We start from the raw sequence: 59,258 nt of genomic DNA on the forward strand, positions 1-59,258 counted from the left end.
GTCTTCCTTTAGGCACCTGAAAATTTTCTTGAGCCAAGAATTTTGTTCTCTAGTCAAGAAATTTTTCTTTCTGTATAAGCATTACAATTGATCTGGCACACGCGAGATAATTACAATTGAAAATTAAATTTTTTTAATAATAAAATAAATTCTTAAAAATTTCAAAAATTCCTACAATTTTTTAGAAATTATTCATTAACAAATACAGTGAATAATTTAAAATAATTTTTTAAGACTTAAAAATTTAATAATTGAGTTAAATTTCATCAATTAGTAAAAAAAAAAAAAAATAAACAATAATTTGTGATAAAAATAAATTTAATTCACAAAAGAAATTTTCTGATTTTAAATAAATTTTATTTTCTTCAATAATTTTTTGTCTCAATTCAAGAAATTTTTTCTTTTTTTTTTTTTTTTTAATATATGTATCATGCAAAAACAACTTTAAGCTTAAATATATCCTGCGAAAAAATGTCAGAGCGCAATGACATTCTGAATCGATCCCGTTGTATAGAGTAGAGCCTAGTTTATACGCTCGATCGGTCCATTAGCCTGCGGCTGGCAGTCAATCAGTGAAATAAAACTAAACAGATATTTCGCGTGTATTACTGTCTTAATTTTTGAAATGAATTATTCTTATATCAGGTTGGGATTAAATACGGCTTAAGATTGTAAGTTATGAGTTATTATGTTTAATAATAATAATCCAGCTGCTAGATATAAATATACATATTAATCGTCAAATTTTAATAAATTTACGAGTAGCGACCAATTACAATAGCTGGAGTTTTATAAATCATCCTAAAAATATTTCTGTGGTGATCCTGAGCAGAGCTGAAGTTTAAAAGAGCGAGTTTTAAAGTAGCGAGGAGACGACAGATAGAGACGCGTGGTGATGAATGTAGCGAGCGTGTAAATCCGTCGTCGATGCATGACGTTTATCGCGCCGACGGCAAGCAGGCATTCACGACTTAGACGGTGCAATGCTGGTGCTGGTGCTACTGGTTAAGCTACTGCTACTGCATCCTCTGGTTTGCCCCGCTATACTGGCTGAGACTCGACATCACCATCTCATAAGAGTCAGTTGTGTGTCGAGCGGAGTATTATATAGTTATGTAGGCTTTAAAATAGGAAAAAAATAAAAAAGTCCAGCTACAGAGGCAGTAGGCAGAAGGCAGTAGAGCTTACGGCTTATAAGATGAGCCGGAGTCGAGTAGTAGGTAAATATAACTCTCTCTCTCAAGAGTACGGCAAAGTACTACGTATAACAGCTAAGTCTGGCATGTATGATGTCTGTGATATGTGTGATGTGTAAGATGTGTGTGATGCTCGTCCTCTTAAACCAGATGTAACGTTTCACTTCCGTTTTTCCATACGCACCACCTATAAACCGCCGTCTGGTTCTTTACTCATGTCTCTTAATATTACCGCCTGTAAAAATTTTTTATCCTTTTTATTATTATTATTGTCATTATCATTATTACTATAATTATTATTGTCATTATTAAGGTCATATGGTACAAACGTGGTCACACAGGCATCATATATGATCATTGATCACATATGCTCTGTATAACCACATACACTCATTTGTTACGTATGTGACCACACATACTTTATATATGATAGCACATTGTCAAATTGACTATATGTTGACAAATATATTGTAGCATGTCTTGTATATGACCATATATGATCTATAAGTGATCATATATGCATGACATATGATTACGTATACTCTATAGCTGACCATATATGTATTACACATGGTCACATATGTTTTAAATTGACAATATAATGTAACATATTTTGCATATAACCATATATGATCTATACTTGATTATATATAGTTTACATATGGTCACACAAGCTCCATAATTAATGGTATGATTATCAAACATGATCACATATATGTCAAATTAACAATATACTGTAACATGTCTTGTATATGACCATATATGATCTACTATAAGTGATCATATATGGTCACGTATACTCTATAGCTGATCATATATTTATCACACATCTGTTAAATTGACTATACATTGTAACACGTCTTATATATGACCATATATGGTCTATACTTGATCATATATGAATCACATATGGTCACAAAAGCTCTATATTTGACCATATATGTATCACACATGGTCATAGATATTTTAAATTGACTATATATTGTAACATGTCTTGCATATAACCATATATTCTCTATACTTAATCATATATGTATTACACATGGTTACAAAAGTTCTATATTTGACCATATATGCATCACATATGTTTCAAATTACAGTATGTTTTGTAATATGTTTTTCATATGACCATATATACTCTATAATTGATCATATATATATATATATCCTATATGGTTTATACTTTACCATATATGGATCACAGATGATCAGGCATATTCAAACATGACTATATATTGTAATATGCCCTGCATATGGCCATATATGCTCTATACTTGATCATATATGGATCACACAAGATCAAAAAAGCTCTATATTTGACCACATATGTATCATACATGGTAACACATGTTTCTAATTGCAGTATGTTTTGTAACATGTTTTGCATATGACCACATATGATATATATTTGATCAAATACGGATCATATATGGTCACACATGGTTGATACTTTACCATATATGGATCACAGGTGATCAGACATGTTCAAACATGACGACATATTGTAACGTTTCCGCATATGGCCATATATGCTCTATACTTGATCATATATGGATCACATATGATCACATAAGCTTCATATTTGACCATATATGTATCACATATGTTTCAAATTACAGTATGTTTTGTAACATGTTTTGCATGTGACCATATATGATGTATACTTGATCAAATATGGATCACATATGGTTTATACTTTACCATATATGGATCACAGATGATCAGATATGTTCAAATATGACTATATATTGTAACATGTTTCACATATGGCCATATATGTGACTTATACTTGATTATACATGTATTGAAGATAGTTTCAAATGATACCTATGTGACCACATATGGTGTTATATTTTATAGATGGTCACATTTGATCATCTATGTATCATCACATATGCTTGACGGCTGGTTTATTATTTATTATTATTATTAGCTGGAATAAAAAAAAATTTGTTTTACTAATTATAAATATTATTTTAGTCATAATAATTATTATTGGAACTTATTTATGGGAATATAATTATGTGGATGTATTTTGAGCGGGTAACGTCAAACTATATCCTCACAAGCCGTGTAAGAACGTACCCGTGTATCAATCATACGATTAGTGGCTGTTTGTTTATGTAGTACACTAAGTAAGCATCAACTATTTTTAAGTTTATTCTTTCTTCATAATTCTTCGGTCTCCTATCCAAAAGTCTCGTAAAGTTTGCTTCCCCCGTGCCGGCTGAAATGTTGCCTCAGCGTCAGCCTCCGCCTCCGCTTTCCGCTTTCCGCGAGTTCACTTTTTTACTCAACTCTGACTCTGTTAATTTTATTTTTGTTTTCTTGTTCTACAGTGAAAAAAGCCGGGAAAATAAACGTGACGAAAAAAGAGTCGTGGCTTGTTTGGGATACGCTTTCCGAGATACCGCTACGAGTTGTGTGACACGTCTGACGGAGATAGACCCGGTAAAAAGTTAAACAAAACCCGTGTCTGAAAAGAGAACAAAAAATCCAGAAAAAAAATATGAAATAAAGAGCTGAGCTGAGAATGTGTACATGTGACGTGGCCACATCACCGCCCCCGTTCGCGCCGGCTTTAATAATGAGCGGATCTAGTCTACTGGAGTGTACTATAATATATAATATAATATAATATAATACTGTTATACTTATGAGGAGATGAAATTCAAAAGGGCACTTTCGGTTTTTATTCGCTTAATAAATTTTAAAAGTGGTATTAAATATTTTTTTGGGTCGACTTTGTTTTTCAATAATCACTTTGCTTTCATTTTAATTCCTTTTCAAAAGGTTTTTATGTAATTGGTGTCAATTTCAAAGAGTACTTTTTTATTGATATTAATGAAAGTGTTACTTTTTGATTTACGACGCTGATTATTTTATAGGTTATCAAGTGGCCGATAAAAAAAATTGATAATCACGCACTTGGATTAAGCTTTTATGTACAATTAAGTGAGCAACAAACATTTTGCTAATTTATTAATCAAAAACACTTTATTATATATTTAAAAAACTAATTTTCTATCAAAAATAAGAAAAATTTATTTTTTATCTATAAAGTCAAATTAAAAACCAAATTAATAATTTTTTATTACAAATCTTGGGATTGAAACTTAAAAAATTCATTTTTGGTCTAAATTATGAGATTAAAATTTGAAAAAAATTTTTTTTTATAAAATAGTTAGCGTTAGAATTTTTTACATAATTATAGGACTATATAAAAAGTCAAAAAATCCTTTATCAAAAAATTGATATGATGATTTTATTGTTGTCGCTTGTCCCGATGTAACATCAGGATGAGCTTATATTTTAAAAAATATCAATAATTAAGAAATGACATTGTATTTTGTCTACTGATGATATTTTTAACGATATAAGCTCATCCTGGAGTTACACTTATCGAGACCTTTCATTTGAATACCCACACGAATTTTTCATATATTTTATATATTTCATAAATATGAGAAATATTACATATATAAAATATATGAAAAAATTCGTGTGGGTATTCAAATGAAAGGTCTCGATGAGTGTATTTTCAAGATGAGCTTATATTTTCAAAAATGTCAATTATTAAGGAATAACTTTGTATTTTGTCTACTGATGATATTTTTAACGATATAAGCTCATCCTGGAGTTACACTTATCGAGACCTTTCATTTGAATACCCACACGAATTTTTCATATATTTTATATATTTCATAAATATGAGAAATATTAAATATATAAAATATATGAAAAAATCGTGTAGGTATTCAAATAAAAGGTCTCGATGAGCGTAACATCAAGATGAGCTTATATCTTCAAAAATGTCAATAATTAAAGAATGACTTTGTATTTTGTCTACTGATGATATTTTTAACGATATAAGCTCATCCTGGAGTTAGACTTATCGAGACCTTTCATTTGAATACCCACACGAATTTTTTATATATTTTATATATTTCATAAATATGAGAAATATTAAATATATAAAATATATGAAAAAATTCGTGTGGGTATTCAAATGAAAGGTCTCGATGAGTGTATTTTCAAGATGAGCTTATATTTTCGAAAATGTCAATTTCTAAGGAATAACTTTGTATTTTGTCTACTGATGATATTTTTAACGATATAAGCTCATCCTGGAGTTACACTTATCGAGACCTTTCATTTGAATACCCACACGAATTTTTCATATGTTTTATATATTTCATAAATATGAGAAATATCATATATATAAAATATATGGAAAAAATCGTGTGCGTACTCAAATGAAAGGTCTCGATGAGCGTAACATCAAGATGAGTTTATATCTTAAAAAATGTCAATAATTAAGGAACAATTGTGTATTTTGTCCATTGATGATACTTTTAACTATGTAAGCAAATATTGATGAATCTTTCATATTTATATATATTTCACAAATATGAGAAATTTCATATATATAAAATCTTTTATTACAAAGTTTATGCGACGTTTTTATTGTTGTCGCTTTTCGTTGCTATGGTAACCACTTTGGCAACGGTTTAATATTAATGAATAAAATTCTTAAGAATATTCACTGATAGAAGGATTTAGTACGGAGTACTAAACTGATTTAGTAACAAAATTTGTATTCATTTATTTGGGAGAAACATATATTTCGTACCCATCAATATTATTTGTTACAGTTTAATAAATGATTTCTTTATATGAACAAAGCCTTATTACATGGAAATGAATATTTAGTTTCACCTAATAATATTTAGTAACAGGTACTAAATATTTCTTTGGCAAGTATTGTCGGTAGATGGCTATGCTTTAATTCCAATGTTAATGTGATACATAACCTATTCACTAACTTAGATTATTTTATTCAGCTCGATTTTGGGAGATTTACTAGAATTTAATTTACGCGCGCAAGCGCACGCCTCATATTTATTGTCATGATATATTTATGTGTAGTTTATGTATATTATATTCACTTTCAACCAATCAGAATGAGAATAAATATTTTCAACCAATCACATCACGAATAAATTGGTTTCACATACATTTCATCTCAATTTTATTATGGGACTAGAACTAGAATTTGAATTTGCGCGCGCAAACGCGCGCCTGACTATAGCATTTGCATATATTTCCATGCTTATGATATATTCGACCAATCACGTTACGAATAGTTTGATGCCACATACATTTCATCTCAATTTTATATTAGGATAAAACCTTTAAAAACACACATACTCCCAATAAATGTCTTCTATTTATGTCTTTCCTCAGTGGAGTTTAGTTTACATTTTTTAATTTGTCTATTATTAATTTGTTAAAAACTTGTTTAATTTTAAATTTTATAAATGTCTCAAACAAAAAAATATAATTTAATGAGATTCTTCTCTTTATAATACCTTATATTTTTACTTAAAATTATTTATTTTAATTATTTTTATTTATTTTAAGTTAAAAAGTTAGGTTACACGCTGAAATTAGTTAAAAAATTAATTTTTTTGATACCAATAAACGATTTATTGAGTACCAATAAATCATTTGTTAAATACTACTAAATATTTATTTGGTGGAACTACCCAGTCAGCATCCAAGTCAGAAAGATTTCAGTATAAAGTCTTTTAAAAAACTTCTTATAGAAGTCCTAATGTGACGTCTTAAGGAGCTCTTTTTTACGAAGTCAGAACTAAGAGCTCTTAATGAAATCATAAGTTTGGAGTCAATTTTCTGACATCTAACTGAGTCCCTTTTTTGGACTTCTTTTTGAGTTGCGTATAATGAGCTTATAGACATTATAAACAAAAACACAAATTTCTTTTTAATATAAAGCTGTCAAAATCTTATTCATTTTTCATTTATTACTTTCCTGATTGAGAAATTAAATTGAAAATGATTAAAAATAATTTGAATTAAATGATTTAAAACAATTTGAATAGATTAATATATAGATATACACTTGGCATAGGTTAACTCATTTCTCTTAATCCAGGTTAATTAAATTTTTCAAAAATTTTAAATTATATTATGAAGTAATAGGCAATAATGTTAAAATCTGGTTCGTAATCAAACTAATTTAGATAAAATAATAAAATTGGATTCTAATCTGAAAAAATTATGTGAACTTTTTACATTTAAGGAGTACTTTGCATGTATCAATTTTAAACATTTTATTCGAATTTAACGATATCTTATAACTATATACTTATTAATTATTGTTAAATTTTTGATATTCATTAATTTATCTATTAGATTTTATATTGTGAAAAGTAAAAAAAATTTATATAGACTATTTAAAAAAATATTACAGGTAGACTTTTGAATATTTTTTAGTATATAAATATTCGTAAAAGTTACTTTTTCTCTATCGATACACAGTATCAAATAGAATAAATAATATAGACAATGATCGCAACATTTCATCACTATATAAACGTAGCTTATAAGAATAATGAGATGTGTAACGACATATCGTTTGAACAGCGTAGGGGGTTAGGTATCGATCTAGCACGCGCGAGACTCAGGTTCGAATCTTAGTTACGACAATTGCGATTTTCACTTTCTCTCTTTAAACCGACAATATTAGGTCTAACTAAAATAATAAACATTCGAAATCAGCATCGGTACTTCATGAAACTCTGAAATATTTTTCATAATTTACTTTTATTATTATTATTATTAATATTATTTTTGTTGTGTTCTTATTATTGTTATCATTATAATAGCGTATAGAGATAAAAAATCATTCATTTGTGCGAGTTCAGAAAAAAGAGCTCTTTAAGAGCTCGTTTTGATGAGTTCTTAAAGTCTACAATAAGCGGCGCATTCGACCTCTTCAGAAGGTCTTAAAGACGTCTTTTAGACGTAGACTCTGACGTCCAAATCAGAAATCTGAGCTCATTCGGAATAACTTAATACGTCATTTTGCTATCTGGGTAAATGGGCTTTAATAAATGATTTAGTACCTATTACTAAATATTTGGTAATGAAAGGTTTGTTACTAAATCATTTAGTATCTGTTACTAAATCTTATTAAATAGAACTAAATCCTTCTATCAGTGTTGATAAATTAAATTTTCGATAATAAACATGTTGCTAAAAGCGCGCTCGATTTCGTAGTTTTTAATTAAATTTTTTTGAATTATAAAGTAAAAAAAAAAAAATTTTCACTTGAATTTATTATTTCAATTATTAATTTTTTATTCTTTTACTTTAACAAAACATCCCTCAACAATAGTATAAAATGAATACTGAAAAATCTCAAATATTAAAGTAATAAAAGCGACTTTACCACAATGACGAAAAATTAAAGTGTGCTTACGCTTGTTCATCCCGATCTTTATCGTCTTTTAGTCGTTTAATATATATATATATAGGTATGCATAAGTGTACATATATAGCATAAGTATTCTTATATTATACAAATACAGGGCGTCGGGTTGTCAGATGCAGCTGATGGATGCTCCTGCGACAAATTCTCGGTCGCGCCGGTTCGTAATTACGATTTATGACCGTACACTTTCCTTTGCGCGACGTATGCACGCTTAATGGCGTGTTGAATAACGAATATATGTTGAGTCGTATATAGAGTATAAGTATATAGTTCGGTACATAGAGTACATAGAGTTTGTGTGCAAGCTCGTGGAAGTAAAGGATACGAGGCCAAGTGCATACCGAGAGTAGAGAGTAGAGGCGAAAAAGGACCACTTTATTTCCCGCTACACAGTATATACTTCGCCGGAATATTATTACCGCAATAATAATAACAACAAAAATAAAAAGAAGAAATAAAGAGGAGATAGTTGAACAGAAGAAAAGATAAAATAAAAGATGACGAGTGCTGTATCCGGCAAGTCGGAAATAAACTTAAGCAAGCATTGTTATTAATACACAATAGATGTGTTGGTTGGACAATTTAATGTGACTTAATGCTGTAATGGTCACCACGCTAGATATTCTGACTTATGACTTGTGATTATGACTAACTAGCTTAATTATACGCAGCACGAGTTAAATAATAAAATTTGTAATTTATAATTGTGATAGCGAATAGGGAATAACGAATACGAATACGAGAGCGGTTTTATTTTATTTTATTTTATTTTATTTCATTTCATTTAATTTAAGCGAGCTGAACTGGTGAGTCGAGTGTAAGTCGAGTGATATGAGTAAGCGAGAAATACCCTTCTGGCTTAACTTCTCCTCTGGTGAAATGCAATTTCCGGTATTTTTACATTGAAAGCTTGATGGGCTATCCTTGCTCCAGGCACGTTCCTCAAATATCATCATCTTCGTGATACTTTAACGCGCATAACCGCTACTGTGCTCCTGTCTCGCTATTATGTTCGCCTCTAATGTACATGATGGAAGGCTCAAAGCGACTAATGTATTGTCTAGTTTTTTTTTTTTAATTTACTATGAGTCTTCGGTTTCACGATAGAAAATAAACGGAATTTTTAAGGACAGAATTTATAGCAGGGATCGTTTTTAAAGTGGAAATTTTGAATATGCAGTGATTAGAGATGGAATTTTTGAAATAAGGACTTCATTTTATTTATTTTAATTAAGGAAAAAAAAGATTGGATCAAGTGAAATTTATTTAAAACAAAAAGAATTTATTTATTAAAATATTTTTCTTAACTTTATTAATTTTTAATATTTCTTTATATAAATTTAAAAAGCCAAATTTTGATCAGAATTTTTTAATAAATTTTTTAATTTTGATAAAATAAAAATTTAAATTTTTGACTAAAATAAAATTTCTTTCTAAAAATTTAATCTGAATTTATTAACTTCAATATTAATAAAATATTTTATTAATTATAAATAAATGAAAATATCTAACAAAGTTGTTAAATTCGAGCAAAGCTAAATAAAAATTATTAATCATTTTATTTTTAACTAGCAACTTAGCAGTCGCTATGTGACTGCCATAACTTGTGAACTATGAATAAATAAAATTTTGCTTTATTAAATAATGACTTTTGTTAAATTTCACGGTAGTTTCTTAAATATTGAAGTTTTTAAAAATATAAGCTCATCCTGATATTACTCTCATCAAGGGCTTTCATTTGAGTACCCACATGCATTTTTATATATTTTTCATATATACATATATATAAATTTATAAAATATATGAAAAATTCATGTGGGTACTCAAATAAAAGGTCTTGATGAGTGTAGTGTCGAGATGAGCTTATACCTTCAAAAGTATGATTAACTGAGAAGATAGCAAGGTCAATTCTTAATTATTGACATTTTTTAAGATATAAGCTCATCCCGATGTTACACTCATCAAAAGCTTTCATTTGAGTACCCACATGCATTTTTATATATTTTTCATATTTACATATATATATAAAAATATATAAAATATATGAAAAATTGATGTGGGTACTCAAATGAAAGGTCTTGATGAGTGTAATATCAAGATGAGCTTATATCTTCAAAAATATCATTAGCTGACAAGATAGTAAAGTCAGTTCTTAAATATTAACATTTTCTAAGATATAAGCTCATTTCGATGTTACACTCATCATGAGCTTTCATTTGAGTACCCACATGCATTTTGATATATTTTTCATATATACATATATATATATAATATATAAAATATATGAAAAATTGATGTGGGTACTCAAATGAAAGGTCTTGATGAGTGTAATATCAAGATGAGCTTATACCTTCAAAAATATCATTAGCTGAGAAGATAGCAAGGTCAGTTCTTAATTATTGACATTTTTTAAGATATAAACTCATCCCGATGTTACACTCATCAAAAGCTTTCATTTGAGTATCCACATGCATTTTTATATATTTTTCATATTTACATATATATATATATATATATATATATATATATATATATATATATATATATATATATATATATATACAGAGTGTCCCAGAAGTAACGGACGCCATTGTAGCATCTGATGAACAAAATAATTCTGAGACGAAAAGTCCTTAGCCATTTTTCAATCAGACGCATAGATAATTAATTATTAATTAAAATAACGTCTTTTTATGCGTTAGAGAGCGAGCGTCAGTGTCAAGTCAAGTATGTTCCAAACAAAGACACAACTAACTGTGAATGTGTAACTAGTTTGTGTGACTAACGTTAGCTATAGAAACTAGTTAGTCATTACACGTTAGTTGTGTCTTCGTTTGGAACATATTTTACTTGACACTGGCGTTCTCTCTCTAATAAATAAAGAGACGTTATTTTAATTAATAATTAATTATCTATGCGTCTGATTAAAAAATGGCTAAGGACTTTTCGTCTCAGAATTATTTTGTTTATCAGATGCTACAATGGCGTCCGTTACTTCTGGGACACTCTGTATATATATATATATATATAAATATATAAAAAATATGAAAAATTGATGTGGGTACTCAAATGAAAGGTCTCGATGAGTGTAACATCGGGATGGGCTTATATCTTTAAAAATGTCAATAGTTCTCAAGATACAAGGTAATTTCTAACTTATGTATCTAAAGATTGAGAATTTTCGAATGCAGTCTTGAAAAGGCACAAATTAAAGTCAAGACCTTTGCAATGACACTAAATTTCATTAAAAAAACCGATTTTATCATATGACTATCCTGGACACAATTTTTCTTATCCTTTTAATAATATAGATCATTAAAAAAATCAAAATATTATTAAAAAATTTTTTAATTCTAATTTAAATTTATTAAAGCGAAAACTAAAATTCTAACGACCAAATTTTCTTAATTGTCACTGCGTGAATGTGTAAAAAAAAATGAAAATAATAATAATAATAATAATAAAAAGAAGCATTGATCCGACTTTCTGTCACATTCTGTTAGAATATTTGACATTATTGTCGAGAGCTGACATTCAGCCCTATCCACACGGATGATACACACATGAAATGTAAGACGTACGTTATACGTTAGGTACATATGTTCATTTGATGTTGAAATAAAGGAAAAAAATAAAAGGCTGTCATAGTCATATAATATCTAGTGCAGAGTTCATATATATATATATAACTTCATGCTCATTGCTCTAATCAAGCGCCACCAGCTGATGACTGCGGGGCTGAGCATTGTCAAGACTTCATCTCTGTATTTTTTAACTTTTTCGCGGCGTTATTAAAAAAGTCCTACGTGCTGAGAAAAAGAACAAAGGATATTCGAAGGTACTCACGGTATTGTCCTGTCAACGTGCCTTTTGTTTGCCACACTAATATCTAAAACTTTTCCATTCCGTAATTTTTTCTTCCCGTTATCCCATTCTGGTCCTCGGTCCCTTTTTCACAGAATGTCCTTTGGCTTCGTTTTATCTCTAATTTCGAGCCAGAGTTTAATTTTTTCCACAAAACGGAAAATTATTTATTATTTAAACTATTTCAGATAAACTTTTAGCTAAACTCTCTTATTGAGTTGTATGTAAAGACGAGTAATGAAAGGGGTCTCAACAATTACTATTATGAGTGTAATTATGTGTTATATTGTAAAGTTCTCTTTCTAGGCCGCCAGGTTCAAGTATATTAAACAGGTACTTGATTTTGTTTTACAGAGTAAGAAAATTATAGTTTTAATAAGCAGCGCTTCTCTCTAAGTTCAAGAATGTAAAAGTTGTAAGTTTTACTCTGTAATTATTTAAATGTGTTTTGGTGTCAATTGTACAGGCTTTAGTTTAACATGATTCACAGATTTATTATTACACTTTTTAAAAAATCAACTTTATTGAAGGGAAAAGTTCTTGGAGTAAAAATATTATTTTTTAAACTAAATGAAAAAATTCAAGTAAATTTTTTTTATTTAATCAAATTTTATAAAATAGTATTTTTAATTGAAAAATTTTTCTCTTAAATTAAATCAATTTTTAAATGTTTTCTTATAAATTATTAAATATTATAATTTATAATCTATATTATTAAGAGAATAAAGAAAATTTTTGTTAAATTGCACTGTGCTTTCTTAAATATTGACATTTTTAAAGATATAAGCTCACCCCGACATTACACTTATCGAGACCTTTCATATGAGTACCCACATCAATTTTTCATATATTTATATATATTATATACATGTATATATGAAAAATATATCAAATTGCATGTGGGTACTCAAATGAAAGCTCTTGATGAATCTAACATCGGGATGAGCTTATATCTTAAAAAATGCCAATAATTAAGAATTGACTTTGCTAACTTGTCAAGTAATGATGTTTTTGAAGATATAAACTCATTCTGACATTACAATCATCGAGACCTTTCATTTGAGTACCTACATCAATTTTTCATATATTTTATATATTTATATATTTGTATATATGTATATATGAAAAATATATCAAAATGCATGTGGGTACTCAAATAAAAGCTCTTGATGAGTGTAACATCGGGATGAGCTTTCATCTTCAAAAATGTCATTAGTTGACAAAATAGCAAAATCAATTCTTAATTATTGACATTTTTTAAGATATAAGCTCATCGCGATGTTACACTTATCGAGAGCTTTCATTTGAATATCCACATGGATTTTGATATATTTTTCACATATACATATAAATAAATATATAAAATATATGAAAAATTGATGTGGGTACTCAAATGAAAGCTCTTGATGAGTGTGTATCATCGGAATGAGCTTATATCTTAAAAAGTTGTCAACAATTAAGAACTGACTTTGCTTTCTTGTCAAGTAATGATGTTTTTGAAGATATAAGCTCACTCCGACATTACATCAATTTTTCATATATTTATATATATTATATATATGTATATATGAAAAATATATCAAAATGCATGTGGGTACTCAAATGAAAGCTCTTGATGAGTGTATCATCGGAATGAGCTTATATCTTAAAAAGTTGTCAATAATTAAGAACTGACTTTGGTATCTTGTCAACTAATGATATTTTTGAAGACATAAGCTCATCTCAATATTACACTCATCGAAAACTTTCATTTGAGTACCCACATCAATTTTTCATATATTTATATATATTATATATATGTATATATGAAAAATATATCAAAATGCATGTGGGTACTCAAATGAAAGCTCTTCATGAGTATGACATCGGGACGAGCTTATGTCTTTAAAAACGTCAATAGTTAAAAAATTACAGTGCAATTTAACAAAAGTCATTATTTAATAAAGCAAAATATCATTTATTTATCTTTTACAAGTAACGGAAGTCACATAGTGACTGCAAGTGTGCTAGTAATTATTTATTTAATTTTTAGTAATTACCATTTAGAAGCTTAAAATAAATGATTCCAAGATTATTACTTAGTAGCAGTGGAAGCGGAAAATTAAAAAACTCCAAATTTTAAGAAAAATTTAATTTTATTATTAATTAAAAAAAGAAAAATTAATTCAATTCGCCTATCGTCGCACCTACCTCACACAGAGAGACGACTCTTTTTGTACCTTTCGAACAATTTGATATTTAAATGAATTTGCCATGCGTGGTAGGTGATGGGTGCAGGGAAATGTTTGGCCAGGGAGCTCGCGATGGCCAGCGGGGACCGCCGTCACTGTTCGCTGTCATAGAGTTAAACACACGGGCTATGTCAATTGGTCCAATTAGCCGCGGCCCAGCGGATAAATCGATGACGACGATGAGTGCGCACGTGCATTTTAGATTAAATACACATATATATAATATCTACAATATATAATTTAAAAAACATATGTATACGTGTTTGCTGGTTAAAATTGGCTGAATTAAAGTGTAACACGAAACCGCACGTGGCTGTGACAGTCTGAGCGACATATTCCGTCGAGTATATTGTTCGCCATTTTATTATTGTTATGTAGTACATGTAGTTAAACACACACTTTCACGAGCCACCGGGAAAAAAGATAAATGTGTAAGTGGGAGGATACGGGCGTCTTGTGTTGCCTTTTTTTTTATTTTTATTTCATTATATTATTTTTATTTTCATTTTATTTTATCCTTTTTTTCTAAATCGTCCCACATTGGTAGTCCATAAAAGAACAAGGTCTTTTTCAAGCCGTCATCGAGTTACGACACACTAAAAAGGAACAAAAAATTGTGGCTTAAAGGTATATTATATATATTGCTAGAGAGGATAGGAACTAAATTTCTGTGATGAAAAATGATGACTAGATTACACAGTCTTCTACTTCTAGAGAAGAGTCTTTATTGCCGTACTATGCTGTTGATATGAGAAGTCTCTACTAATACCAATACTAATACTGATAGAATGTACATGTACGTACATATATGTGAAGAGGAGAGGATAGGAATGTGGACGGAGAGGAGTATCGCCGGTCATATCACGCTCGGGAATGAGGACCAAGGGGACTGGGGTCGTCCTATCTATTCTAGGGGGTGGCTAGCATCGCGCAGTCTACCTAATAGGCTGTGATAGATCGGTTAAATTGCGTCGGTGCTAATGGGATTGCGTCCGACGCCGCTATAATTACCATTAACTAACTTCGTTGACTATTTTCCTTTGTCATAACTATTTAAACGCCTTTTTGTTAGCGCCCACGCACACAAACAACTACTATAGTTATGATTATGACAATGACACACACCGCACGCCTGGACATTATACATTATAAATTTCCGAGATGATAAAAGAGCAAGAGGAGAGATGGGATAAATAAAAGCCAAATATTAAAATATGAAATACTACACTGCTGTCGCTCGTCAATTCTCTTTCTCTGTTTTTAAAAAATATTTTTACGGCCTTGTTTTATTAGAGGGAAAATAAAATTTTTTTCGGAATTTACTGGAGTCAGTAATAATAAAATTGTATTTATTGTTCACGGGGTTTGATAATTTAGCGCTTGGTGGGAAGTAATAGGTTAAATTTAAAAAATTGTTGAGGTTGAATTAGAGTTTTCACTGATTGGATCAGTGATTTTTTTTACTTATTCTATAAATACAAATTTACTGATATATTTGGAAATGTAATTTTTTTGATAAATTTAATGTAATTTTTTTCACTGATGAAATCAGTGATTTTTAATTATATAAAGTAAATTCACTGATATCTATAGATATAAGCTCATTTTGATATTACGTTCATCGAGACCTTTTATTTGAGTACCCACACGATTTTTTTCATATATCTTATATATATGATATTTCTCATATTTGTGAAATATATAAAATATATAAAAAATTCATGTGGGTATTCAAATGAAAGGTCTCGATAAGTGTAACTATAAAATGAGCTTATATTGTTGAAAATATCATCAGTAGACAAAATACAATGTCATTTTTTAATTATTGACATTTTTTAAGATATAAGCTCATTCTGACGTTACGCTCATCGAGACCTTTCATTTGAGTATGCATACGATTTTTTTCATATATTTGATATATATATTTTTGATATTTGTGAAATATATAAAATATATAAAAAAATTCATGTGGGTATTCAAATGAAAGGTCTCGATAAGTGTAACTCTAGGATGAGCTTATATTATTAAAAATATCATCAGTAGACAAAATACAACGTCATTTCTTAATTATTGACATTTTTTAAGATATAAGCTCATCTTGAAAATACACTCATCGAGACCTTTCATTTGAGTATGCATACGATTTTTTTCATATATTTGATATATATATTTTTCATATTTGTGAAATATATGAAATATATAAAAAAATTCATGTGGGTATTCAAATGAAAGGTCTCGATGAGTTTAACTTCAGGATGAGTTTATATCGTTCAAAATATCATTAGTAGACAAAATACAACGTCATTTCTTAGTTATTGACATTTTCATGAACTTTTTAATCAAGGATTTAAAAATTCACTGAAAATCACCGTAAAAAAATACAAAACTACAATTTTCTTAATAAATTTTACCTGACTAAAATTACTTTATAATCAAATGAATAAAAAAATTCCACTTACTCAATCATCTAAAAAATATTCACCGAAACCTTACATGACCCAAAATAAAATAAAAACAATTTCCTATTTCTTATCATCTATCAAAAACAATAAAAAGCATATCGTTGAATTAAAAAACAATCCCGTAAAACGAACCCCTATTCCACCCCATTCTCTCCTGACATGTATTTATATTTATATAATACGCTGGGTGGATAAGTTCTATCGCCGATATACATATATACATAGAACACAAAAGGTATAGAACAGCGACTACATAGCCTATAAGTACATAGATCGGTGAATTAGACAGTTTCAACTGCCGTCAATCTCCCCGTCAAAAACACCAACTCGGCATATATTCATTTCTTATAAATAATGCGGGGTTTAAATTTTTATCCTTGCATTATACATATATTCTCTTTCTTCCTCAGAGTGTCGAGTGGAGTAGCTTTATATTACCCACACACACACACAGACACACCGATCCATACATATATAAGGCACGAGGACGAGGAAACTCTGACTCTGATTCTGATTCAGATGCTGGCGTGTTCTGGATAGGATCTGAAGTGCCGGTGACTGAATGGTAGGGAGCTCGTTAACCGCAGGCGTACTCGAGTGTACCCGCAAGTATAGTAACGCATTTATGTGAGCTATACATGCCTCGGAACAGGACCAGAACTCATATTATATCTATCGGCATATGATACACACACGTAGACTCCTTCCACATAGGATTTATGCATAAATTTATATATTGTCTGTCTATCTATATATCTTCCCGGTAATATTCTACTCAACTCTCTACTCTTTTCCGCTTATGGCTACTGTAAATCGTCGAATCGGTAGCAGTAGTTGCAGTTGAGTGGTCCTCGGTCCAGGGACTATCATCATCATCATCATCATCATCATCAAATCTATTATCATCCTCCCGTCATTATTATCATCATCATCGAGTAAGTGGTACTAGCAACCTTGCAGTCACTACGTGCCTTGTAAAATATAAAGAAATAAAATTTTACTTTATTAAATAATAACTTTTGTTAAAATGCACTGTACTTTCTTAAATATTGACGCTTTTAAAGAAATAAGCTCACCCCGAGAATACGCTCGTCAAGAGCTTTCATTTGAGTACCCACATGCATTTTGATATACTTTTCATATATACATATATATAAATATATAAAATATATGAAAAATTGATGTGGCTACTTAAATGAAAGGTCTCGATGAGTCTAATGTCAAGATGAGCTTATATCTTCAAAAACATCATTAGTTGACAAGATAGCAAAGTCAGTTCTTAATTATTGACATTTTTTAAGACATAAGCTCATCTCGATGTTACACTCATCAAGAGCTTTCATTTGAGTACCCACATCAATTTTTCATATATTTTATATATTTATATATATATGTATATGTGAAAAATATATAATAATGCATGTGGGTACTCAAATGAAAGGTCTTGATGAGTGTAACATCAGGATGAGCTTATATCTTTAAAAATGTTAATAGTTCAGAAAATGTAACTTTGAAAAGGCACAAATTCAAGTTAAGACCTTTGAAATGATACTAAATTTTAATTAAAAAAACTAGTTTTATTCCCTGACTATCCTGGAGACAAAATTTTTCTTATTCTCTTAATGATGTAAATGATTTTTGTTAAGTTGCACTGTATTTTCTTAACTATTGGCGTTCTTAAAGATATAAGCTCATCCCGATGTTACACTCATCAAGAGCTTTCATTTGAGTACCTACATGCATTTTTATATATTTTTCATATATTCATATATATAAATACATAAAATATATGAAAAATTGATGTGGGTACTCAAATGAAAGGTCTCGATGAGTGTAATGTCAGAGTGAGCTTATATCTTAAAAAATGTCAATATTTCAAAAGATAAAAGGTAATTTCTTACTTATGGATCTAGAAATAGAGAATTTCCAAATGCAGCCTAAATACATATCATAAATTGACTATCGGTGAGAATGATACGTAACTTTGAAAAGGCACAAATTCAAGTCAAGACCTTTGCAATGATACTAAATTTTAATAAAAAAAACTAGTTTTATTCCCTGACTATCCTGGAGACAAAATTTTTCTTATATTCTCTTAATGATGTAAATGATTTTTGTTAAGTTGCACTGTATTTTCTTAACTATTGGCGTTTTTAAAGATATAAGCTTATCCCGATGTTACATTCATCAAGAGTTTTCATTTGAGTACCTACATGCATTTTGATATAATTTTCATATATTCATATATATAAATACATAAAATATATGAAAAATTGATGTGGGTACTCAAATGAAAGGTCTCGATGAGTCTAATGTCAAGATGAGCTTATATCTTTAAAAATGTCAATATTTCAAAAGATAAAAGGTAATTTCTTAATTATGGATCTAGAAATAGAGAATTTTCAAATGCAGCCTGAATACATATCATAAATTGACTATCGGTGAGAATGATACGTAACTTTGAAAAGGCACAAATTCAAGTCAAGACCTTTGCAATGATACTAAATTTTAATAAAAAAAACTAGTTTTATTCTCTGACTATCCTGGAGACAAAATTTTTCTTATATTCTCTTAATGATGTAAATGATTTTTGTTAAGTTGCACTGTATTTTCTTAACTATTGGCGTTCTTAAAGATATAAGCTCATTCCGATGTTACACTCATCAAGAGCTTTCATTTAAGTACCCACATCAATTTTTCATATATTTTATATATTTATATATATATTAGAGTGGTCCAAAAAAAACATTTTTATTTTTTTTTTCAAGTGCTGCTGTTTCAAAAACTTCTCTAAGGTATAAAAAAAATTCTCTCCAAAGCGCAGCTTGATATCTCAATTGTTCATGAAGCTCAATGAATTTTTATTTTCCCATTTAAATAACACATCAAAAAATTTTATTTACGTTTTCATCCGGTAAAACTACGAAAAAATTTTTTGTATTCGTCAATTATTCTTGTAGGAAATTTAATTCTCTATAAAAAGTACTAAGGTAGTTTTTCGTAATCCTAACAAGTAAAAGTTATTAAGCTTTAAATACTCGCAATAAAAAGAAAATTTAATCAGATATGATTTTAGAATTCATGTTGTATCACATTTTCTGTTTCAAAGTATTTGATTAAGTAATTTATATTTTTCTTAAAAACATAGTATACAGTCTGATATCGGTCATTCAGTCTGGACCAGTGATAACAAATGACAATTCAATATATCGGTTTGTTTATTTGAACCACATGTTAAATGCACTGAAGGAGATTACCAGACTTTGTAAATACTCTAACCACTGCTTAAAAATTAAACTAGATAATTTACTTAGCACTCTCTTGCGGCCTACATGAAGATATATAGTAAATTAAATTTTTGTTGACAATTAGTTTTTACTTCAACCTAGCTGCATTTTTAATAATTATGTCTTATAAGTCATATAAACTAAAATAAGAAATAACCAAAAAAATTAAATCAGTCTCAAAGATTATATTGGTTGTATGTTTATTAGCAATTTTTTATAGTCAAGCTTATTTACTTAAATATGTGATGACTCCTGAGATAAGGCAGTTTTCCACACTAACTCTACTTGTTTATTTATCATTTTTTTTTCAATGATTAGAATTTAAAAATAAAAGAATCAATTCACGAAGGACTTCTATTTACGTACTCCTGCAAAGTTTCGTGATTTTTCATTCGGTCAAAAAGCGTCCCAGCATCATGTTCAAAATTTAAATATTCACCTGTTCTACCTGTCCTAAATCTTCTTAAATAAAAAAATTAAATTTGGTATACATCCGGAAGTACTAGCTTGCTCTTGATTCAGATTCCGTAATGAAATTCAAGTTCAATTTTAATAAATCACTGCTCATAAGAAAAAATATCCAAATTGTAATGAGAGAAATTATTCATCATTCACAGTTAATACTTCACCAAAAGACAGGTGGTAATTATATTAGAAACAGTCTAGTTTGATAAATTTTGAAATAAATACATGCAGTTACCGAAAAGTTTTCGAAAAGTTGCTTTGAAACTATCTTCGTTCAAATTTTTTGTGCAAGTATTTAAAACTCAATAACTTTTACTCGTTAAGATTACAGAAGAAACTACCTCAGTACTTTTGTAGAGAATTAAATTTCCTACAAGAATAATTGACGAAAATACAAAAAATTTTTTTTCGTATTATTGCTGGATAAAAACGTAAATAAAATTTTTTACGTGTTATTTAAATGGGAAAATAAAAATTCATTGAGCTTCATGAAGAATTGAGATATCAAGCTGCGCTTTGAAGGGAATTTTTTTTATACCTTAGAGAAGCTTTTAAGATGATAGGCAAAAAACTTTTTTTTTTTGGACCACTCTAATATATATGTATATATGAAAAATATATCAAAATGCATGTGGGTACTCAAATGAAAGGTCTTGATGAGTGTAACGTCAAGGTGAGCTTATATCTTTAAAAATGTCAATAATTCAGAAGATGCAAGGTCATTTCTTAATTATGGATCTAGAAATAGAGTATTTTCGAATGCAGCTTAAATACTTATCATAATAAATTGACTATTGGTGAAAATGATTAGAAACCTTGATCAGGCACAAATTAAAGTCAAAACCTTTGCAATCTCACTAAATTTCACTAAAAAAAAAAAACCATTTTTATCATATGCTTATCCTGGCTACAAAGTATCTCTTATTCTCTTAATAATATAGATAATAGCCCGTTCAATCACGCTCATTTTGTTCCCCCTCGAATCAGTTCCTTCTGGTCCACTCGAATGTATAATCTATTAATTTTTTGTGGATCTGCAATATATAATGTATTTGTAATGTATGGCCCAAACTGGCTCGATCTCCAGAACAGAGGAGCTCTAGAGTCGAGTAGCAGCCAGCCCTTGTCCCTACATTAGTCATTGGGCTCGCCTGCATGCTGTATGGTGCCGCTTATGTTACATACACGTACATAAATATATATATTATATAGACATTATACATGGCATACATGGGGCTTCACATTTCAAAGTTTCTCTCTCGTCTTACTTACAATATTCTTCTGGCATGCCACGGATAGGCGAAGGTAGATTGTATGTATAGAAAATTGTATATAGGTGGTTATATGTTAGATGTTGTATGCAATATGCAGAAAAGAATATACTGCTTCCATTCGCTTCGGTAGGTCTTCCTTCGTAGCTTCGTACCTTACGCTATGGTATAATATGTATATCATATGTATATTTTGTATGTGTATGGCTGTGAACTCGCGCCGTGCGGGTCTACTCGAATTTCGGTCTTTCATTTCATATTAGCAATGTGAAACCCCGAATGCGTTATGTTCAATTTTTTACCTTCTCGATAATATAACAGCCCGAGAATAATAAGAGCTCGTTGTTCGCTCGAGCTATGGGTAATAATCGGGTAAGGACCGGACAAGGCAGAAAGGGCTTAAGGAAAATGGACACGTAATCTTTAATACCAGTCTTTTTGTTGTTCGAAGGTATAATGTGAGCAAGGATCGGTGACAAAGGAGGTTCTTGATTTTTTTTTTGAGGTGTAGAAAATTTTAAAGGGAAATTTTTGTCAAAATTTCAAAAGAAATTTTTTTTAGAGCACTGATAAAAGGATTTGTTTATATTTAAAAATATTTGTTAATATTTAACAAATAATTTATTAGAGACCACTTTTTAGTCCTTAACAAATATTTGTTAATATTTATAAAAATTTATTTATATTTAATAAATGAATATCAGATTTATTAAATACAAACAAATCGTTTTAAATACTAGGAAATATTTGTTTCATATTAAAAAATGGTCTCTAATAAATGATTTGTTAAATATTAACAAGTATTTTTAACTATAAACAAATCCTTTAAAGAGCTTCATTGATAAAAATAAGATTTATTTAATTTCTAAAGAATTATTAAAATTATGCGTGAAATATAAAGTTGATAATAAAGAAAAATATAGGAGTGAAAAAATAGGACGTGCTGAGGTCCAATAGAAAGTGGATAGTAAAATTTATAGTAAAAAAGCAGTCTTGTAAGAACCTAGACCGGTATATAAGAAAAAGTGAATTATTATTATTATTATTATTATTAAGGATATTAATAACCTTAAATTTCGCAGAAGTTTGAACCAAATTGGCTTAACAGATTTTTATAAATTTGAAAATTGAATTTAAAACAAAAAATTTATTTTTTTTTTTTATATTAATTCTAGAATTTGATCACAAAGTTAAAAAAATACGATATTATTGTGACAATTTTATCAAAAAATTTTGAACAAAGTATTTTTTGTAATATAATTTATAAATTTTACCTCAAATCTTCATGCAGCTTAGATAAATAAATTTTTCGCGTTTTTGAGAGTATTTTGCGGAGAAAAGTGATAAAAATGATCAACTTCTCTCATAAAAATTACACAGTAAAAAATTTTGCGTCATTTTGTTAAAAAATTTTGTGTTAAACATTTTTATGTTAAATATTTAACACTTTTTTGTATTGATTTAACAGAATAAATATTAAATTTACACATAAAAGTATTAAATATTTAACACAAACATTTTTGATGCAAAATTTTTTTACTGTGTAAAACTGAACCTATTTAAGATTCCAATCTAGATCAGATTAAAAGTTTATCTAATTTACCTGCTTGTTTATCTCGTAAATAAAATTTGTAGTCAAAATTTTTCAATTTTTCAAATTTATCACGTTTCTTCAAGTATTTTATTTCTATAAATGCCAAAGTCAATCAAAATTCTCTAAAAAGTTTCTAAAATTTCTTTGCTCAAGGATTTTATTAATATATAATTTATCAATTCTTTGACAAAAAAATATCAATAATAAGTTAGAAGTACCATTTTTGGCCGCCTTAACACCGTATTTGGCCAGTTAACATTTGAATTAATTTATAAAAAATTATAGTATGATAACTATATTTTTGTTGAATTTTAAAAAATTTATATTAAAACAAATTGAGTTTGTAATGGTTTATTAATATAAATTCATTTCTATCGTTTATTTGAACAATAAATGGCCATAAACGGTACAGTGGCTACAAAATATACTTTTACCCGAGGGTAAGTGTGAGTATTACTGCGGGCGTAGGTATTACTGCGGATTTTTTTATTTCAATGATAAATAAATGGTACTTGAGCTTTTTAAATTAAAAAAAAATGTTGCTAATAACTGAAACCTTCAAGAAAATATTTGCACAGTAGTTTTACACGTACAACAATTATTCAATTTGTTATTAATAAATTAAAATTAACTGGCTATGCAGGTAGTAAACTATAGCTTTTTTGTAAGTTTCCGTACGAAAAAGGGTGATACTAAAAGATCTTTTTCTTTACATAAAATGCTTCAAATTTAATATTTTTTGCACATAAAAGTAAGATAACCCTTCTTCAATATCATTCATGTATTAAAAATTGAATTTTGATCAATTAATATTGTTTATTTAAGGGCGCAGTAATAGGTACAAATAAACTGACATGTTTGTATTACTGCGAATGTTTTCAATAATCCACAGTAATAGAAGCACCTCTATTTGTATGCATTTGTACCAATTACTGCGGATGTAAAATACATTTATTCTAACCTAAAAAGAAAATATTACCTGTCAGGTTGCCTGTAAATTGCTCTTAGTTAAAAATAAATAATCTTTAAAATAAATTATAAACAGAAAATTGATGAAACAATAAAACAAATAAATCGAAGTTGATGAAAAATACAAGTGGTAATTATAATAAAGAATTTTGCTATGTGAAATTAAGCAGTGAAACTTTCAAACTAAGAAATTTCCATTAAATTAAGTGAATGTAACTTAAAACATATTCAAAAATTTTTCTGATTGATTTAAAAAAATTCAAAATGATTTTTTTCAATCAAGATTTGTTTTTCTCCGAGCAAGTTAATTTTTTAATTACTATAAAGACTGCTTGTTATGTTATACGACACTGGAATAATAATTATTTTTAATTTAGACATGCTGTGTTAAATTATCATGTTTATTGATATGAATTCAAATTATTTCAGGAATACGTTTTTCTAATCAAGTCATTTTATTTAACAAATACCTAATTAGGTATCTTTCAAACGTATTTTATCCATTTCTTATATAATCCCGAAGTTGTTTGTCATTGAATTTCAGCCGCAGTAATAGACACGCAGTAATTGGGTCATTCGCAGTAATTGGCACGCAGTAATAGAGACAAGCTCCTTTTATACCCGCAGTAATACATGCATATGACTTTTTTTTAAATGCTTATTATTTCAACAAAATATTAGTTTATCGCACTCTTGATTTTTTTTTGAGTCAATAATGAGTCAAACTTTGGTTTAAAAAAAAAAAAATTATTGTTATTTTTGAAAAATTCAATGAAAATGTCTCTGAAATAAAACCTTCAGAAAAAACCGCAGTAATACCCACACTTACCCTATTCGTCAAAAAAAAAAAAAGAAAATGTGTTCTCAATAATAAACAATCAATTTATATTTTCTCATCAATAAAATTAAAAGAATAATTAATTTTCTTTGTTAATTTCTAAAATTTTTACCAAAAATCCAATTTACTAAAAACTTAAGAGCTAAATTATCTCCAAAAAAAAATCAATTATCCCTTTCATAGCTTTTAATTTTTTCCAATGAAACCTCTAAAAACTAAAAAAGAAGAACCGATTTTCCCGAGGACCCCCATGTGTATTAAACCCAACATATATGCAGCTACAAATATACATACATCACCGTGAAAGGATCTCTCCTTGAAGTGGTCCAAACATCCCGGCGGACAAAGCGAAGTTAATGCTCGTGCAATTCAACGGTTCTCCCTTCTTCCTTCTCCCTCCCTAAAACGATTATCCACTCGCAGAGCAAGAGGCCCTCCAGTCAGCTCGACACAACTGAGCGTCGTCACCGAGGAAAGCTCGCTATATCTAATCGTCGGGGATTCTATCGAGGAAGGAGACAAGTGCACACTCACATCCAACAAACACACATTCGCATCCAACATCAACATCGACATCTGCATCCACAAGTAGAGTATGAGGGATTGAAATCGCGTACGTAACGAGACGTATTGTGTGCGCCAAGTCCAGTCAGTCAACCATCGCACCGCCGGATGCCACTGCCGCGTTTACGTCGCACGGATCTGAATAACCCACAGGGGCATACTGGAGCCTCCAGCTCCAGCTTCAGCTTCCAGAGGGATGTTGAGGATAGAGGATCTTTCTATGTATCTAAAGCCAGAGGTTGAGGTTCAGGGAATTCACCATCTTGATCATGGTTACCATAAATTCACTTCTGTCCTCTATCTGCTGTCTGGAATGGAGTCGGTCTATGTCTATGCATAAATGTTCACATATATATGTATATGTACAAACATACAGGAACAAACTCCTAGACACTAGACAGAGGTTGTAGACTGTAGACTCCAGACTGTAGCGGTTTATAGTTAGAGGTTGCGTGATTGCGAATTCAAGTAAAAGTTGTCGGGAGTAGAACCACGCCCGTGACGCTTATTCCCAAATTGCCGAATCCTAGTAGGATATAATACAGTTTTAAGATCGCATGCGCCAAATGTATCGTCGTTCGATAGCTTACTCTCTTTCTCTTTAACTCGCTACTTCGGTTTAGCTGTACTACGCTATCACTACACTTGCCGATGATGAATAAGAAATGAGTTTAAGAATTGCTGATAATCGAGGAGACTTGTATTGCGGTGCGAAGGTTATTCTTTTATAACTTTCACCCTCTTAACACCCAGGACTGCTTACTAGATGATAGTTACTAATCTTGTGGAAGAAATTCGGAAATTTTATAAAGTTTGATTTTTTGGTTGGAATTTTTTATATTTTTGGGGGAAAATTCATTAATTTCAATAGTTTTTCTTTGATAAATTCTAGTTTAGACAATATTTTTCTGGATATAGAAATTAAAATTAAAAAAAAAAAAAAAAAAATTTGATAAGAAAGTCCAATTTCTTACTTAAAGAATTGGTCGAAATTTTTGATATTTTTTGGTAAAGAAATTGAAAAATTTCAATAGTTTTTTTTTGATAAATTTTTTTTGGGAAAATATTTTTCTGGCTATAGAAATTGAAATTTTAAAATTTTAAATTTCGAACCTACATAAAAAAAATGTTCTTGAATCAAGTATATAATTTTGAAGAACTTAATCTTCTTGATTTGGGTAGAAAAATTCTTGAACCAATAAATTTTTATTGATTTAAGAAGGGTTTACATTTTTTCTCTCTCTCTCTCGCTCTCTATTGGACAAACGAAAGTATCTCTGTCATACTTGTACAACTTATGGAATCTTAAAACGGATTTTATGCATAAATAAATGAAAATTTTCCGAAAAAGCTCTTCGCTCTTTGATAGATAATTAAATTATCTATCGAAGAGCGAAGCGTTTTTTTCAAAATTTTATCTTATTCATGAGGAAAACTCGTTTGAAAATCAACTATCAATCGCTCTTAAGGAAATTTTACTTAATTCAAGAATTTTTCGTCTTGATTAAAGACAATTTTACCCTCTTCAAAATTATTTTCTTGGTTCAAGAATTTTTTTCTCGAATCAAGTTAATTTTTTTTTCAGTGTAGTAAATCATTTTGAAGAGTTTAATTATCTTAAATAGGGAAGAAATATTTTTGAAACAAGAAAAATTTATTTAAACCAAGAAAATTTTTTTTTTCAAGAATTTTTTTTTTTTTTTATTTAAGACAAATTTGTTTTTAAATAATTTTCTGGGTTCAATATTATTTCTGATGAATGAATTCTTTTTTTTTAGTCCAAAATTTGATTCTTTTATGAAAATTTTCGTTTTTAATTACCAAAAAAATTTTTAAATCAAAAATATTAATCAATTTTGTTTTAATTACTCTAAATAAAACAATTAATACCCTAAATAAATTAATTTTCTAGAAAATTTCCACCTAAAAATTCCAAAACTGAAGATATTTTCCAAAACAATCATTAAATTATCATTTTTTTTTTGCAGTTATAAATTTATATAAAAAACTGTTCAATTTTTTTGAAAAAACTTCTCAATCCGATCTAAAACTCCAAAGAAACCAATTCCAATGAAAAAAATCAATTCTTTAACAAAAATTCCTCCCTCAATTTAAATTTCCCATTCGCACAAAGACAAAAGAAAGCCCGGATGCGGAACGAGTGAGAGTGAGCTAGGCGGCAAATAAACGACTAATGCCGTTGGAGCTTGCGAAGACAACAGCTGGTTGTCCGTTCAAATATTTAAGAGCCAATATACACACGACAACCTTTTCTCCGAATCAAATGTTAATGCAAACATCCTTCCGTGGAAGCAAGCTTTTTGCGTGTGAGTGAGTATGCAGGTATCCAGTGGTATTCTCTCCTCGGTCTCTCAGTGAACCTACTCTCGGTACAAAGGATAAAGGGATATGCAGTATAAATAGAGTACCTACGGTATTAAGTACACAGGAGTTTAAGTTATACTGCATACTGCGTACATCAGGTACTGCTGTAAATTGCTGTAAACTGCTGTAAACTGCTGTTGCTATTAGGTTTACTCACTTTAATACCGGCTCGGCGATGATGACTAACAAACTGCGCCCGGTAGCTGGTGTGGCAAATAGTATAATGTTGAACGCGAATGTTAAATGTTGAATGTTGAATGTTGAATGTTGAACGAGGGGTGGAAGGACGTAAACGTCAGCAATGAAACTGGCAGACGACATCCTACACCTAGTACATTCTACATACTAGACCACCCGACTCCTATCCACTCTGACGTAGTGGTGTACGATGAACGATTACAACAACCCCTTTGGGGTGTTAGCTGCTACTGCTTCTCTCCAGAGTCGGAGAGTGACGATCGATTTATGCTGCGTGCGCCAGCCAACACTGAACACCCTGTTCCATTCACTTTGAGTTTCACTTTTGTTTTAAATCTGGAGAAACTCAAGCCTCAACTCATCCTTGTCCTTGTCTCTGGGAAAGAGAGAGTTAATATAAGTGGATTGGTGGCTGTGAATGCGATACGAGGAAGAGGCGGTCGGGTTTAGTTGTTACTCTAATGTTATGCCTGATAATGTCTATTCGGCAAATCAAGGGGCTGAGCCGCCTAAAGGTTATGGGCCCCGGTCTAGTCTCACGCGGACGGCTATTGAATAATCACTCGGCTAATTCGCGATCGATTTGCGTGAGGAGACGCTAGGGAGGAAGGGCGGCTATTTATTTTCATGAGTGTTCTATTCTGTGAGAGATAGTCATTCTTTCGTTGGGCTAAGACAGATCACTCGTGGTTATAATTAAGATTTACCGAGTGAGAGATCGCCTGATAGTTTATCTTTTTTAATTGGGGGTTACGAGGGACTTCTAAGCTACATGTGATTTATCGCACAGTACTTGCTGAGTAACTGGGGTTCTTTTTGCTAAAAGATGCTTTTTTGGATGGATCATGGTAGAGTAGGATGGTATGGAAGCTTTCTGGTGGTAGTCGGTATGAATGGAATGGTTTAGATCGATGCTGATTATTAAGACAGTTGTGGCTGTTGGGGTAAAGAAGAAGAAGTTTGCTAGATTTGCGGAGGAAGGTAAGGATGGAGAACAGATGGTTAGGAAGAAATTTTAAGGACTACCCCTGATAGCCATCGTGATAGTAACTTGCCAGAAATCTACTGCCGAAATTGGTAGTTAAATTGTAGAGTACAAAGTGTGGGTAAATTGGCAGTAAATTTCCGGGGAACTTGAGTACAACTTGGATACAAAAGTTTACCTGGCCTTTATTGCCGTTAAGTTGTACGTAAGTTACCTTCTACATTACCTACAAGTTTTGCTGTCAAATTAACTACCACCCTGATAGCCATCTTAACTTAAACTTTTATTCAATCTACTGCCGAAATTTGTAGCCAACTTGATGAAAAAAGTTGCAAACCAAACGTTTTTACTTAAGTTGTCTACAAGTTACAGTGCAATTTGACGTCAAGACTTGCAGTACAAGTATTTTATTCAAGTTGTAGTAAAATTGTAGTACAATTTAACTAAAAGTTCGGTGTTAACTTGTATTCAAATTGGGGCTGTAAATTGCATTCAATTTGTTTACAACTATTGTACTATAAAAATTTACGGCAAACTTGATGTCAAGTTAACTGTAACTGCTGAAATGCAACTACTTTTAATCAAAGCGTGGCTATCAGGGCAATAGCGGCAGTAGATTTCCGTCAAATTGTATGTAAATGTCACTCAGCAAAAACTTGTCGTTAATCGACTGCAATGGCTGATTGGTAAATTTTTGTCGAGTAACTCTGGCTATCTGGGTACGGTGAGAAAACCCTGATAGCCATTTCATACTATAACTTTCAGATAACCTAATGCCGCGAATTATAGATAACTTGACGATAAGTAGCTGGCAATAAGTTTTATCTACAAGTTATCGTAAAGTTATGGTCAAGTTTACTTCAACGAATTGTACTGAAACACTTGTCGTTAAGTTACCGAAATTTTCTATTCAAGTTGATTATAAGCTTATAGATAACTTGTTTTTAAATATCGGCACTATCTTATTGTCAACTTAACGATAACTTGTCGCTAAATTTATCTACAAGAACTTAGCTACAAGTACTTATAGTATGAGGAAGCTATCAGGGCGATGAAAGAAGAAATTAAAATAATTTTTTTTGAAAAATATGGATATTTTTGTGATAAGAAATTAATTTTTAGGAAATTTTGAACAATTTTTATTTTTTAGCTGAAGAAAATTAAATTTTTTTAAAGTAACCTTTTTTGATGGAAGAAAATTTTCTAGATTTGGAAAACAAAAAAAAATTTTAATAGATTATTTAAAATCTAAAAAAATTTTTTTTCAACGAGAAAGTTACTGTAAGAACAATTTTGATTTTTTAAGCTAAGAAAAATTGTTGGAATTTTCCTAGAAATTGATTTATTGATGATATTAAAGTTAGCCGAGGTTTTTGATTTTTTTTTATTTATTAAATTAGGACTTAAAAAATTGCACTTATAATTTTTCAAGTTTTTTACAAAAGTTTTTCAAATTTTTTTAATAAAAAAAAAAATTCTAAAAATGTTTAGATGTCGGCTAACTTAATTTTCATAATTTCTTGTCACAAAAATGTTCATTTTAAAAAAAAAAATTTTTTTCTTTCAGTAGGTGTACATATTACGATAAATATCTAATACTTAACATATTTTACGAACCTATTCAAGTTTCAATCAGCGAAATATTTTTTTTATACGAGTCAAAATTACGGGTTTAAATTAAAAATCCGTCTGTAGATGCATATATATATTTCCAAATAAAATTTTATTGTGTGACATTAAGCGTAAATATTATTAAAATATTTGAAAAATTGTTTAGATCATCTCTAAAATTTTTCACTCCTTCAGTTTCACAATTTTGAAAGCAAGCGATAATAAAACTTTGAGAATTGACTAAAAAAAAATAAAAAAAAAAAATACTGCGGCCTGGATTCGAACCAGGAATCTTCAAGTTATCATTGTCTTGTAAACTTTAAGTGGAACTTCAACTCCCTCTAGCGTTTGTGGCTGTAAATAAATTATATTTTTTTTACATGGACTCTATTATACAATAGTGTCAAAATTTTCATAGTACTTTTTGCACACTCTTGTATAACAGTATCCATATATGAAATGAAATTAGTTCTTGTCGAAGTTATGAATTGTTAATCCGTAGAAATTTTGACGAAACCATGACGATATTCCGACGGTATCAGAATAATATGGTTGTGGACCAGTTGAGACGATTTCCAACAGTTTCAAACAACTTTGTGACAATATTCCGACGGTATCAGGAAGACATTGAGGCGATTTCGGGACAACGTCAATGAAAATCGATATAATATTGTGACAATATCAGAACAATATTGATAAAGATTTTCAATAGACATCGTGACGAAATGAAGATGTTATGCAGGACGTAGTATCTTACTACTAACTTCAGGTTATCAAAGCTTACAAGAACAATGTCTTGACACTTTACCCACTTAGCCACCGCAGCTGATAGCAATCTTTTCCAAATTAAATGTATTTATACTGTAGTATACAAACTAGCTTTCTAAGCTTAAGCTATAAGTCGCTAATTTTAAGGATTTTACTAATTTTTTTTTTCTATAGACCAATCCAGGATAAAATAATGCTTCGATAAATTTTTTTATAAAATTTTTATTAAAAAAAAAAAAAAAAAAAAAAATTAAAATACAGTCGCTGGGGATCGAACCTAGTCTGTTTAATTTGAGTTAACAGCATTCACTCTGAAGTTTGGCGAATAATAAATCGCGCGGGAAAATTTTTAAATTTAAATTAATAAATTTAGTTAATCAAATTTAAATTAATTAATTAGTTATTTAAATTTAAATTAATTTATTATTTATCAAAATTTATTGCAAAATAATTTTGTTAAAATTTAAAGTAATTTTTTTATTGTTGAATAAATAAATGAAATATTAAATTTTCTTCAAATTTATCCTCAAGACAGAACAAAAAAATTTTAAACTCAAAATTTTTGAGACAAAAAAATTAAAAAATTTTTAAGACAAAAAAATTAAAAAATTTTAAACTCAAAATTTTTGAGACAAAAAATTTTAAACTCAAAATTTTTGAGACAAAAAAATTTAAAAATTGTATAAAAAATTTTTAATAAAATAAAAATATTTAAATTTATATTGTCTGAGAAAAATAATCAAATTTGCGATGGCCGAGTCGATGCTACAGGGGTGGCTGGAATCACCAGACAGAGAGATTGAGATCGCGAGTGCGGAGTGTGGGTGGCCGCAGGATAGGACTGGCGCATGTAAAAGTCAAAGTGCACTGCGCGTCTTGTCGCATAAACCGCGGAGCGGAGATACGGTCAAGTGTCCAGAAGTGCCCGTGATTCGACACGACCCACATCGCACCACGTGCTCGTACCTCGACAAACCACCCCCGTATGGCCTGGACCTTTGAATCATCGCTAAGCAACAAAAAATTAAATATTACTCGCTAAGCAACAAAAAATTTATTCTTATTCCATCCAAAAATCTTTTACTGAAAATTTTATCAGCGCTGCGTTAATTTCCAGTGATGCGTTTGTAATTTTGCGGGGAGATTTGTGAAAGTGTTTTCAAAGTACTTTTGACAATTTAAAATTATCAATAATAAAAAATCTATCGCACATTTACGCATTTTTTATTTATAAATTATGATCAGCCGTCAAGTTGTATCAACTTTGCTGTCAATCGTCGTGTTCATTTCATTCATCTCCTACGGTAAGTTTTTTTATAAATAATTATTCATCATTTAGCTTTTGATTGAGTCAATTTTATTTATGAGTCTCTCTCTCTTTCTGTAATTATTGCCGAATTATCGGAGGGTGATAATTGATTAAAGTAAAGCAGATTATGTAACAATTGCCCAGGTGGCACCGTTCCAATGTCGTAACAGTTCTCAAGATCAATGGATAAAAAATCATTTCCAAAAACTCGACCCAAATTTTTTAATTTAATTTATTTAAAAATTATTTGTGCTTTTTATTCATTTAATTTTCCATTTTTTTGGGTTTAAAAATTATAAAAATTTTGAACAGTAATAAAAATAATTATTTGTAAATTTATTTAAATTTATTTGTGATTTTTATTAAATCTAATTTTCCATTTTTTTAGTAATTAAAAATAGAAAAAATTTTGCACCGTGATTAAATAATTATTTGTAAATTTATTTAAAAATTATTTGTGCTTTTTATCAATTTAATTTTCCATTTTTTTGGACTTAAAAATAACAAAAATTTTGCACCATAATAAAAATAATTTGTAAATTTAATTTAATTTATTTCAAAATTATTTTTACTTTTTATCAATTTAATTTTCAATTTTTTTAGAATTAAAAATAACAAAAATTTTGCACCGTAATAAAAATAATTATTTGTAAATTTAATTAAAAATTATTTGTACTTTTTATCAATTTAATTTTCCATTTTTTTGAATTAAAAATTACAAAAAATTTTGCACCGTAATAAAAATAATTATTTATAAATTTTAATAACAAACTTTAAATTATTCTTTAATAATTTTATTAATTATTTTAAATCAAAATAATTATTCATCCTTTAAAATTTAATCAAAAAAAATTTTTTAAATAAATTTTATTATTATTAAAAAATACAATTCAATCATTTAATCATTAATTACAATAAATTTTTTAGTTTTATATTTATTTTTAATTCATTATAATTAAAATAAAAATTAAATTATTAAGATTTAAAATATTATTAATAATTTTAAATCGAAGCAATTATTCATCCTTTAAAACTTATTAAAAAAATATTTTAAATAAATTTTCATTATTAAAAAATATATTTCAATAATTTGATCATTAATTACAATAAATTTTTTTTTCTATATTTATTTTTAATTCATTGCAATTAAAAAAAAAAAATAATTAATCCTGTCAATAAAATTTAAAAATAATAATTTTTCCATTACAAACAATCAAAGAAAAAAATAAATAGTTAAAGAATGAGGGCAGAAATGGAGGTGTCAGTATAATGCATCGGTAGTTTACTGAAGTCATACAAAACATTGTCAGCACTTGTATTACTTCCACGGCTTACCTAGCCATGTGTGTTTTAATTTTTCCAATACACAATATATGTGCAAATCCACATTACCGATCCATATATATAAATATATATCACAGAAGACGATATTGTCTTTGTAAAACCTATTTCATCTCATTTGTTCTCGGAAAGTAAATGGACTTACTCGACGACACGCCACGGAAATTTACTGCTTAGTAAATTTCACTCACAAATAAAAATAAAAGCATAATTTTATTTGCAAAAAACCTTAATTTTTTATTTCTCGGCTGATTAAAGTTCATTAACTCGACAGTAATAGGTCAGTGATTGTAAACTCTTGTAAATTGACAGAAGAGATCCAAATTCTGTATGACCTTAACCTTGAGTAGAATTTACGGAGCACGGAAGCGGCGAGACTCAGGGGTCGCGGATGTAGTGTTATGTTTATGTTTGTGATATGTATTTATCTGGAGATATGCATACAATACAATACATAGATGGATGCTCGACGGAAGTGAGGGAGAGATTCGGATGGGGTGCCCGGTCGATAGAAACTTAGTGACGTCATGATACATTTTTGCCCTAGTTCCAGATAATTCGAGCTGACTTGGTACCGGCGAATTCCGAAAACTCTTATTATAATAATAATAATAATAATAATAATAATAATAATAATAATAATAATAATAATAATTATAATTATAATTTCAGAAAAAAAAAATTACTCAGAATAAAAATAATTTTCATAAAAAATAATTTTCATTATTATTATTATTATTATTATTATTATTATTATTATTATTATTATTATTATTATTATTATTATTATTTTAATTATTATCATTATTTTCATGGACATCATTGATTAGTTTATTGCCAGGAAATGAATAGAATCTATTTTTTTTATTATCTACATTTATATGGCCTTTTCAATTTAGTACTGTTCATTGCTCATTGCTATTGATTATTGACTGGGTCTTAAATTATTTTACTCGCCAATAAATAATGTGTAATTTTTTTTTTACGAAAAAAAAAATTTTTCGATCGTAAAGCACTCTCTGATGCTTCGCATCATAAATCGCGCAATAATTTTCTTCTTATGAATATTTATACTTGAAAATTGATAATAAAAATAGCAAATATACGATATTTTTTTTATTTAATTTATAAATTGCTCATAAGGAAGCTTCTATAGCAATATATCAATAGATACACAGAAAAAAAAATGTTTTTGAATCAAGTATATGGGTGATTCTCTGTAAGGACGTCTTAAATCTGTACAAAATTGTCCGACCAAATTATTTTTGATTTTATTAGAAAAAAAATTAACTAGGGCTACAAAACTATCAGCTTAATTATAATAAATAAATAGCCGAATTAATTTTTGCTTTTTCGATATTTGTGTATCTTTTGCCATATAACATGACAGGGGACTGATTTTTTTTATCAAATTGAGAAAAATCAAGCAAACTATTTCAATGCATTCAACTTTTTAAGTTCTCAATTAATGTTTACATTAATTAGAATAATATTAAGACTTATGGATCCAATTTTATAAATAAATTATAAACAAAAATAGCTGCCAGGGGACTGAGTTTTGAAGTGGCCCAGACACATATTTCCAGAACAAACGGTGCTTTGACACTAAATAAAATGGCGATAAAGCGCTAACAGCCCATGGTTATTAACTTACGGCTAGTTAGGTTCTTATAAACCTTACAAAGGGTAAAATAACACGCTAGATTTTTTTTTTGGCTTTGTACTTCTGGCAGGGGTCTGATCTTAAAATGCCTGGGACAAACTTTGGTTTAATGAATTTAATGAAACAAATTAACTTTCGGTACTTTTTATTGAAGAAGATTGTTAGTTAACTAATTAAGTTTATAAACATTATGGATCAAATTATATATTATTGACGAATAACTTAAAATTTAATCTTAAAGTTTTAATTTTGGGACTGGGACAGCTCAGAGGACTGACATTTCGGTGGTTTACGAATTTATAGCAAAAAAACCAAAATTTATTCCATTTTAGTTTTCAATGCTCCAAATAAAAATGTTTTTTTACTTTCGTAATAAATTTTTTTTAGTAACAAAATAACAATTTTTCTAATAAAAAAATGCCTGGGACAGCAAAAAACATCCTTACAGAGAATCGCCCATATAATTTTGAACACTGATAGAAGGATTTGTTTATATTTAATAAGCTTTATTAACTGTTAATAAATAATTTTTTAACACCATAGGATTTAATAAATATTTATTAACAGTAAGTAAATTATTTGTTAAATGTTAATAAATATTTGTTAACAGTTAACAAATATTTATTAAAAGTTAATAAGTAATTTATTGAGTACAATTTATTAACTGTTAATAAGTATTTATTAATGGTCAATGAATATTTGTTAACTGTTAACAAATATTTATTTAAAATAAAAAGCAAAAATAGCAATTTTTTTTTTTGACACTTTTTATAACCCTACAGCTGGAATACATAATAATAATTCAATTCACTAAATAAATTAACGATTTTAATATTTAAAAATATAAAAGGTAACTATCAGCTGGGATAGAATTTGGTATTTTACAATAAACGTTATTATAATGTTATATAATTAATGCAAATAATTTATAAAGATGATTTTTGTTTATAAGTAATCTTCATATCATATGACATTGCAAGCGAAACAAATTCACTCAACAAAATATTTATTAACTGAGCGGCATGATGGCCGAGCGGACTAAGTCATTATCCCGTTAGTTCGTTCGTGCATCATGTCGTGAGGCGAGGGTTCGAGCCCCGACAGTTGTTCGAATAATTCCAACACCAACCGTCGGAGATCGCTCCGGTAGCCGACTGTACTGGCATGGGTTTTCTCTGTGGTTTCCCCATCGCCACTATTCCAACAACCGATAGAAAGGGGTGAGGAATAGGGTAAATACAGTACAGAAAGCACACGTCGTTCCACAGCCGCATTGAGAATAGAATTATGTGCGAAATGATATGTTGATTATAAAAAGCGGAGAACATGTTGATAATAAAAAGTGGAGAACATGTTGATTATAAAAAGAGCGGAGAACATGTTGATAATAAAAGAGTTTGAAAGATTGTGTTGATAATATAGAGCGGAGCATATGTTGATAATAAAAAGTTGCAAAAGACTATATGCGGAGAAGCTGAGACAATTAGCCTTGTAAAAACCAGAAAACGGTATACAAGTAAAACTTATAATAATAATAATAATTATTAACTGTTAATAAATATTTGTTAACGATTAATCATATTTATTAACTATTAATAAATGTACTTTCCTCCCAAATAAATATTTATTGAATGTTAAAAAATATTTATTAAAATTTAATAAATCAATTAATTGTCTTCAAATAAATTAAATTATTAATAGTTAATAAATCCTTCTATCAGTGAAAAACTTAATCTTCTTGAATTGAGTAGAAAAATTCTTGAACTAACAAATTTTTCTTGATTTAAAGAAATTTTACTTGATTCAAGAATTTTTCGTCTTGATTCAAGACAATAACCCTCTTCAAAATTATTTTCTTGGTTCAAGAATTTTTCTCTCAAATTAAGTTAATTTTTTTTTCAGTGTACAACAGTCATACAATAGATACATTTTTTCTTTAATAATAACTTTATACATATTATCTTTGGTAGCAATAATTAAAATAAAGAAAATAATTACTAGAGTAAAATTATATCCAGATCGTGTCAAAGTCTGAAAATTTAGAACATATATACATATACATATTATTATAAATTTAAATATACGATATACGATAGCGAATATACGAATAAATAATGTTTAATATTTTTTTTTGAAAAAGAAATTTTTAACGAAATTTTTCGATCGTAAAGCACTCTCTGATGCTTCGCATCATAAATCGCGCAATAATTTTCTTCTTATGAATATTCATACTTGAAAATTCATAATTAAAATAGCAAATATACGATCGTTAGTATTTATTACCGCATTGTGTATTTTTAGTGAAAAATATATAGAAATATGTACTTTCATATATATTTAATTAAAAGAAAAATTTTTAACTTCCCGCTAAGAAAATCTCAGATTTTCAAAAATCGGGAAGTTATTGGTTTTACCCCGTTTTACAAAAATCGAGTTTTCATCAGATCTCGACGTTTGAGGGTCACAGAAAGCTTCCCTGACTATCCCCGTGAGGGTGTCACTATGTCTGTATGTGTGTGTGTGGGAGTGTGTGTGTGTGTGTGTGTGTGTGTGTAAGTATGTAAACCTCTCATGACTTTTGAATGGCTTGACCGATTCGATCGCGGTTGGCGCCTTTCGAAAGGGCTTGTCCAAACTTAGATTTTGGATACAATTTGAGCGATTCAGACGGATAGATTTTTAAAAATCTATCCGTAAAATCTAAGCCATAATTTATAGCTAAATTTGTCATTTAAGACAAATTTGGGAACTGGGGAAATAAAGGATAAAGGGGGGAGGAGGGACCTTACTCAGTAGGAATTTTTCGGTAACCGAAAAAATAATTCAGACAGCCCAGACTGGGACTCGAACCCGGATCATTTGGTTACTCGCCAAAGGCTCTACTAGTTAAGCTATCCGAGACATTGTCCGTAACTACCATTCCGTCACCTAATAAGACCTACCGAGTAATAAACACCACCGTCCATCTTACGGTAACAAAAAAAACTGTAAAAAAAAATTTTTTCAAAAGTGGTTTTTTTGGAATAACTTTCGAACGGCTTCATCGATCAACTCCAAAAACTAATCAGCTCTTAACCTTGAAAAACCACTTCGATCGCCGCTAATCCGGTCAAAATCGGTTAATTCGTTTGAGAGATATCGTGCAGGAAAGAAAACCCAAAAAAGTGTTTTTTCGGAATTACTGCGAAGTTTGATCAATATAAACTTAGAAATTTTTCATAAGGCTTAAAAACTGCGTCAAATACCGCCAACCGCGTGAAAATCGGTTCATTCATTCAAAAGTTATTGCGGTTTGAAAACTCAAAAAATAGTGTTTTATCAACCTTCTATCAAACTTTTGAGCTTGAAGAGCTCAAAAGCATAGAAAAGTTATCTTTTTGAGCTCGGAGAGCTTAAAACAACATATAAATTATATTTTTGAGCTCGAAGAGCTCAAAAACGTCGTAAATGCAATTTTACACGCCCAGGTATAGAAATAGCGGGAAGTTGCAGGGATGGCCTTCAGGGTCAACCGTTTTCCTAATTTTTTCTTACTTGCTTAAATAGTACATAAATAATTTTTGCATGTAAATTTAATAATAAAATAATGTTGATTATTAACGACGAAAAAAAATAGCTAAAATATGCACTATGTAATTTTTTGTAACCTTTTTATTGACCTTGTGCTATAAGGTTATCAAATAAATAAATAAATAAAAATTATAATACGGAACAAGCGATATATTAAATTTAAACAAAATTATTCTGTTGAAAATTTTATATTTTTAATCAGAAATGTCTTTTATAATTGAAGAATTTAATTGAAAGTTTGGTAATTATTTACAAGTGAGGTTTGACCCATTTTGGGCCACAACTAGGTGAAAAATTATTTATTTATTATTTAATTTCAATCCCAAAGCAGCATAACCAAATGACAAAAGTATAGAAAAAAATTACAATAAAGGTACACGTATAAATAATGAAGATATAAAATTACAAAACTTTAGATATTAAAAAATAATCGTTTTTCTTAAATTTGGAATGTAATTAATTATGATAAATACAAGAAAAGTATAAATTTGAGTATAAAAATTAAAAATTAAAAACTAAGGAGTTAAATGCCGTGGTGCTAAGTACAAATGATGATAATCTAAGATGATCTAGAATGATAAACTCATGTAATAGGTGTGAATAAATATCAAAAGTTTGAAATTAAGATTCATTGTCTCGTTCACGCTTCATGAAGAATTCAAAAGCACTAGTTTTAAAAGTGCATAGTATAAAAATTAGTATTTTCAATTTTTTTTTTTTTTTTGATTCTGAAAGAAAAAAATAAAAATTTTGATAGCTTTTTTGCCTTCAGTTGAAAAAAGTTTTGACTCTCATGTTTTTGGATAAAATTTATATTTTATTTTTTTTTTTTGATATATTTTTTTTTAAAAGTACATAAAAAAACGAACAATTAAAAAAAAAAAGTTGAATATTACAATTTTCTAAAAAATTTATAAATTTTTTTGAAAATTTGTAAAAATTGTGATAATTAACTTTTTTTTTTTTTTTTAAATTGTTCACTTTTTTATGTATTTTCAAAAAAAAAAAAATATATCAATAAAATCAAATAGAAATTTTGTTCAAAAAAATGAAAACTAAATTGATAGACTCCACTTGTAAATATTTACCTTAATTTCTCTTATCTTATAATTTTATTAGAAAAATTTTCAACTACTTAAATATTAAAAAAAAAATTTTAATTAATAATTTTTCAGGAGATGCAGTCGTTTGTTACGAGTGTAACAGTGCATTTGACCCAAGATGTGGGGATCCCTTCGATCCATACAGTCTTGGCACCGTAAATTGCAGTTTCCAAGAGCGTCTCGAGCATATTAACAATATCGAGCCAACTATTTGTCGTAAAATTTCACAGAAAGGTAAGTTAACTTAAGATCACGCTAACTACTCCACAGTAACTTCTAAAGTTTCTAATTTATTGACATAGTTCTTCAAGACTTCCAAACATCTCTTAATTACACAAACTCCTAAGCAATCAAAATTTTCCACGCTCCGCATATAAAACTCATTTTTTTGATTCTAAAAAATAGATTCCTAAACAAATACACGTTCAGAATAATTATGACAAGAATGTCATGTAAAGAAGTAAAGCGAGTACAATAAAACAGAGAAATAAAATTTATTTATTCAGATGCTCGAAGCGGAGTTTTCGAATAAACTTTTCTTCTCAAATTTTACATATGTTCAAATATAGTAAGGAAGTTTTGAATAATTATATCACAATAATACTTTAAAAATAAATAGTTAAAATTTTGTAAAAAATTCCAGCATAGAAAAATATACATTGATATTTTTTTTGCATAAAAAAATTGTAACTTCTGCCTCCTCTTATATTTTATACATTCCGCAAATAAAATTGTCGCATATTTATTTTTACAAACATATATATTAAATATGCGCATAGATTTTTTACATATATATTTTTCTATGCATGCGCACTGTAAAAAAAAAATAAATTCTTAAATCAAAAAAATCATTTTAAAAAAATTTGTCTTAAATTAAGTGAAAAATTTTTAAACCGAGAAAATTTTGAATAAATTTTATTTGAGAAGAATTTTTTTGATTCAAAAAAATACAACTCTTCAAAACAATTTTTTTTTGTTCAAGAATTTTTTTAAAAATTAAATTAATAATTTTTGACCGCATATTTGTGAGCTAATAATTTTTTTTTTTTTAATATTGATACAGTTTACGGAAAAGTAAGGGTAGTAAGAGGATGCGGCTTCATAACCGACGTAAGAGATGACGCTGATTGCGTAAGAAGAAGTGGTACTCACGATGTAATGGCGTATTACTGCTCATGTACTACTGATCTTTGTAACAGCTCTAATTACGCAACACCCACTTTTGGATTATTACTATCAATTTTTAGTATTGTCTATATTTTGACAACTGATTAGAAAACCGTCCCGATGATAAAAACTCAATAAATATTTTCAATAATCAATATAATACTTTAATTAATTAAATAAATAAAATAAATATTAATTATTGTTATCGTGTATTTTAAAACTACCAAAAAAAAAAAAAAAATATTTTTTAAAACAATTGTCAAAGTTTCCAAAACATATTTTCTTAAAATATAAAAATACATTCGTAAACTATTTTTTCTTTATTTATATTTTTATTATTCAATTTTTTTGTAAAAATTTATATTAAGTCAAAATTTTATTGTTCTAAATTTTTAATTTTTTTATTTATAAAAATATTTTTAATTTTTTTATTTATAAAAAAATTTTTAATTTTTTTATTTATAAAAAAATTTTTAATTTTTTTATTTATAAAAAAATTTTTAATTTTTTTATTTATAAAAAAATTTTTGATTTTTTTATTTATAAAAAAATTTTTTATCAACTATTAATAAAAAATTAAAAATTAATTGTAAAAAATTGAAATTAATTAAAATTTGACTTGAAAATTTTTATTTCTTCAGTATTTAATTTTTAAAATATGTCCTTGCAAAATTATTTAAAAAAAAACACGATAAATAAATAAATATTTAATTAATTAATTAAACTAGCTGTTAAGTAAATGAATGTTTTTATGACCAGAACAGGCGCGTTTTTACGTATATACATTAAATGTATGTATATCAGGTATTTTTGAACACAATAATTGTCATACGTCATATCAAATCGTGAATTGATGATTAACGTTATGGAATTTAAAGATTTTAACTAAATGAAGACGGTTAAATGAAAATCAAAGATTAATACGTACTAAATAAATAATAAATAATAAATAATTAGAAATACATGTCAATTTTACCTTAATAAGTGACTAGTCTCTTTGATTTCATTGATAAAAGTTTGTGTTATTTGATATAATAACAATATAACTGATTGCGAAGAATTAAATTGATCTGACTCGATTAAAGGAGATTGCATTAAGGTTTGGCGCCATTTTTAATCCAAATAAAATTAAGCTAAAACTTCCATAAATTGATAAAAAAATTTACTAGATTTAAAAAAAAAATTTTTTTGAACACAGAAGATAATTTTATTATTTTTAATTAAGAAAAAATAATTTTTAAATTAAGTAAAATTTATTTTTTTGAATTAAGAAATTTTTTACTTGATTTAAAATTGTTAGATTTTAAAAAATTTTTTTTTTTTAAATCTAGTAAATTTATTTTTATCAATACAAAAAAAAATATTAATTTTTTTTGACTGAAGAAAAATTTTTGCAGACCTCAAAAATTTTATTTTAATAAATTTCTTCTTGCGCCAAAACATTTCCGGTCTTTTGAAAAAGTTTTTTAATGCAAATAAAAAAAATTTAACAATAATTAGACGGATTGCGCGTCTGTTCAGTTTAAAATAAAAAAAACTGCCGATTACTTCAAGGAAGATACAAAAGAGCGTATTAATAGAACCCAAGTATGTTTCTATTATTATACAATACACTGAAAGGTAAATAAAAGCTTTGTCGCAATATTTTATGAGAGTCTAGTCAATGCTGATTCAATTAGACCAATGGTAGCCCGAGGGAGTTAAATTAATTAGAATTATTTTAAAGAAGTATATAAATACAGAAAAGAGTGAAGAAATGTTTATAAGATTTAAAACACCAACGTCCTTTTATTGTTCGTCCAATTATTATTATTATTGTTATTATTAATATTGAATAGTTTTTGAGCTAACGTCGTACCTCAGCAATTTAAATATTGTCTACCTGCAATAATTAATGAGAGCAATGAATGAAATTTTTAGGCGATTAAAATTAGAGTTTATCGATTTTAGAAATAAAATCATGAGAAATTAATTTTTTCAAATATTTGGAAGCTTTTGGGATTTAAGACGGTAAATTATTTAGTCCATTAATTTTTATAATAAATAAGAATTTTTAAATTAAAAAAAATTGAATTTTTTAATTTTAAAAATACGGAATTATTTTTTTTATTGTAAATTATTAAAACAAAAATTATTTTTAAAAAATTTGAAAATTTAAATAATTAAATTATAAATTTAAATGGATTAAAAAATAAATTGAAAGTGATAAAATAAGAATTAAAAAAAAAAAGTGATAACAGAAATGAATTTTACGAAATATTAAATTATGGATTTAATAAATAATTATTAATAAAATTAATTGTTACGGTGTACATAGATGTTTGCTTAAAAATATCAGCTAAATTAGGTCAGGTTGTCTCTTTTTTGAGAAGCCTTAAAACGACGTGACTGCATCGGCGAGATTTTTTTTTTAATAAAAAAAAAATTCATTGTTTTTTTTTAACAAAAAAAAAATATTGGTTTTTTAAATAAAAAAAAATTCATTGTTTTTTTTTTAATAAAAAAAAAAATTGATTGTTTTTTTTAACAAAAAAAAATTCATTGGTTTTTTTAATAAAAAAAAAATTATTGTTTTTTTTAATAAAAAAAAAATTATTGTTTTTTTTTTAATAAAAAAAAATTCGTTTTTTTAATAAAAAAAAAAATTCGTTGTTTTTTTTTTAATAAAAAAAAAATTTATTGGTTTTTTTAATAAAAAAAAAATTATTGTTTTTTTTTAATAAAAAATGAATTTGTTTTTTTTTTAATAAAAAAAAATTCATTGTTTTTTTTAGTAAAAAAAAATGAATTGGTTTTTTTAATAAAAAAAAATTTATTGATTTTTTGTTTAATTTTATTAAATAAGAGCTTTTAAATAATTTTGATAAATTTAGTTCCAAAGCGTCCGCTAGATGGATTCTAATCGAAGCGCTCTCACACTCGAAGCGTCCAATCGAGTCAACTAATACGCTAATTACTTTCAATAATTTTCGCCGGCATTAGATGTGATAAAGTTAGACTTGATCACATTTATTGACGGCCTATAAATTATTTTCATTATATATATTCAATGAATAAATTAAAAACAGCTCAAAATCATGCCAAAAATTTTCATCGAATTTTTTGTTACAAAAATAAAATAACTATTTGCTCTCTCGTCGACACAGTCGCATATGCCTTAAAATTTAGTCTGTAAGACTTAGATAATATTACAAAAAAAAAAAATAAGATAAAGATATCATTTTATTGTAAATTAGTTAAGTACGATTTAGAACTGTTGATATTTCTTCGATTTAAATCAATTGACAATTCAGCGGCATTCTATTGATACTTTTTTGATGGCTAAAAAAACATATCGATTTAGATTTTCATAAAAATTATATTTTATTTTCACTTGATTCAAAATTTGAGAGAAAAAATTGAGGAAAAAATATTTTGTAAGGTATTTTTTTAAATTTTTTAAGCGACTGAGCCGAATTTTAAAGTATTGTAATGCTAATTAATAATAAATATCATTATTCATAATAAATGTACATCAAATTAGTCAATATAAATTTTTCTTTTCTTTTTTGGCGTATCAAAAGAATGTCAATAATTTATCGAAGATTATTTGTAATGACAATTATAAAGTTGTATAAAATAAAACACAGAAGATAACATCTTGTGTAGGAATGATTAATTAAATAAAATGTTGAATGATTATAATTAACTGTCTAATTTATTTTTCCTAATTAATAAATTTTTTTTAATATTAAATGATTTAATTTTAATATAAAAATTTTTCACTGTTGTATTTTAGTTTTTAATTATTAAGATTTTTAATTTGTATTAAAAATTTTGTTGAATGATTATAATTAACTGTCTAATTTATTTTTCCTAATTAAAAAATTTATTTATATTAAATGATTTAATTTTAATTTAAAAATTTTTTATTTTATTTTAACATTAATTTTAAATTTGTATTACAAATTTAGTGAACTGTTGTAAGTTAATTGCTGAAAATTTTAAATTTAATATTTATAAACTAAAAATATATATTTAATTAATTTTTAACATTATCCTGTTAATTTATTAAATTCCACCAGACTGTATGACTATTTTATTACTGTATACTTCAGAAGCGTATACATTAATATTACAGGTACAATTACAAGTCACAGCCTTGGGAAGTTAAAAAATTCTGTAAATGCAATTGTTATTATTTTAATTCATTAAAATAGCTGTCTTTATAATGTTAACTATAATAAATTTCAACGATATTATTTTTTAACAATTTTAATCTTGATAATAATATTTATCATATTTTTTTTTCAATAAATCACTTGAAGATAATTATCTCAAATGTACTTATGCACCGCAATAATACGTATTATAAAAAAATATAAGTAAAGAGCGTATCAAAATCCATAAAAAAGCCATAGTTGATATAAGTGTAAGAAAAATTTTTTTTTTATAATTATTATTATTTAATATAAATAGTAGGGTGGCGCAAAAAAACCGACTATTTTTTTATTTTAAGTCTCGGGTGAAAAAATGTTAGTTTTTGATGTTTTGAGAGCTCTCTCCAAAGGACAGCTTAAAAAAAAATTTTTAAGAGGTCGCTTTAAATTTTTTTAATTTTCAAAAATCTTCAAAAATCGAATTTTTTTTATTTTTATTTTTTTTCTCGTTACGTCATAATTTTATAGACCAAAAAAAAGGTTTTCCTGAAAATTTCAGATCAAAATGTGAATTTTAAAAGGTCGCTCACAATTTTTTTTTTATTTATTAGTGACTAATTGGATTAGCATTTTTTGACTCTGAAATTTAAAAATAATTATGAGCGGCCTTTCAAAATTTAAATTTTGAATTGAAACTTTCAGGAACTTATTTTTTTTTGGTCTATAAAATTATGACGTAACGAGAAAAAAAAATAAAAAAAAAAAAATTTCGATTATTGAAGATTTTTGAAATTTAAAAAAAATTCGAGCGACCTCTTAAAAATTTTTTTTTAAGCTGTTCTTTGGAGAAGGCTCTTAAAACATCAAAAACTGACATTTTTTCACTCGAGGCTTAAAAAAAAAATAGTCGGTTTTTTTGCGCCACCCTAATAAATAGTTTGTCTATTTATCTATTTATAATTTATAAAGGCACCTTCTTAATGATTGAATAAAAATACGTACACTTTAAGGCTTTATAGAATTGTATCAAAATATTTTTTTCTGTCAATTTTATTGGAATGTTTTTCTTTTTAATTCGTTTTTTTGTAAAATTACTTCAAGTTAAATCACCAAGTTAATTTTTTAAGTCGTAATACTTTTGATAAAATAATTATTTAATTTTTTTTATGGCACTTTAATTTTAATTACGACTTATTGAAACGAAAAAAAAATTTTTTTCTTTCAATTAAAAATAAAAAAAATTGCTAATTAAATGATAAGTGATTATAAACTTAAAGTAACTCAGTAATTTATACCTTTATGGCAAGTCTCAAATCAGCCGTAATTAATAAATAATTCAATAATAATATTGAACATCTCATACCTTGAAAATTGCATTGCTAATTAAATACATAATTAAATGAAGGCGTAATTATAACTAACGATTTAATTTATATCGAGACTAGAAACCTGCCAAGAATATTCAGATTACTCTAAATAGAATACTAATAGCAAATATTAAACTTACTGATTAATAATATAAATAAATAATTTTAATAATTGATTCTCTTTCTTGCCTTCGGTTACAAATTAAGTTTTACTCTTGAAACTTTTAATTTAATTAGCTGTCCATTTTGAGACTGTTGAGACTAGATTGAAAGTACGCTAAAATTATTCTCGTTAATTTTGATTAGTTTTAAACTACGTTGTTTTGAGCGAGGCAATACCACTCGGTTTTTCTTCTTCTTCTGATTTTGTAAAAGGCGTAACCACTTGCATGTTCACTGATATATACAATGGATAAGTCAATTGTTTATCTAACGACATCACTTGTTTCTATAAAATAGTTAATATTTAAAATAATAATGTAAATTAATTTTTATTAAAAAATAAAATACCTCTTCATTTTTGTGTAGCGTTAGTCTTAATACTCCTGAATTTTGATAGTGTTTTATTTGTCTCTGTTCATTTAATGAAAATAAACATACCCTGGAACAAAAATTATTAAATAATTAATTGATTTGAATAATTAATTAATCATTGAATAATTAAATTACTGGCAATTGTACAGTCACTATGTGACTGCCGTGACTTGTAAATTATAAATAAATTAAATTTTGCTTTATTATATAATGATTTTGTTAAATTGCAGTGTACTTTTTTAAATACTGACGTTTTTAGAGATATAAGCTCATCCCGATGTTACACTCATCAAGAGCTTTCATTTGAGTACCCACATGCATTTTGATATATTTTTCATACATACATATATATATATATAAATATATAAAATATATGAAAAATTGATGTGGGTACTCAAATGAAAGATCTCGATGAGTGTAATGTCGGGGTGAGCTTATATCTTTAAAAATGTCAATAGTTCATAAGATACAAGGTAATTTCTTAATTATTGACATTTTTTAAGATATAAGCTCATTCTGATGTTACACTCATTAAGAGCTTTCATTTGAGTACCCACATTAATTTTTCATATATTTATATATATTATATATATGTATATATGAAAAATATATCAAAATGCATGTGGGTACTCAAATGAAAGGTCTCAATGAGTGTAACGTCAGGGTGAGCTTATATCTTCAAAAATATCATTAGATGACAAGATAGCAAAGTCGATTCTTAATTATTGACATTTTTTAAGATATAAGATCATCCCGATGTTACACTCATCAAGAGCTTTCATTTGAGTACCCACATGAATTTTGATATATTTTTCATGTATACATATATGTCATACATATAAATATATGAAAAATTGATGTGGGTACTCAAATGAAAGGTTACGATGAGTGTAACATCAGGATGAGCTTATATCTTTAAAAATGTCAATATTTCATAAGATACAAGGTCATTTCTTAATTATGTATCTAGAGATAGAGCATTTTCAAATGCAGCCTAAATGCTTATCATAATAAATTGACTAATAGTGAGAATAATATGAAATCTTGAAAAGGCACAAATTCAAGTCAAGACCTTTGAAATAATACTAAATTTCACTAAAAAAACTAATTTTATCGTATGACTACCCTGGAGACAAAATTTTATAGTCATAATTATATAACTTAAATAGTTACAATTAAAATTATATAAGTATAAAACTTTTTATTGAAATTAAAATTCCGGAAACTCATTAGCTCTTTTCATTTCACCCTTTTCATTTCTGATTGAACATTACTCCTGCTTGGTAATTGAATAGACATGATTAAGGGTTGAAAAGCTTTAATTAACTCAGGGAAGTTTAGTTTCAAAGTAGTTAGTTTAGAAATTACATTGCTTAAAGTTTGACATATTTGATTATATCACAGTATCGCTTGACAAATTTCAAAAGAGTGTATAAAAAAATTTTTTTTATTGCAATTTAATTGCTAAAAAATTTCTTTAAATTAATTTTAGTTTCGTAAAATTTTTTTATAATAATCTTGACATTTTGAACAATCTTAAATTAAGTCCAAAAAAATTTTTTTCAACTAATTTGCTCATTAAATTTATTTGATATCTAAAATAAAATTTTTATTTTATATCATTTCTTTTTAATTCAATATTAAAATTCTATAAATTGCATTGCAATATTAAAGAACAAACTAATTAAATAAATATTACCAACAACTCTTACCTAATAATAATATTTCGTTTACTATGATTGGCACTAATATGATTAGCATCCGTTCGATTATTCCGTCTGATCCCCAGCGTGGAGGTATCAAGATAAACGACTAAATCAAGCCCAAATTGAAAGGCCGTCCACCTCCAAATATGTTCCCCAGGCTTTTCTATGCACCTGCCACACCTGAAGCACTCTTGGGCAAACTCTTCTTCGTTCATCTGCTTCGGCCTAAAACAGAGCCAAAAAAATAGCCTATCAGTCTTACAGAAGCTGAATAAATTCTCAAGAAGATTTGGTCCGCAAAAAAAATCAAAAGTACCGAAAGACAATCGCTTGAAACGGATACAGGGCCGAAATACTGAGGACGTTGTCGAGTAATCTGAGATAGGGCAAAGGATAAAAGTTACATCATATGACTGGTCACGGAGGATAAATAAATCACTTGAATAACTCACCCACAGTCAGCGTCTTTGTCTGCGTCAATACGCAGCAGATGCAGCCACTGCTCCTTGTAAGCATCATGGAGCCATTCAGCCGGTATCAAATTATCGCTGTTCAATATTTTAACATCTTGATCGTGCAGCAATAGGTATTTCATTCTAAGAGCTCTGAATGGCTCGGCGAATTCTTTTCCCTCCGCGGTTTCAAATAGTGCCTTTGTCCACGTGTGTTTTTTAAAGTACTCGTCCACTTCGGTGTCTTCTTTATTTTGCATATGAATAAACAGCCTGTTGAATTTAAAAAAAAATTATTCAATTATTTTATTTATATAATTAAGAGAATTAGGAAAATTTTTTCTCCGGTTTATTTGGCTGCCCAATTTCAAAACACAGTAACTAACATTTAAAAATTTTTTCCAATTTTTCTTATTAAAAAAAAGTTTGCCCGCCAAATTGATGAAAAATTTAATTTATGGATAGAAATTACTTGAATGTAAATATTAGAAAAAAAAATACTTGAAATTAAATTAATAAAAAAATACAACAATACTAAAAAAAATCAGGCATAAAAATTTTGCAGTTACTGTGTTTTAAAATTGGGCAGCCGTATTAATATGATAAAATAAATTTTTTTTTAATTAAATTTAGTATCACTGGAAAGGTCGAGACTTTAATTAGTGTCTTTTCAATATTTCAAATACTTTTCTAAAATAGGTAATTTATTATGGTAAGTTTACGAAGTTGTTATAAATAGATTCGAATTTTGTGATAAATAAAATTTATTTATTTTTTTTTTTTTTGTAGATGTGAAATTGATTATAAGTCAAAAATTAATTTATATAAGGTAAAAGACCCAGTTATTGACACTTGCAATTTTATTTTAATTAGAAAAAACAAATCAACTCTAATAAATTCATAAATATAATTTTTTAATTATAATTTTTAAGATAAATAATTTTTTGAGAACATTTTATTTTTTTAATTAAAATAAAATTGCAAGTGTCAAACAACTAGGTCAGTGTCAATAACTGGGCCTTTTACCTTAATTAAGAGACTAAGAAAAATTTTGTAACGGGTCAATCTTTATCGTAAATTAGTTTTGATATTTTTTCAGCGATAATCATTAATGATTTTTTTTTGGAGATATTCAATTTTTTATGTTAAGTTTTTGGAGAAATTTTTAATAGTTTTTGGGTTCTATAAATTTATTACGATACATTAGTACTTCAAATTATTTAAAATTGATCCTGTGATAGCACTATTATTTTTAAAATTTGTTTCAAAAGTATCCAAATTATGTATAGTGTGATTATTAAGGCCAAAATTTTAAAATAAATGGAGTCAATTTTTAGATATTAAAGAGAAAATATTGATCGTATAAAAAAAATTTTTTAATGAAAGTTGTTCAACATTTAATTTGATAAAAAAAAAATTTTTCTTACCACTAATAAGAAATCTGTAATTCCAAAATTAAGATTCATAATAAATTATTCAAATTTTTGCTAATTATAAAAATTTAATTTTTAAATTGCAGCTTTTTTATTGGTCCGAAAAAAAAAAATTATGAGACATTTTTTTTATAAAATTAAATGTTGAAAAATTTTTAAATACGACCAGTATTTCCGGCGTAATATCAAAAATTTGATACTATTAATTATTATTATTAATTGTTATTTTAAAATTAAGAAAAAAATTCTGAGCACAGATTATAAACATAAAAAAATTAGACCAAAATTTTTTAATTCATAATCTGTAAATCTAAAATATTTAAATATAAGCTAGTTAAAAATAATTTTAATGTTAAAAATGTATATAATTAATTATTTATAAATTACCATACACGTAACATCATATATATACAAAATTCAGTCTGTATAGCGACAAGTTCCGAGCTCTTAATCAGTTCCACCATCAATTCGGGCGTTATTTCCTTCAAAAACGACGGATACCTTGACCCATAACCCAGTAAGTTAACTTCTAACCAGCGTTTCGCGGCCACTTTAACAGTAGGCACTCCATAAGACACCGCCGCGTTGTAGTAAGGTACAACTGTTTTGATATTTGTTGTTTCTATCATTATCTCCGTGCATTGATCTATCAAGCCTTGAAGCTGAAATAGTGTCGATGTCGCGAGTATTGAGATAACATTTTTAGGCTCAATACTCACTTCGTCTTGGTAAAACGACCCTAGTACTATCGACAATGCTGGAAAATAAATTATTTTTTTTAAACCGTGACCCAGATTAAATTAGTCAAATAATTCCAATTAATCAATACAATTAATGAAATACTAATGGAGAAAATTAAATAGAGTAAAAATAATAAAAATAAATATCCATAGCGTGTTGATGCACTGCCGTAAAAGGCAAGCAGTTTCTAAATTTAGATAAGTAGGTCAATCACAGCGGAACGTGTGAATCTATACAACAAAAAAAACTTTCACTTTTTAATACTTGTGTAAAAGATGCGCTCTCTTTTTTCAATTATTATTACTCTATTTTACTCAATTGTTAAAATTTATATTTTATTTTTTTTTTAATTTTACTAATTGTAAATTAATGCACTCTAAGAGGTTTATAATACACGAAATAGACAAATAATTTTACCAAAAATTAAAAAAAAATTTAACTATTAAAAATGCATTTTTTGTGGCAATAAAATATTTCAATCTACGCGAAAAGAATAAGATGACACTGGATATCATCCCAGATTATATTGAGTGAAAAAAAATTTCAGACAGTAGCTAGTATAATCCAGATTATAATGAGTATAATCCAGATATCACGGAGTATAATCTAGGATGATATCCAGTGTCATCTTGTTTTTTCCGTGTAGCCGACGTTTTTAATTTATTAAATTAGAACTAAAAAATTGCACATCATTTTTAAAGTTTTTTACAAATAAAATTTTTTTTTTATTTTCTTGGAATAATTTTTTCAATAAAAAAAAATTCTTAAAATTTTTAAATGTCGGTTAACTTAATTTTCATCAAAAGCTCTTGCTTTTTAATTTGTCTCAAAAATCTAAAAGCTCTTGATTGTAAAAAGAGGTTATTAAGCAAGAATTTAGGGAAGTCGATTAGATCTATTGAATTATAAAATAAGATATTATTTTACATTGCAAATTAATGTATAATTAGTCATAAGAAAACTTTATACTTTGTACATTGCAATAGCTAATAATTGTTTAACTTGATTGTATATACTATTAAATATTATTATATTTTACTGGTGTCTATGCACTTTTATAGAATGTATACCAGAAGTAAAATAAATAAATAAAATATTCTTACAGTCTAAAGAAATATTTGGGTCTGTGATTTCAACTGGGACAAATTTTTGATTTGTTTCTTTCCAGGATCCTGAGAACATACTCGCAAAATAAGGACTCTGAAAAAAATTGTAATGATAATTATTGTTATTAAAATAAATAAAAATTTAAAAAGTAAAATTTTAAATTAATAATTTATAATAAATTACCTGGCTTATATAAACTTTGTGCAATCGCCATGGTCTTCCTAGCATGTAAACAGTTATGTCACTTCCTTTTTCTTCTTGAAATAATGTCTTGTAAATATACTGTGCAGTTGTTAGCAACTTTCTTCTGTAAAAAAAAATTTTTTTTTTTAATACTATTGTTATTATTGTCACATAAAAAAAATTTCTTATCATCAGAAAAATACAGACGGCAATAACAAGTGTAAATATAGATAGCGTAATAAAAAATATCAAGTAAATATTATCTAGAAAATTTTTAAACTTTTATTGGTAGTAAAAAACATGGATATTTTTTAAAGGTACATGAATAGAACAATACAAGCATAAAGCATACATATACACCTATGTGGTGACATCATCTGTTAAAAAAAGAAATGTCTCATCCTGTCGATAGCCATGAATTTAAATTAATAAAACTTATTGTTTTATGTTATATAACAAACATTTTTCAGATAAAATAATATAATATTTAAACAACTGTTGCACATGTACTTGGTAATTGAATAATCAATTATTTCGCTGGCATGAATGATTGAAAAATACAAACATAAATATATGTATGATTATTAGCACACATGGATTTAATTAGGGGAGTGAACTCGGTGATAACGGACATGCTAATAATTGAATAGATTACTTTGTTGAATAATTATGATACTGAATTTGATAGACATCTGACAGAATTTTTATAATAATTAAATTATTATTATAAAATAAGCTTTATTATAAAAGAAGAAATTTCAAGGAAATGCATAATAATAATAATCTTTATTTATAAATAATAATTTATGTTTTTTAAGTCTAGTCAAAAAATATTCAGCTGATTTTAACATCATAAATAATTAAAAAAAAAAAAATCAATAAATAAAATAAAATAAAAAATATATAATACTGAAATCAGGAAATATCTGACAATTTTTTTATTTTTCTTGAATAATAAATTAAATTAAAAGTTAAATAAGAAAATTATTTTCAAAAAATTGCATTTTGTCTCATGATTTTTTGTCCTAAGATTACCTTATTTTTTTTTTCTAAGCTTTTATTGGAAACGATTCTGACAAAAAAAATGAAAATTTTTCACTCTAAATTCTATATATGTAAATTTATAAATTAAACAATATTAAAAATGTGAATGTATGATATTTATATATTTTTTAGTTTGCCATTCAGCCTATGGAGCCTTGGCATAAATTTTGATTGTTAAATAAATAAAAAAATTTATAATTTTTTAGTTTTTAAAGATGAAATTTTTAAAATAAACTTCTTGCTATAATTTATTAATTAAAAAATTTCTAAAAATTATCAGAAGTCTCTTAATTTAAGTATCATTAATTTTTATTAAAAAAAAATATTCTTAAAAATTTGCTCTTGTAATTTTTTTCTAAATTTATAAATGTCAAATTTTTATAATAAATTTAGCAGACATTATAGAATTTTAGAATTTTTTTTAACAAATAAATTATAATAAAAAAAAATTGACATGTAGAAATTTTAAAAATGTAATTTTTTTAAAATAATTTTTTGGAACAATTTTTTTTGTTAAAAAAAATTAAAAAATTCTCTAGTGAGTGCTAACTTTAATGTCATCAAATTTTTTTGTTATAAAAATTGAAAAATGTGTTTTAATTTCAGTGAAATAAAAATATATAAATAGTCTGGATGAAAATACTTACTTTTTAGGAGTTTGAAGAGTTCTATCAATAAATTCCGAGTCTGAGTCACAGTCATCTTCCTCAATGCATTTTCGCTTTCGTCCACGATAAACAGTATTAACAGCAAAGTTTGACATTGATGCTATTTTACTCACATAACCACCCATTTTTATTTTTATTTTTATTTAAATATATTTATGTCTGTTATTTCTTCTTTAAACTTTTTTTAGATTTTTTTTCTCTTTACTCGGTAAGTACTATAGGTCTGTATTGTTGCTAGGTACGCTGAAGTAATAAAACTTACTTGTAAATACTCGGGGTAATTTAATTGAATTTAGTGTCATGAAATTTGAATAATTGAAGCCTGCATGGTTCAGTGGCCGAGTGTTGAGTATTTTAAAATCTCAGAGAAACGTACAAATATAAAGTAGCTGGAAATGGTCTTTCTGCAGGAACACGAAAACGTAAACATTTTGCAGCAACCTGCGACGCACGGGGCAGCTGTTAGCACCCACACACTCAATTACACGCACAGTAACAACACTTCAAGCATGTGTACACGTGATTTTTTTTTTTTAGTTTTTTTTTTATAAGCTTTGCTGCCGCTGGCTGTATATTTGAGATTGAAGACGCAAATACTGTTGCTGTCCGTGTTTTTGTTTTTTTTCTCCTCTCTCCAGCTGATGCGTTTAAATCTTACGCGCATGCGCGCTTCTTTTAAATGAGCGCCAAAAATTTAAATTTAAATTCTATTTCTTTGAAAATTAAACAAATTTTGATTATTTAATTTAATAAAATTTTTATTAATTAATTTAACTGAATTTTAATTAATTAGTTAAATTAAATTTTGACTGATTAATTTAATTAAATTTTGAATAATTAATTTAATTGAATTTTAATTAATTAATTTAATTAAATTTTGATTAACTAATTTAAAAAAACTATGATGAATTAATTTAATTAAATTTTGAATAATTAATTTAATTGAATTTTAATTAATTAATTTAATTAAATTTTGACTGATTAATTAAATAAAATTTTAACTAATTAATTTTATTAAATTTTGAATAATTAATTTTATTAAATTTTGATTAATTAATTTAAGAAAATTATTATTAATTAATTTAATTGAATTAATTAATCAAAATTCTAGATCTAAAAATTAAAAAAAAAAAAATTACAAGGCCAAATTTTTAAAAAATATTTTTTTTAAATAATTTTTTTGTTATAAAAATTAAAAAATTGATAAATGTCTTCCGATTTAATTATTATAAAAAAAAATATATATAAATTACAAAAAAAATTATATATTATTTATTTTAACATATTAATAAATACATTTCATTTTTTTTTTTTTTTTTGACAATTATTATTGTCATTAAAAATGGAATGAAAATACATCAAGTCTTTATCATCAACATTAAATTGAGTAAGTAATATTTAAATTACAGATTTTTTTGTTTGCAATTAATCAAATATTTAATAATCAATATTAATAATAAATTATAAGCTAACGTTCGAATTAAATTTTCTTCTTCGAACACTCGATTTTTGTTGACAATTAATTACTTCATTAATCCGCTGGTAACAACCTGCTATTAAATCATAAACGATAAAAATAAAACTTGAGATCTTTAAACTTCAATAAATAATTTGATCAACAAATTTATCGGTAGTAAATAAAAAAATTGACATTGAAATAAAAAAGTTGATTTTAAAATAAAAAAAAAAAAGAGTCTTTTTTATTATTAAAGTTACTATTTTCCTGAGTTTAGTTACAAATCACTCCGATTCATTCGGATGACTTGTTTTAATGTGGTGACTGAATTCGTACTGAGTAGTGAAGCGTTGCTTACAGTAAGGACACTGGTAAGGCATCATCGGATGCGCTGATCTCAGGTGAGCTACTGCCAAGTCTCGTAGGACAAACGGCGATTGACAAACTCCACAACGATAACTGTGTAAAAATTAATTTATTAATTATTTAAATTTTTATAAATTAATTAATTTATTATTTTATTTTAATTGCAAATACACAAAAAACAACAAAATCTTTTACCCTCCAGTTCTGATAAGTGTTCTCTTTAATGGCACAGTGTAATTTTGTTCTTCAGGCTTGTCATCAGGCTCTGAAAAGAGGACTCTGGTTTCAACGTAGGCATCGGTTTTACATCATCAGTATTTGCACCTAAAAATAAAAATAAATATTATAAAATAAAAATTTTGAACGACTTTAAAATATTAATTTTTGCGTTAAAACATTAATAGATTTAATCCAATTACAATACGATAAGTATTTAGGCTGCATTCAAAAATTCTCTATCTCTAGATACATAATTAAGAAATGACCTCGTATCTTGTGAAATATTGACATTTTTAAAGATATAAGCTCACTCTGACGTTACCCTCATCGAGACCTTTCATTTGAGAACCGACATCAATTTTCATATATTTTACATCTTACATATATGTATATATGAAAATATATCAAAATGCATGGGTACTCAAAATGAAAGTTTCTGATGAAAGGTGTAACATTGAGATGAGCTATATCTTAAAAAATGTCAATAATTAAGAACTGACTTTTGCTATCTTTGTCAACTAATGATATTTTTGAAGCTATAAGCTCTCACCCCGATCTTCTGCATACACTTATTGCGATTACATTTGAGTACCACATCAATTTTTTTCATATATTTATATAGTAGTACTATATATATATATATATATATGTATATATGAAAAAATATATCAAAATGCATGTGGGCAATCTTTAAATTCAAAAGCTTCGATGAGTGTAACACTGAGATGAGTTTATATCTTAAAAATGTTAATAATTAAGAACTGACCTTGTGTCTTGTGAACTATTGACATTTTTAAAGATATAAGCTCACTCTGGACGTGTTACCCCTCATTGAGTACCTTCTATTTGAGTACCAATATCACTTTCATATTTGCACATATTACAGGCTATGCATTCATGGGCGAAAAATATATAAAATGCATGTGGGTACTCACAACGAAAACTCTTGACGAGTGTAACATTGAGATGAGCCATACCTTAAAAATGTTAATAACCAAGAACCGGACCTTGTGTCTTATTTTTTGATCATTTTTTTAAAGATACAAGCTCCACTCTGAACAGTCAGTCGAGAATTTTCATCTGAGCACCCACATCAATTTTTCTCATATTTTTACATATGTATATATGCATATATATAGAGAGAGATATATATATATATGCAGTGCATATATGATATATATAAGGTTGCTACATACATCAAAACGCATGTGGCACTTCAAAATGAAAGCTCTCGATGAGTGTAACATCGACGTGTCTTCATATCTCAAAAATGTCATTATTTAAAAAAGTACATTGCAATCTAACAAAAATTCACTATTTAATGTAGCTGTACTTTATTTCATTTATAGTCCGCACCACTTGTAGTCACATTATGCAAGGTTGCTAATATTAATTAAAGCGGTATCATAAATAAACAATAAGTTTAAAAAAGAATTGCAAATAACGTTAAAAATAAAAACAAAATATTTAGAATTAATTTATTTAAATTCCAACCTAGGCTCTGATTGTATTCGGATATGCAAATTTTCAACTGCAAGATAACAAGGTCGCCGAACACTTAGGACATTTAATTTTAATTTGTTGCGGGTGAGATTGTTGAGCAGTTGATGAAGACTCCTTGGCCACGGGTAATTTACAATGGCTTCATTCTTTCCAAACTGAGGCACTCTGGCACACTGATGAGAAGTGAAAGTTCTAAAGT

The 59,258-nt window shown here is 27.3% G+C and overlaps 2 protein-coding genes across 3 annotated transcripts; one reads left to right on the forward strand and one right to left on the reverse strand.

The window, feature by feature from the left end:
- The first annotated feature begins 32,847 nt into the window (after positions 1-32,847).
- LOC123269667 lies at positions 32,848-42,298 on the forward strand. The gene is made up of 3 exons (XM_044735507.1): positions 32,848-33,292; positions 41,047-41,208; positions 42,038-42,298. Exons 1-3 carry the CDS (start codon positions 33,226-33,228, stop codon positions 42,247-42,249), a joined length of 441 nt encoding a protein of 146 aa, XP_044591442.1. The 5' UTR covers positions 32,848-33,225; the 3' UTR covers positions 42,250-42,298.
- A 5,496-nt stretch (positions 42,299-47,794) lies between these two features.
- On the reverse strand, positions 47,795-56,142 carry LOC123265969 (protein germ cell-less). Of its 2 annotated transcripts, XM_044729973.1 has the most exons (9): positions 55,495-56,142; positions 53,804-53,927; positions 53,617-53,713; positions 52,160-52,529; positions 50,340-50,612; positions 50,204-50,263; positions 49,894-50,112; positions 48,158-48,248; positions 47,795-48,095 (listed from the first exon to the last, which is right to left on the reverse strand). In XM_044729973.1, exons 1-9 carry the CDS (start codon positions 55,638-55,640, stop codon positions 47,961-47,963), a joined length of 1,515 nt encoding a protein of 504 aa, XP_044585908.1. In that variant the 5' UTR covers positions 55,641-56,142; the 3' UTR covers positions 47,795-47,960. The 2 variants fall into 2 exon arrangements, with proteins under 2 accessions (XP_044585908.1, XP_044585917.1); XM_044729982.1 differs by lacking the exon at positions 50,204-50,263 and having other exon boundaries at positions 55,495-56,140.
- Positions 56,143-59,258: the final 3,116 nt, after the last annotated feature.

The sequence above is a fragment of the Cotesia glomerata genome, linkage group LG1 (genome assembly GCF_020080835.1).
Source record: "Cotesia glomerata isolate CgM1 linkage group LG1, MPM_Cglom_v2.3, whole genome shotgun sequence".
NCBI lineage: Eukaryota > Metazoa > Arthropoda > Insecta > Hymenoptera > Braconidae > Cotesia > Cotesia glomerata.

Bases quoted from the DNA above. Each gene is read 5' to 3' on its own strand.
- LOC123269667 (XM_044735507.1), top strand. From the start codon at position 33,226: ATGATCAGCCGTCAAGTTGTATCAACTTTGCTGTCAATCGTCGTGTTC. The intron at 33,293-41,046 runs GTAAGTTTTTTT...ATAATTTTTCAG, and splicing joins CATTTCATTCATCTCCTACG to GAGATGCAGTCGTTTGTTAC. The intron at 41,209-42,037 runs GTAAGTTAACTT...ATATTGATACAG, and splicing joins TCGTAAAATTTCACAGAAAG to TTTACGGAAAAGTAAGGGTA.
- LOC123265969 (XM_044729973.1), bottom strand. From the start codon at position 55,640: ATGGGTGGTTATGTGAGTAAAATAGCATCAATGTCAAACTTTGCTGTT. The intron at 53,714-53,803 runs GTAATTTATTAT...AATTTTTTTCAG, and splicing joins ACAAAGTTTATATAAGCCAG to AGTCCTTATTTTGCGAGTAT. The intron at 50,264-50,339 runs GTGAGTTATTCA...GCCCTATCTCAG, and splicing joins GACAAAGACGCTGACTGTGG to ATTACTCGACAACGTCCTCA.